The sequence below is a fragment of the Gastrolobium bilobum genome, unplaced genomic scaffold (assembly GCF_033153095.1).
Source record: "Gastrolobium bilobum isolate Gb01-03AN ecotype WA unplaced genomic scaffold, APGP_CSIRO_Gbil_v1 utg7094, whole genome shotgun sequence".
In the NCBI taxonomy this organism is placed as follows: Eukaryota; Viridiplantae; Streptophyta; class Magnoliopsida; order Fabales; family Fabaceae; genus Gastrolobium; species Gastrolobium bilobum.
Genome location: NW_026898828.1, coordinates 256,190 through 328,278, shown reverse-complemented (window position 1 = coordinate 328,278; position 72,089 = coordinate 256,190). Strand labels below are relative to the sequence as shown.

Genomic DNA, 72,089 nt, shown 5'->3' with positions numbered 1-72,089 from the left:
AACTTGATTCCCTCAACTCGGCTAAGAAGCTTTTTACTTCTTCTCAATGGAGAAAGTTTTTCCACACTAAAATCCGCTTGTGTTCTCTCTCTCTCTCTCCTCTGTGTTTTTTTCGTTGCGCTGGGCGACTTGGTGATTCAGGTCAATCTCTGATTGAAGAGTCGAGCTCCTAGCTCGATATTTGACTTTTGCAAAGGCTTCTTAGCCGAGTTGAGGGAACCGAGTTTTCAACATACGTTAGAATTTTTTAACTTATTTTTACCCTTGCACCAAACTGATTTCTCATCACGATATAGAGATTAATAGCCATACTTTTTTTTTTCTCGAGGTCACGTCAAAATTGATAGAATCTACATTCTAAATTATTACTGCATGATCTTGGAAATACGCAGAGACAAAAATATTCACGGGCAATCTTCATCAACTATTTCAGCTACATCGCTATCATTCTGATCATGGTCATTAGCCAATAGAGTGTTTTCATCTTCCTCTTCCTCCTCATTCTCAACTTCTCTGCCTACCATAAGTTGTTATCTTCTCCATCAGCAATATTTGATTGTGTAGGCTGGGGTGCAGAAGATGATACATATTGTGATTGACTATTAAGGTCCAGTCCACAAATCGGTACTGATACATCCGATCTGATGTATCAATATCCACATATAACTCAAGAAATTTAGACGTAGAATTATCCACGAATGTTCTAAGAAAAACATCCACGTCCTCATCATCAGGTATATCAAACCCCACAAATTTGCGGTTTCCATTAGGGACCCTACCTGTCAATGAAGATAGTATTTGATTTTATTGGAGTTTCAACTTTTGACGAATCTTCTCCTTTAATTCTTCAAAAGACATATATCGATCAATATACATTGCTCTTTTTTGTCCTTCAAAAGTCAAACTGTCTGCACCTATATTTTTAGTTAGCACCATTGTATTATACAAATGAACGAAATTGATTCATGATAATAATGAAAATAAAAATTACAAATAGAACACAAGATGAGAAAAACAACAAAAAAGGCTGCACTGAACAAAGTAAAACATGCTAATGTTACCTATATGTTTCACAAAAGCGGAAAAATGCTGTAAATGGTTCGCTGCCGAAGGGATATATATAGGGGGGTTTGGGTGAGTGATTAGTAAAATGGACGGTGTGGGTGATTATTAGGTAGGATGGACGGTTGGGGTGTGATTTGATATTCCCGTCGACAAATGGTTCAGGATCGGACTGCCAAGATACCTATTTCCTGGAACGAGTCCCGTATGGCTTGGGGACGAGACTGTGATTAATACGATGCTTTTGCCTGAATAAGTACTTGCCTACGTAAACACTTCACTCATATTTAAATATTGCATTAGAAATTTGAAATATGTGTATGCCTTTGTTGAAGATTTTTTTAGTCAAAGATTAAATTCCTAATATTATGTTGATATGCATGTTTCTTAAGTGTATTATTTTTTATTTAAAATATTAAGATTAGTAATTCTTGCAAAGTGATCTCCAACAATAATTGAAGTATATTGTAATTTACAAGTAAAGCTCATCTTGATATGTATATATATATACGGAGAACTTATTTTGCTTACCACTTAAGCTGAGAATAAAAATAAAAGGAAAAACTTATAAATTAAAAGTTATAGTAAAAATTACAAATTTATAAAAGTTATAGTTTTTTTGTTTTTTGGTAAAGAAAGTTATAGATTTAATAATAGAAGTTATAGACTCGTAAAAGTTGTAGATTTTTTTATTATTTTGAATGTAATTTTTTTAAAAAGTAATATAATATTAATTAAAAAATTATAAATTGTGAAATTTTAATTTTGACATGACCGGTGATTCTCACATCTACTTATTTCGTGATATAATTAGAAACTCAAAATCATTAAGAAAATGATAGTAAGTTGGTTACCTTTAACTTTGAAAAGATTATCAAAAAAATTTATGTTCTAAAAATAAATCCATTATTTCCTAGACTTTATGACATTGTAACTATCTGTAAATTCTTATAAAATTTACAATACTTGAGAATAAACAGCCATACAATTCACGTTGTAGATCCTTGCATAAATTTTGAAAAAATTTAAAAATTAAAATATTAGATAAATTAAAATATATTTTTATTTTGAAAATAATATTATTATTTGAAAAATAAATCAACATTGCATAAACTTTAAGATAGCATAAATATATCAAAATTCTTATGATTTATATAAGACTTGAGGACATAATACAATGCAATTAACGTTATAAATCATTTCATGAATTTAAAAAGATCGCAATAAGATTTATGATAGTTTAAGTTTGAGGACTTTTAGAAAAATGGTCTTATTTGAAATAAACCCACCTTAGATAAGGTTTAAGATTAAAAAAAAAAAAATCTTGTGACATGCACAATACTACAATATTTGAGGATAAAATAACATAGAACACAATCAGAGATACTAGAGGCAGCTGGGTAACTGGATTTGCATATTCAATCGGTTAAGTGATCGTGCATTAAGAGTTGAAGATCCAAAGATTGGAAAATTCAATTTGTTCGTATTCGACGTGAAGGCAACAACAGGGTTTCGGATTGGTTGGCCAAGTTTGCTTTCACTATATGGATCAAGATTTTATGATCTTTCAAAATGTGCCTCATGAGCTGCGTCTTTAGACCTTGTAGGAAAGTCTAATATCGTGTCTTAGTTTTTTTTTTATATTTTTGGGTACAATAAAGGGGCAAAAACAAAAGCAACAAAAACAGCGAAAGAAAGAACAGAACTTAAAGAGACTAAAAGAAAAACATCAGCAGCACATCATCAGTCAGGATTTCGCACGGAAGTGAACGAACTCTTAAATTTTAGTAGATTATGCTTAAATGGTTTTGATGATGTCAAAGTACGAAGAACTCATTTTGAATATGCTAAAGTTTTGGGTTAGATAATTTTTAGATTTCTTGTAACACATTAGATATATCACTAAGCATGATTCCAAGCTCCATTGCATATCATGTATTTAGCTATGTTGAGTGACTTAATAAAAAAATTAAAAATTAAATAAACAGGTCTTTAAAAATAAAATCCAAATCAATTAAAAATTTGTTTCGATTAAAAAAGAAGAGAAAAAGTAAATTAAAAATTTGTTTTAATAAAAACCAAAAAGAAAAAGATCAATGGAGTCACATGCTTACAAATCAGAGTCGTTGATCTTTTTTGATCTAACGACTATAAGATGAGGTCTCAAATTTAAAATTTGACACCGGTGTCAAAGGATCATACCTCATATATATATATATATATATATATATATATATATATATATATATATATATATATATATATATATATAACTTTTGGTTTTAGGGTTTGGTGTTTGTCATATTTTTTTTTTGGTACATTGCCAGGAGGTATCCCCATTCAACCTTCTCCGGGCACCATGCCCTCGGGGTACGGCCCGTTTGGGCTAGCCCCTCATTATAACAGTGGGTGCACTAAGCTTCGCAACCGGAGAAAGGACGAGACTAATCCCCCAACCGAAGATTTTTGACTTATCCTTTGGCCCCCAAAGATTTTTCAAGAAACTGCTTGAGGCAGGGTTTGATCCCTGCACCAAGCAATCCCTTGGGAGCTCAGCTGCCAACTGAGCTACCCTTGAGGCAGGTGTTTGTCATTTTAAATGATATAAGTTATGTCATTTTAGGAGAAAGATAGACACAAAAAAATGGAAATCATGGGAGAGAGAAAGTGGGTGGTTTTTTTTAATTTAAATTTTAAATAAAAAAATTATTTTGTGTCTGTCCCTCTATTAAAATGACATAACTTTATGTCATTTAAAATGACAAACATTTTTTCCTTGGTTTTAATATATAAAACCCATCAATAGCTTTTATAAAAAGTGTAAAAAGCAACCAATTGTATCTTTCCCGAAAATCAAAAAGTGATCAGAATTTTGTTGTATATAATAATAAAAAAGAGAGAGAGACTTTCTACACATATACATCTTTCAGACTTTCACAGTACCCATTCTTTCTTTTACGCTCTCGAAAATAAACGCAATCTCGTTTTCTCTCTATCATCGTCTGTGTTCTTCGAAAGCTTCTCAATAGTTTTGGAAGCAAGAATATTTTCAAAGCTCTCACCGTCTCTGCTCTTTGATAAGTTATCAACCATTTGGAAGCATTTAATTCAAGATTCTTGGAACTAAGGTTGAAGAACGCTAACCACATTTTCTATTTTACTTTGCTGAAAATTTGAGATCTGTTGAGGTAATATCTTAAATCTTGTTTTGAGCATCCTTTGGTATACTCTTGATACTTGATATTGCTGATTTAATTTTCTGTTTTCTTTTTGATATATTGTGAGTATTTCGATTTCTTTGTTTTGATTTTAAGTGAGTATAGTAGAAATCTTGATGCTCTTTATGTAAGATTTGTGTTTCTTATTTTTGTGAAAGATTGAAAACAAAAATATTAAATCTGATTTTTTTTTTTCATTGTGTTAATTCAGATTTTTGTTTGGGATTTACTGTTTAGAAACCTAATATTGAATTGTTCTAGAAATTTTATTGTTGGAATATTAAATCTGAATTTTCTGTTTTAATTGAGATATATTGTGCTTAAAATTCAGATTTCTTGTGGTTTATTACTAAAAGATTTATCTAGAACTAATTCTGAATTTTTTGGGAAATTTTGAGAGAAATTACAAATCTGATTTTTCTGGATATAGTGTGATAATTTCTGTTTAAATCAGAATTTTTAGTGTCTATCATTTAGATACTTGATATAAATAAATACAAGTTTCTTATTGCTGAAAATTTATAGTTTGTGATACATATACTTGTGCTTTAAATTTTCTACATACATCATATCATTTTGGAGCTTGTTGTTGTGCCTTATTTAATATATCAAGTGTGATAGGACATTGTAATAGGTTGATAAATTTCCTTTTATAAATCTGAGATATTATATTGGTTGTTAAAGTGGAGTTGTTGCATGTTGTAAATTTGTCCTAGGTGTGTGGGTGCAACTGAGTGGGTTGGCAACCTTGTGCTTGGCTTGAGAGTGTGTCTTAAGGCCTGGAGCCTCAAGAATCCACTAGGGAGAGTGGAGGTCTTGTGAGAGGAGTTGGTGAACTCCGTAGGTTCGGCATTCTCCGAGCTTGGAGCAGTGTAGGCACTAGGAAGATTTTTGATATCTTGTTTGATTGCTTGTGTGACACGTGTTTGTAAAATAGGTACACTTGTGATAAATAAAATATCTGCAGCTACTTCAGTCTGGACGTAGCACCTTACTTAGGCTTAGTGGGTGTGAACCAGGATATATCGTGTCTCTTGTCTCTCTTATTTAATTTCTGAATATTCTATTTTTGAGACAAAAATTAACACCGCTTCTGGTTTGTTATTGTTTTTGCTGTAGCAATTTTTTGATATAATTGTTGTAGCACTTAAACTGTTTTCTGGTATTTGGAAATTAATCATTTTTTGTTTTAAGTAAGAAAGGTTGTTGCTGCGTTTGCTCTGTAAAAAAAGGTCAGGTATTGATATACATCATATAGAAATCATTTTGGGCATATAGGGATCTAAGGTAAAATTAGTAAAATTGTTATAGCTGTATGACTTTTATCTGAACTGAACTTGCAAAATAATTTGATAACTGTCAATCTTGTTAAGTTGGTGTGGTGATTGAACTTAATAGTTCAACTTTGTCTAGACTTTACAGATTTAAGAATCCACTAAGAAAAAAAATTTGAAAAAATTGGAAACACCTATTCACCCCCCCCCCCTCTAGGTGTTCTCCTGCTTCCTCCTGTAAAGAAGCCACTTGCCCAACAAGTGATATCAGAGCTTCGTGCTTTGAGTGATTGGCTATCTGCCAAAGAGTTAAAGATCATATGGCTTCTTTCCATCAGGATATTCCTCTTGAGGGTGGTTCCACCAACCGTCCTCCATTTTTCAATGGGATTGATTATCCCTATTGGAAAACTCGGAAGCAGATTTTCCTTGAGTCAGTAGATCTTAGAATTTGGTATAGTGTAGAGGAAGGATATCAGCCTCCAACCACACTAGATGACAATGGAAGAACTGTGCCTAAAAAACACACATATTTTACTAGAGAAGAATTAGAGAGAGCCTAATACAACTCAAAAGCAAAGAACTTAATAGTTAATGCACTTGGCAAGGACAAATGCTACCGAGTATCTTCATGTAACACCGCATGTGAGATGTGGCTTATTTTAGAAACAACCCATGAAGGTACTAGTGAAGTAAAGCGTTCTAAACAAAATGCATTATCTAGAGAGTTTGAGCTCTTTGAGATGCATGAGGGTGAATCTATATTTGACATGCAAAAATGTTTCATGCATATAGTTACATCAATGAATGCTTTAAATATTTTTCATGATGATGAACTGTTAGTTAACAAAATTCTGAGATGTCTAACTAAGGAAAGGGATGCATAGGCTTCAGCAATCTATGAAGCTAAAGACCTCTCCACAATGTCCATTGCTACCTTATTTGGAAAGCTTCAAGAATACGAGTTGGAGTAGAATAGAAGGGATAACCGTGAGCTTAACAAGAAGAAACAAAAGGGATTAGCATTCAAGGTATCATCATCTCATTCAAAGGAAAGTACTGATACATCATCAAGTGATTCAAGCACCGGTGAAGACGACGAAATGACAATGTTTGTGAAAAAGTTTAACAAGTCATTCACCAAATTCTTCAACAAGTTCAACAAAAGAAGAAGAAGAGAAGCTGGCCAAATAAGAAAATACAACAATTCAAGAAATGTAAACTCAAACAATGCTTGTTTTAAGTGTGGAAAAGAAGGTCACTTCCAAAAGAACTGCCCTAACAAAAAGAATAAATATGACAACGGCAAGTTCAAGAAAGGTAAAGGCAAAAAGAAAAAGAAGGCCTACATGGCATTCTCGGATGATTCATCAAGCTCCTCAAGTAGTGAAAAGGCAAACTTGTGCTTAATGGCAAATCTAGAGGATGAACACACCGAGGTATACTCTTGTCACTCTTCTAACTCTTTATATGATAGTAGTTCATGTTATAATTCTAACTCTATGTGTGACACTAGTACCTGTGATACTTCTTCTATTGTTGGTCCTTCATATAATGACTTGTTGTATGCTTATAAATGTTTGCAAGTTGAAAATGAAAAATTAACCTCTAAGGTTGAGAAAATTAAAAAGGAGAAAAATAACTTGCAAAACAATGTTGATAGTTTGACAACCATTGTAAATGATCTAATGAAAGACAATGAGGATCTTAAAAATGAAAATCTTTTTATGAATTGTCTTGTTGGATCATGTGATGATGTGAATCCCCCTTCCACTATTTCATGTGCTAAATGTGTTGAATTATCTAATGAAGTGGAACAGTTAAAGATAATGGTTGATAGAATGACTAGTGGGAGAGACAACTTGAATGTCTTCCTTGGTAGACAAAGGGTTGAATCTACTAAATGTGGACTTGGTTTTCAAAAACCTCCATTTGCTCAACCAAGAAAGACAAAACATTATCCCTCTAGGTTTATGTCTAAGCTACCATTTAAAAAATGTACATATTGTTGCATGAGTGGTCATCTTGTATATCAATGCAATATTAAGAAATATGGCCTAAAAGGAACTAATCTTAAGTGGGTTCCTAAGAGGACTATAGATGTGGGCAACATTGCCTCAGCATCCCATGGACCTCAACCTAATATATATAACATATTCTTTAGCCCCAAGATAAAGAACATGATATATGTTCCTAAGAAGACTCAGTGGATATGTATGTATCATGTGTCATGGACTGTTTTATTGTTATATTCTTTTTGCACATGATATCTAGTCACTATTTGATATTAAAGAAGCCACTTGCCCAACAGGAAGAACTAGAAAGCTGCATATTTAGATGAGTAAGCATCAGGTTCTTTAATTCTTCAAGGGGGGAAAGACATGCAGTAAGTGCCCCAAGGCTTGGCTAAGGCATTCTTGGCACGTCAATCAGCACAAAAATTCATTTTTCTATGAGTAATGAGGAGATCTATCTTCCAATTCTTGACAAGCCAAGCTCGAATTCTAACTATCAAGAATAATTTTCGAGTTTCGTTACCTAGAGAGGTAAATAAGTTAACAACTTGAGAGGAGTCACTCTCAACTATCATTTTAGATAAACCAGCCAAGCATACTCTAAGCTATGAAAAATAGTCCAGAGTTCAACTTGGAGGGGTGAACAACACCCAATTAAAGCTTGAAAACCACCAATCCAATTGTCATTATGAATAGGCCAACTTTGTCTTAGTTTTTTTGTTTTGGGCTTTTGCGGACTTTGTCTACAAAAAAAAAAAAAAAAAAAAAAAAAAAAAAAAAAAAAAAAATCATTCAACGATATTCTTATTTATTTTTAAGAAAAATGCTTGATCACAATTCATAAGAAAATAAATAAACTACACAAAATAAATTTTAAGTAAAAGAAATAGGCAGGCAAGCAAATAAAATATGGGGAAAACGTTTGATTTATGCGTCGAAGTAGTTCTTAATTCACCACTTCACTCGAATTTCAACAATACATAAGAATTTATTTCAAATATTAATGTTGGGTACAATAGTAATTTAATAGTATGTCGATATCTTTTTTAAGTGTAAAACACATTTTTATTTCAAATATTAAAACATGTAATTCTTACTAAGAGTTCCGACACATATATATTGTAATTTAAAACTAAAGGAAAAACTACATTATAGATTGTTAAAAGCTTTAATTAAATGTAGAATTTCTACAATTATCCCAATTAGTGTTATTGAATCAAGATTGATTATTGATTTAATTGGGATATTGAAGTACGGATTGAACTACTTAAATTTACCAAATGGTGGTAGCTCAATTAGCGCATAGGAGCTAAGCAGGTGGAGGTGAGAACATGCGTTCAAATCTCCTCAATACCACCTTTAGGAGGGGTTTAAAGTCTTAATCCTGGACCCGTCTTGAATCGAATTAATTGTAAAGCAATAAACCGATTGGAATATTTTCAAAAAATACTCCTTAAATTCAATTTATATAAAAATATAGAATATATATATATATATATATATATATATATATATATATATATATATAAATAATTAAAGAGACGTGATTTAACGATTAAAATTATACTTATCTTGTTTACCAAAAAAAAAAAAATACTCATCTTTCTTTATGTTGATACCAACATAAAATCGGTTGACCGGATTACATGTCCGGCCACAATAACAAATCCTATCCAGCAACTTTTTTAACATTTGAGATTCGAGCATGGTTTTAATAATATGTTTTTCGGGATTAATTTTTTCATTTTACATATGAGATTATTTTCTCATGTTACATACATAATACATGAGTGATGTTCATAAAAAAATAAAAAGATAAAAAAATCAATATAAAACCCACTTTTTAATTATGAGTGTAACATAAAAAAAATTTCTCATATAAAATAAAAAACTATTTCTAGAGTTGGCAACTTGTGACCTGACCCACCGACCTGACACGAAAAACTTGGTGCATACCAATGTTACTAGATAATCAGTAACAACTTCTAGACTTTCAAAAAAGGGAAATTATACTCTTATGCTACATAAGAGTCTTATCTCATTTTACACTCACATAAAAAGACGTGCCTCTTTTTTCTTTCTTTTTTGTTTTTTTTTAAAATTGATGGGTCCTACTTAATTTATCTCACAACATGAGATAGCTTCTCTTATACAACATGAGAGAAGTAAAACCCTTCGAAAAAACTTGAAACTGATTTTGATTATAATATGTATCGTATGTCACTGCTCATTCATATTTAAGTATCGCACGCAAGGTATTTATTTGATTTAAGGATTTTAATTAATTCATTTTTTAATTTTTGTAAAGCATTCAGCAATAGCTTTGGAAGAGTTGACAGAAGATATCATGGAATAAATGAGTCAACATTCAATAGCTGATCATCATCCTCAAAATAGTTACTCAGTTGGTCAATGACTTTTATATTTCAATTAGTTACATGATTGTGGATGTGGATTTGTGATCTTAATGTATATTTTGGTGGAAGAAGTTACTGTAAGAATGAGACAATTTGTTATATGTTGCATTTAATTACGTTTTCTTATTGGATTGATCAAGTTAAATGTACTTTATTTTGATTTGAATTACATTAAACAGATTTAATATGATTTGAATTAATATCAGTTTGTATATACTTGTGTTGGGTCGGGTCGTGTAGTGTGTAAAAACAGGTTGTGCTCAAATTCGGGTTGTATTGTGTCAATGTTCGGGTTGAGTTTTATAACACGAATTATTAATTGTGTCATGTTCAGATTGAACCTATTCGTGCTCACGTCAAACCTAGATCGACCCGAACCCGACCCATGAACACAAATTGTCACCCCTAACTATTTCCCTTTGTTTCCTCCAAAGGAAGCTTGATTTATTGTCAAAGCAAATACAATCAGCTTAAACTTTTATTACTTTCAAGTAATGTAAGAAAAACCCAAATATAGAGGTTGGGAACATAGCAATACGCATATAGAGAGATGATACATAAAGATACAAGGGCTTTATATATCACTTCGTAAAAGATATGGATCTTTTTTCTCTGATAGACTTAACATAAGCGACAAGTTTCTCCGGATCAGGAATAATTTCTGCGATGACCGGGACATCCTTAAAATTAATAAACCATGAATGAAAACGAGGGAATTTCTCAGCTTCTAGGATCTTCACTTTAAAGATATCTACTATCCCAATCTCAAGAAAACTGATAATGGATCCAAAAGCTAAGTCAACAATGTTAATAGTGTCTCCCCCAAAGAATTTCTTCTCATCACCAAAGCACTGATCCTCAACAACTCTGAAATGCTCCCAGATCTTCTCTATTGCCTTCTCTAGCTCTTCACCAGTACTGCTAAAGAGGAGTGCCAAAACTGCAGAAACCTTTTAAAAATTGAAAACCCCCCAATATTATTTTTACTTTGAATCATGATAAGAATTTTAGAGATCAAAAAGTAATGAAAAAAAAAAGGGTACACTCAACTAATTATAGCTGAAAGGTAAACTGAACATGACTTATATAAGTGTAGATGCTCATGATCTTTATGAAATGGCTAGAAAAATGCATAAGATAAAGTTTATAATATATGTACCATGTTATCATCATCAACATATTTAGCCCAAAACCGTGCAAGAGCTCTCTCATATGGATCAGCAGGAAGCAATGGATTCTGTGGCCATGTTTCATCAATGTATTCAACGATGACCATGGACTCACATATGGGTTTTTCAGCATGAACGAGCACTGGAACCTTCTTATGCACTGGGTTGTATTTAAGAAGTTGAGCACTCTTGTTGGAGTAGTCTTCCTCTGTATAATCATATGGTATACCCTTTAGCTTTAGGGTCCACACAACCCTCCAAACAAAGGGACTATACCAAAATCCGTGTAGCTTAACCTCTTCCATCCTTGCTTGTGTTTTCCTTAGTCAACACTAGCCTGTCTTTATAGAGTGATCCATGAAGTCATTTTGCTTGTTCAACAAGCTCAAATTTTCATCATTCTTCCTCTCTGTTCTTTGTGGGTACGTCTTCCCACGCACAAGCCTTTTTTTTCCCTCACCGACGAGTATAATTTATTAGCGTAAGTTTTTAGAATAAGATTTTTTTTTATTTCTATACATTGGTGTGTAAATATAATCCTATCTGCAATTGTGGAAAAATGTGAAGAGTTTTTTTATTTTTAGTATTTGAAAATTCATAAGATAAGATGATGGAATATTATAACTTATAAGCATCCAATCTTCACTCAGTGTCGTAAGTGCTTGCATCACTGACGAATAAATATGCGGATATCCATTCTTCATTTTATAATAGTTGCATTTTGATTTTGTTTTTCGTTTTTGGAAAATACAATTCTCATTTTATATGAAGTAATTATCTTATGTTATTTCACTTCAAAAATCGTACTCATTCTTTCTTTCTTTTTTATCTTTTAATAATGAACCCCACAAGATTTCTCTCTGTAACATGAGAGAACTACTCTCGTGCAATTGAAAGCTTATTTCCCTTCGTTTTTACATTGAAGGCGCAAATATTTATGAAAGTGAAGAAACATGGGGTAGGAGAGTTTCACAAGTACTTACGTACGGAAACACTTCACTCAAATTTAAATAGAGAAAGTATAGTCTCATGCAGTTGGAGTAGGAATTTTTCTCCTATACAAACCATCAAAAGCTGTGTCATCCCTTCTTCTTTTTTTAACTTTGATGGGCTCACGATTTTTGTGTATTTGTTGAAGATAAAAAATATTTTCAGTTACATGATAGACATAAAATCCATTTAAATATTACATAAGAAATTTGTAATATGTATATGCATTTGTTGAATAATTTTTTGAGATTTACTAATCTCATGTTACATGATATAGTACTCTCATGTGGGTGACAGAAATATGTGAGATCCACAATGTAAAAAAGAAAAGGAAAAAATTGGTACGAAATTCTATGAATGTATGGCATAAGATAACTCACTTATGCAACATAATGCAATTATTTCCCTAATTTTTTAGTGAAAGATTAAATTCCTAATATTATATTGATATATTTTTAATTGCAAATTAATTTTTATTTTAAATATTAAGACTAGTAATTCTTGCTAAGTGTTCTCCAACAATATGAAGTATGTTGTGATCCAGATAAAATATGATAGGCCAATCAGAAGTCTAAATACATAGAATAAAGGCTCAAACCCACAAGGCTCAGAGTGGGCGCGATGGCTTACATCGCGCATAACATGGCGCGATGCCACCATCACGCATGTAACCGCCCTTTAACATGACTTCAAAGATAAGGAAGCAAGCTCAGGAACTAATAAAGGTCCAACGCGTCTTTAAACAAGTAAACAGAAGACAACTTCAGCTTGCCACCACTCTATCAAGGTAGCCTAACATCAAGAGATAAGGCTATTCAAGCACTATCAGAACCTACAGCCATTGAACAGCTAATCAGAGGCCATACCACATTCCTAAGGCGGCATCAGAACCACTATATAAACAGAAGGTACATGCTCAGGTATTATCATCTAATACTGTAAGAATACACATAAACCTGACATTGATACTGACTTGAGCATCGGAGTGTCATTATAGGTACCCTTAGTCAGGCTCACCGCACCGAAGAAGAACCAAAGTCCTACCATCATCATCAACATCCACCAGCCCAAAAAACAGATTACATAAAAGCTTTCTCACTTCAATCGTGTGGTTTACTAAAAATTAGTTAACCATAGTTTTGATACTTTTTATGTCGTTTACTACCTTTTAAATAAAACAGAGGTAAAGGATTATGGATAAATCGCAAGAACCAGTAAGGCAGCTACTCTCGATTTTCCTTCTTTTTGCAAAAATATCCGCTCACTGTTTTTTCTTGTCTCTTGATTCCTCTTTGTGTTCTATTGTGATCTCTCTTGTAACACATAGAGGTGTGGTTAGAATCCCTCTTTTAACATTCTAATATTGGTTCTCACGATTTCGGGAGGAAATTGTTAACAATTAGAGTCTCTCACAATGAAACACATGTGTATTCATTTTTTGGGTCAAAATACAATGAGTTATGTGGGTCAATTGAATTCAAGGGGGAGAGTAGCAACCAATTTGATATTCGAGCATCATTTTAATAGTTTATTTTCTTTCTGTAAACGAAACTAGATTTAATATCAAAGCAAATACAATCAGCTTAAACTTTTTCTTTTCTTTAAAGTAATATAAGACAAACCCAAACGTAGAGGTTGGTAACTTAGAAATACACATATAGAGATGACACACGGATACAAATGATTTTTGCTTTTGTTGCAAAAAAAAATTCTATGCCGCACTTACGTAAAAGTGAGTGTGGCAAAAAAAAAAAATAGAGTTAATATTATTTTTGATTCTCAATAAATTTTACGATTCCGCTTTAGTCTCTAACAAATAAAAAGGCTATTCGTGGTCTCTAAAAAATTCAAAGTTGACCCATTTTAGTCCTTTTAAGGGACTAATATGGATTTTTTTTGAATTTCTGAGGGACCACGACTTCAATTAAATAGGGTCAATTTCGAATTTCTTAGGGACCACAACTAGACTTTCTATTTGCTAGGGAATAAAACAGGTATCGTGAAATTTGCTAAGGAACAAAAAGGTATTTACTCAAAAATTTACGTAACAAAAGTAAAAACATTAAACACTTATTTATGGGAAATATAAGAATGTCATTCCTGCAACAAGGATCCGGCAACGTATCTTGAGGATACGGCGCCGTATCCTGATTTTGGTTTGACTTTTTTTTTTAAGCGTAGGACCCACACTTGATTTGTGTGTGTAAAAAAATGGTCTTGTCACGTGACATGACAAAAAGCGAATCCCTTATTTATATATCACTTCACTAAAACTATCCTTTTCTTAAAGATGCCATCCTTTTTTCATTGAAAGCCTTGAGATAAGCTACCGACTTCTCATGGTCAGGAATGTTTTCTGAGATGACTGGGACATCCTTAAAATTAATAAACCATGAATGAAAACGAGGGAATTTCTCAGCTTCTAGGATCTTCACTTCAAAGATAGATACCCCAATCTCAAGAAAATTGACAATGGATCCAAAAGCTATGTCAACAATGTTAATAGTGTCTCCCCCAAAGAATTTCTTCTCATCATCAAAGCACTGATCCTCAACAACTCTGAAATGCTCCCTGATCTTCTCTATGCCCTTCTCCCGCTCTTCACTGGTAGGACTGAAGAGTGCCCCAACTGCATACATCTTTAATAATTGACCACCCCAATATTAATTTCACTTTGAATCATGATAGGAATTTTACAGCATAGAAAGTAATGAGAAGAAAAAAAAACAAGGTAGACTGAACAATTGAACATGAATTGTGTAACTGCATGTGCTAATGATCATGATGGAAAGGCTAGAAAAATACATAAGATTAAGTTTATAAATATGTACCATGTCATCAGCATATCTGACCCAAAACCGTCAAGAGCTCTCTCATATGGATCAGCAGGAAGCAATGGATTCTGTGGCCATATCTCATCAATGTATTCAACAATGATCATTGACTCACATATGGGTTTTCCATCGTGAACTAGCACTGGAGTCTTCTTGTGCACTGGGTTGTATTGAAGAAGTTGAGGACTCTTGTTGTAGCGGTCTTCATCTATGTTCTCATATGGTATACCCTTCAGCTTTAGGGTCCACACCACCCTCCAAGTAAAGGGACTTTCCCAAAACCCGTGTAGCTTCACCTCTGCCATCCTTGCTTGTGTTTTCCTTAGCCAACATTACCCTGTTTTTATAAAGTCATCCATTGAGTCATCTTGCTTGTTCAACAAGCTCTATCAAAATCCAAAGAATCCAAGGGAGAGAGAGAAAACAGATCTCATTGTATTGAAAAATAATATTCTGAATCTGAATCCATCTTACACAAAGTAGCTATTTATATTCTAACTACTATGAACTACCTTACCGTAAAAAATAAAAATAGGAACTAACTCAACGATAACTAACTGATAAAATTAACTCGTCTTACTGATAGTAACTAGTAAATACAGATCATACTATCTGATAAATACATGTTATAAGATGGCAGAATGTTGTAACAAGCTCAAATTTCTAAAATAAAAGAAAAGAAAAATATTTCTATAGTTAATGCAGATAATTTATCTGCATTTATTTTTAAAACGATGTCGCTTTAGTATTGAAATCTTAAAAAATTATAAATATAAAGAATATTATAGCCTTAAAATAAATTAAAATTTCAAAAACACCATAATTTCTGCCTCAAAACGGCGTCGTATTGGGCTTACTGCAGATAATTTATCTGCAGTAACTGCAGAAAAAGTGAACCCATAAAATAAAGGAAAAAGTGTTTGTCATTTAAAATGACATAAAGTTATGTCATTTTAAGAGAGAAATAGACACAGAATAAATTTTTTTATTTAAATTTTAAATTAAAAAAAAAACCACATATTTTCTCTCTCCCATGATTTTTATTTTCTATGTCTATCTGTCTCCTAAAATGATATAACTTATATCATTTAAAATAACAAACAACAACCCCTGAAATAAAATGTCTATTGCGAACAAGTAATAGTCAAATCGAACAAACATCATTTGAAGATTTCTTCTTTCTTCGTCTCTGTTCTATGGGGGCATACCTTTCCTCCCACAAGCATTTTTTTTTTTTTTTTGCCTAGCATAAGTTTTCACTTTTCAGAATAAGATTTTCTGATTTCTATACATTGCATAGTGTAAAATATAATCCTATCTTCCATTTTGAGTTTTTAAGTTTCCGTATTTAAAAATTCATAAGATTGTGGAAATTATCAGCGTCCGCTTGTGACTCGGTATCCAAAGTTCTTTAATTATTATTATATTTTTATAAAAACTCTTATTATAAAAAAGTTTTTTTTTTATTATGAAAAAAGCAAAAGCTATCCAGAGAAGTTTTTTTTAAAATATATGTTAATTTTTTTGACTTTTCATAGTTATTTTACAGTTTTACTCTTATTCTAAACTTGAATTTATAAATTTTATCTTTTACCCTAATAATTCATTTTAATAATAATTATTTTATCTTTCATCATTCAAAACCATAAAAAAAAATTTATATAATCATCAAATAATTTTTAACTTTTTTAATTTTAGCTTAAAAGTAATTTTTAGCTTTTAAAAAAAAAAGATGTGAGACTCTAAGAAATATTTGTGTGTCCATCCTTCATTTTAATTTTTTTTTAAAAATAGATTTTGTTTTATTGTTCATTTTTACATTGAAGGTGCAAATATCCATCAAAGTGAGAGAGAAATATAGAACTAGGGAGTGATTCATCGATAAGTACTTACATAAAACTTTCACTCAAATTTCAATAATATCGAATAAACTTGAAATATGTGTATATTATTGAACAATTTATTTTGTGAAAGATTAAATTTCTAAAATTAATTGATATATTTTGTAAGTGCTAAATTAATTTTTATTTAAAATAATATGTTTGGTAATTATTGCATAATATTCTCCAACAACATTTGAAGTATATTGTAATTTACAACAAAGCTTAGCATGATAGGTAGAATTTATATTGCTTACCATTAAATATGTAAGTCATTCAATATAAATGAATCAATAATTAAGATTTAGTGTAACACTTCTCATTTTTATATCGATACAAGAATAACTGCCTCATATTTAATTATTTTTTAAATAAAATAAGGACAACGAGGATAAAACTTGTAACAACTTGATTGATAGCATATAAAGTAACAATTTAACATAAAAGCTTAAACTCTTAAATGAGAGTTTTTATATTATATTTCTCAAATAAATAATAAATCTTGCATCCTTTTAATTTTTTATTTGCTTATATTTAAAGATGCAGAGATGGAGCTGACGTTGGCCAACACATAGGTAACATTGGCATAAAATGGGAGTAGCAGAGATGAGGATGTTAACGTGGATATGTGGTAATACGAGGATGGATAAGATAAGAAATGAAGATATTCGACGAGAGGTGGGAGTACTACCGGTGGCTGAAAAGATGAGAGAACATAGATTGAAGTGGTTTGGGCACGTAATGAGAAGGTCCTTGATGCTCCCGTAAGAACAAAAGTCTGTTACCAAGAGTTCAACACAAAGAAAGGTAGAGGTAGACCAAAACTTACTTGGGGGGAAGGTAGTAAAACAAAACTTAATAGAGTGAGATATAGATTGGCGGACGGTGTGCCTTAGAACGGAATGGAGAAGAGCTGTAAGCATGGTAAAAGGTTAGACCCATTGTTATTCATATGCTCCAGATGGTTCTTTTTTAGTCCTTTTTCTCTTTATTTCTCCCTCTTCTTATTCTCCTTTTTTATTACTTTTATATTTAAATATATATATTATTATTATTACTATTTTATTTATTTTTTTATTTTTATCTTTTTATCTTTTTTCAACCTTTTCGTATCTTTTATTTGGGTTCATCTACCATCGACCCCAGTTAATTTGGAATAAATGTGTAGTTGATGTTGATGTTATATATAAAGACTCTAATTTATTAATTAATAATTAATATAATTATTAAATACAAGTGGATCTTACTTAAGAATTAAGACTAAATATATTATTACCAAAAAAAAAGATTAAATATATAACTCATGTGTGTAGAAAGTGATGTTGCCCCTGGAATAAAATATCTATTGCCAAACAATAGTCGGATCGAACAAACATCATATGAAGCTGCTTTCTTTATTCTTGCTCTTTGTTCTTTGGGGGCATGTCTTTCCAAGCGCACAAGCCTTTTTTTTTCTTTTGCCTCACCACCAGATATAACTTAGCGTAAGTTTTTAGAATAAATTTAGAATTATTTCTACACATTGTATAGTGTAATATAATCCTATCTGCCTCTGGAAAAGTCCGAAGAGTTTTTGATTTTGTGTTTACAAATGAGAAAAGTATTTTTCAAAGATAAAATTATCTTATGTAACTCAACACTACGTCACTTATTTTGAGGGTTGAGACATTAATAAATGATATTTTAGAAATTTTATTTTTTTCACCTATCATTAATTCTCTCAATCCTCAAAACGATATAATTTTGAAATTACTAGATATAATTTTATTTCTAGTGGCAAAAAAAAATGATAAAGCGATAAATAATCCTTTAAAAATTCGTAAGACGAATATTGTAAGCTTCTACTTGGGACTCAGTGTCGTAAGTGTTTGCATCACTTAATAATAAATGTGTGTTTCTCCATCCTTCATTTTATTATTTTTTTTAAAAAATAAATTTGTTTTATTTTTCGTTTTTACATTAGAGGTGAAAATGTCTTATATAGGGAGTGGTACATGGATAAGTACTTTCCCACAGAAACACTTCTCTAGTCTCTACATAAACACTTCACTCAAATTTCAATAATACGTAAGAAATTTGAAATGTGTATTCGTTTACTTAAGATTTTTTTAGCGAAAGATTAATATATCAATGTATTTTTTATGTGTGAAGCTTTTTTTTACTTGAATGCATCATTGTATGTAGCACGATGTTTGGCGACTAACCACTCAACAAATAAAATTTTATAGATGGCCGAATTTCGGAGCCCCTAATTTATTGTGTATGAAAGGACAAAGTAATCATGTTAACCATTGTTGTATACTGCTACAGACAAGAAGTAGGAAGATATAGTACAGGGAAGAAAAGGCTGGAATGTGAATTCTCAAAACTTGTGTATGTACTTCATTCGGACTGCCTAGGGACTGCGTTGACACGTAATTCCATGTTGATAGTTAACTATTTAGCAAGGCTCTTCCTCACTGATTCTAAATTTCTAATAGAAATTGATTTCATCACGATATAGAGATGAATAGCCATACTTTTTTCTTTTTCTTTTTTGAGGTCACGTCAAAATTGAAACATTTCTAAATTGAAGTGCGCAGAGACAAAAATATTCTCCTAAACATAACCGTTAGGCTTCTGTCCTCTTGCATTTCTTTTCCTAATGTCAGCATCATAATGTAATAAGGCAGCATCCAAAGCCTGCAACAAAGGCTAAGGATATCACAAAAATTAAAGACAATAAATAACAAAGGCATATAATATAGCTCATCCACTAAATTGGATTGAACAAGAACATTAACCACAGGCCGGAAACAACCATAATGCTATGTCTCCCCTGCAGACAATTCATCAGTCATATTACGCAGAAAGCCAGGTAATGGTGACAAATGAAATGGGACACAAATATCATGTTTCAAACAGGAAAAAACTATTAAAAGGTGAAAATATAAGTTTGGAAAAAGAAATTAGCAAGCAAAAGTGATAAGTCACACACCCAAAAGAGAGTAATAATCAATAAAAAATAAGAAGTAAAAATATTTTATTGGTGTTTGTTAATACCTAACAAATGATTTTGTAAGAAAAGGGCAAAAAAGTATTCTGCATGAGGAGTCAATGAATGTTTAAAGCAATGACTCCTTCATCTCGACAGCCCATTTATACTATTAAGTGATCATAGTTTCCTTTAGTACCCGCGTGTTATTTTTTTATTTTTTTTTAGAGTTTAAAATAGGGATTAGTGTTTGTCCTTTTAAAGAACATATAATTGTGTCATTTTAGTAAAACTATTGTGTCTTATAGCGAGAGAAATAAAAATTATGGTGGGAGAAAGTAAGATTTTTTTTTAGTTTAAATATTAAACAAAAAATAGTAGTTTTAACTAAAATGACTGTACTTTGAAAGGACAAACATTTTTCCCTTTAAAATAATATTAGTTTCCATAAAATATCATTCCATGTCTCCATTTTACTTCCTCTATTTATGAAGCAGGATATACAGCAATTTAGGAATATCACATACAAAGAAATGAAATATGGTCAAACAAGTATGGTGTGCCTACCTGCTGCATGGGATGGACAACAAGGGAAACCTGGTGCCGCAGTTCCGACTGAGCAGATACCTTTATTTCCTAGTAATCAACAAATAAAAATAGAAACACTTTAGTAGCTATTACAAATAAAACTAATGCAGGTATCCATGATGACAGAATAAGGCAAAGACATAAGTGCAGTCGGGAATATTAGCAGAGGGTTTGGCTAAATACACACCTCAAGTTTAGAATATATTTGTGATATGGCATCTTTCAGTCTTCTGGTCTGCATTTAATTTCCAAATGAACAAGACATCAGATATAAGAAAATGCAATTCAGAAAGATTTCTTGATGAATCACTCCATAAACATATCTACAATATAATGCATGTAAGATCCTCATTGTCACCAATGACATAACAGGAAAACCGCTCTCATCTTGTCCAATGCCTAGCTGGTTAGTCACCTTTGCCATTGATAAGCTTTGATAGAAGGGAAAAGAAAAGGAAGGTTCAGGTAAACATTGGACCCAGTACACAGTCCGCAGTCCTTTAAACCCACTTAGGCATCAACGAACGAATATAAAGAACTCATTTGACGTATACTACTTATATTATTGTTTTGATTATAAAACATCAATCTTAGGCCCCTGCTTAACCGCTCAGTTCAGTGGCTCCTTTGACATGATATCAAAGCCCCTTTGACCCTTTGATCAAATAAAATAGGATTTGATCCTTACAGATAGTAGTTGAATAGTTACTAACATCTAAAAATCAATGGGCTTTCATGTGATGGGATATGTCGGTTGTAAAAAGAATTATTGGACACTAAGTGAGGGCGAGCCCTGGAAAGGTTGTTCCTTTATAATTGAAATGTCATAGGTTCAAGTCTGAAAACAACTTTTTTGCAAAAATGTAAAGGTAAGACTATGTACAATCAACCCTTACCCTTATCATTGCGAAGTCAGGGAGCCTTGTGCACAAGGGTTTGCCCTTTTGATTTAAAAGTTATGTCCAATGGGATAAATGGTTCACTAACAATAACTTAGCCTAAAGTTCATCAAATGTACATGACATAATATCAAACCCTTTATTATTATCTCTTCCCATATTAAACCCACAAATCCTGATTAAACCCAGCACATTGGTTTATATAATCAAGCAAAATTTTGACAAAATTGGTTTACTGATTGAATGATCATGCAAGCAAATAGAAAATTCTCACAACGTAGACACTAGACAGTATGAAGCAAGAGACTTAATCTACTATGAAACCATAAAATCATATTATCATGCCATACACAACTCATTAAAATGAAATGGGGACAGAGAGAGGAGCGCTGAAGGGAAAAAAAAGTGAAGACAAAATCCATGATAAAACAAATGATATATGATGAGCTCCAAAAATAATTGATCTCAAGACTAATGAAATTATTGTGGTGCATTATTATACAGGTCATGCACAGCAATCAGCATTGAAAGATCTTACTGAAATCACAGAAGCACAACAGTTACCTTATTAACAAGGTTCTGTGTTGTAATTGGATATGAAGACCAAAAGTGCCTCAGCAATTCTTGACTGCACACCCAATGCTATAAAGAAGGATCAAGGAAGCATGTATTACAACACTAAGAACATTTAGAACCCAGAAAAACAATGCAAATGTTATTGAAAGCTAAACTGCTATTTGCAAATAAAAGCAACATATGCCACACTCTGAGCATATAAATAGAAGTTCACAATATTATCCCTGCTCTCTTTTTCTTTTCTTTCCATCAATTCTTTTTCATTTTCCTCTTTTCCTTCTCAAAGACCTCAGAATCAATCAGGGGTTGACTCACATCTAGTAGATTCTCCTTAGTTGTGTTGGGCAATATATCAAGGACACTCTCCTGAGAATTTTTCCCAAGATGATATTTGGTGCTTGAGATATTTTTGGTCAATCCATTAAGGACCTGGAAAACAATAAACGACTTTCATTTTCAATAGGAGAGAACTTCTTTTAATAGGAAAGAAACAAAACAGGAAAATATGCTGCCTTAGAAAAATATTGAGCATTTAACCATATACTTTTGTCCATTATTCAAAGTTTTATTTTTATTTCAATTTTGAATGATAGAATTATGTGATACAAATATGTCATCACCTTAAGAGCAACCTCAGGACTAAATAGAGGATCCCTCAATCCCATAGCTTTAATATTAGATATGGATGCCCTCAAAGAACCATAGGCTTCCTCAGAACCCAAACTGCATCTTATTTGCTCCATTCCAGCTTGGGAATCATCCAGAGTTTTTGCTGCATTAACTTGTTGAGAATCAAAATAGTCACGAGGATCCTGATCAAGAAACAAACATAGAAGTCATCACACTTAATAAATATTTGATCCAAAAAGAAAATCATTTAATTAATGTATAAATTTTATAACTTCAGTTATTCACTAGAAATATGAGTAATATACTAATCATCGGTCACTAAAATCTTGAGACAAAGTTGGACCTTGATACAGAGTGGTGCAAAAGGATGATCATTTTGTGCCTGAAGATCCTCAATCTGGGTCAATTTAGAAATTCTCTTTTGTCTCTCCTCCTCTATAGCCCCGTCAGATTCTGTATAGTGGTCTGAAATAAGAGCTTGCTCCACATGAATGGAAGGGAAAGGACAAGAAAAAAGCTAGCACACTAACCCTGTTTTCTCCGAGCAAGAATTTCTGCTACTGTTGTTGGGTGTTCCATCTCCATATCTACGTTTATATTTTGAAATCTCACTCATCAGAATAGACCATTTGAACTTAAATAAGTTGCACCTATCCAGATTTCAATGCATTCTATACATATTTGATTTTGGGACTAAAATGATGTTAGGCAAATGCTTTTAAAATGCATCTTAGTCATGTAACTAAATGCCAATAAAATTTCTCAACAGAAAGAAACAGAAGACGAGTTTAAGACACTTGAAGCTGAGCTTTTCCAGCTCACACCATGATTCTTCACAATCACTAAATGATCTTGCTGGGAACCATAGAACATTTTTTAAGAGAAGCACAGAGCAGGGAAGTGCATGAGTCTAAAACACTGGCGATAATTTATGCCCTTCTAATATATTCTATAAATTGATAATACAAGCAGATGGAGCACCAATGCTATAAATGAGTCAGCACGTGTATGTGATAAATTTAATCTCTTCACTTTGCATTTGAACTACTCCATTCCAAGGAAAAATAATTAAAAACTAACTTCAAAATGGCTATAGTAGTAAAGCAAATTAACCATCAGGTAATAATTTAATTATGATATGCAATACTTGTCAATCTTTATGAATTTATATTTAAGGATTTTTTTTGTCTGCCTACAGATACATTTATGACAAAAAAAGGTATAAGCAATGTATTATATGATAAAGGAAGATATAAGACATAAAACATAGCCAATATAATATGAGAACAAAATCTAAGAATGAAATTATAAAACAAAATTATCTCTAATATATACACAGAGAAACATCAAACTGAAGAGGGAAAATTACCTAAAGTTTTCCCTTCAAGAACAACTGCACCTTGTCGGTTAAGATCTTGCAACAATGTTCTCCTATACATCGTATGTTGAGCTTCGGATACTTCCTTGCTACCATCACGGAAGATCCCATGATCCTTCTCATCCAATAGAGCAAAAGGTTAAGATACAAAAATTCAATGCAGAACCTAGCAATTCTAAACCAACAGCATAGATAGATAATTGTGCAACATTTGACATATATAACTCATTCGTATTTCATACTATATGCAGGATGAAAGAAGAAAATTTACTAGAGGTTACAGCAAAACAACTACAAGAATAGAAAAGGTATGACAGCCTCTTAAACAATAACAATAAGTACAAGAGGTAGACAACCAAGACAAGCTAACTCACTTAGCAAAGCTCATCAATCTTTCTGCTTATCCAACAAAGAAACTTCTCCAAAATAGCCATTAGCTGAACATCATAAAGAGTGATCAAGGCAGGGGTAAGACCGTAAGAGGTAGAAAAAGGGTGATCCCAACCCACAAGCCCTAAAACCTGATACCGCAATGATCCCCAAATTTGAAGGAAACCAAAAGTGTCAAAGAAGCATACCCATGTGAGATAATTTTTCATGGACTAGAGTTGAAATCTTGTGATATCTAACCAGTCATTAGATGACAAATTGGATTATTGGAAGGGATTAAGAATCTGTCTTTCAATATTGTTGAAATGATACAGATGTTAGCTAATTATTTGTATTCATTTATTGTACAGCGCTGTATTGTATTGTACAATAGGCTATATACTACCCATTCTAAGCAATCAGTATAAATAAGACACAAACCTAAGGGTGCAAACAATTTACACATTCACATTAAGGGGTTTGATCTCTTGATCCCTTCCCTCCTCTAGATACATGGTATTAGTAGCTAGGGGAGGAAACCCTAGCCTACCTTCCAACTGTGTTCTCTCGCTAGCTACTGGCATTCACAGAAGTGTGACATTTTTCCCTGAAATTGGATCTTTATACATTTTAGCATAGCCCTTTGTGGCTTTGACTCTTTCTTCTGTCACCCCCTCATCATCACTGACATGTGTGAATAGAAAGATGAAGGTTGAAAATATGAGGGTGTGTTAACCAAAGGCTGAGGCCAAGGAACAAGTCAGTTGGGATGGCGCTGGCAATGATGATGAATGGGTGACAGAAGCAGAGCAGTCACAGCTGCAAAGTAACAGAACAAAAAATACCACCCTTACACATATTCACAAAAAAGGATCCCCCGCTCGATCCTTTCCCTTTATTTCTATGAATTCAAGTCACATTCATAAGGCCTACTGAGACTTAATGGCTTAAACCAATTTTGGCACCTATAGTCACTTAATGAATTCACGTAAATAAATTGGGTTCTCATATAAACATATAACTTTGTTGTGTGCTAAGAGTTTCACAAACAAAATCTACAGCTAGAAAATATGTCTATTTAATAATCTTCATCTAGAAAGAGAGTATTCTGGATTTCTTAAATGACAACGGAGTACTGAATGTTTTACTTTTACCTAAGTAAAGTGTCTTCTGCTACAAAATTTAAAGCAGAATTCCTTTCCTTTAGGGCACAAACTACAGCAACTTCGTGTCAGACTACAAGACAGCCTTAGAGAAATATCAACATTTACTATGTCCCTGTGCTTCATTTTTTTCTTATCCTTAGTTTTAGAAACTTTAAGGAAAGGAAATGTAAAATATGGGTTTGATTCATTGAAATGAAATAAAATAATTTACATAACTATAAACATGCCACCAGAGTTGACTGCCAATTATCCTCTTACCAATATTGTTAGCAAAATGTAATAAGAGATGCTAGCACTATTTTAAGCAAAGTATGATAATAAGTTGCAACTGAAATTTTTACTTTAAGAAGGGCAAATTTTGCATAAAAACAAGAAAAACATGATATAAGAGAACCTCCTATATGAGACTGAGTAATAATTTCATTCACCGTACAGGAAGGTGAGTGTAATCGTCTCCTTGGTCTGCTTCCATATCTAAAGTTGGATCAACCCGCCGAACCTGCAAATATACATACAAAAAGGAAGGCATTCTGAGATAATATAAATGGAATCCAGAATTCAACCAAAAGATCCTCAACAAGAATAAAAGACAAGAGAAAGACCTTCTTTCGGGCTTCACTTTCTAATATCTCATCATCTTTCAGAAAAACAGCAAGATCCTCATCTTCAGCAGCCTCAGCAGCTGCCGCAATAGCATTTTTGGTACTATGGATATACTCAGCTTTAAAATATTTGTTCCAGAAATCTACCTCGTTCATCTTGAATTTTTAGACCATGGAAAAAAAATAAATAAATTAGTATGCTAAGAGTAGATTATTTCACAAATAATTATCAAGGAAATAATAAACATTTTATTAATGTCCAACATACCTTACTAGGAACAAAATTGAGGAATGCTTGGTGAACAGCTGGTTTGAGGGCAAAAATCTGGAAAAACAATAATGCAAAGAAAGTAAGGAAATAGGGAAGTCCAAATGTCAATTTTATTTTTTTAATTGAAAGAAGAAATTACATAGGAAAAAAATGAAAGAAATACAAGTAAAGGATAAGGACCCTCCCAAATAAAACAGACACAAATCAATTAACCAAACTGGCTGAAACATTTAATAAAGCTATCAAATCCCTTTGCATATTGGTGATGGAAGATCCTTTGAAGCAACCATGAACTGAGCAAATGAGAGGCGATGCACAGAATCCTATCCAGAAATACAGACATTTCACTCCAAGTAATACCAAATGCACTAAAGCACTGCATATACTGCGTACTGCCATAAAATCTAAGCCTCCATATTCTTTCCAAAAAAATCAAAAAGTATCAAGAGAAATTGCTCCAAAGTTAGTGGCCAACCACAATGTCAGCCAAGATCCCGAAAATGATTATTTTTTAATAGAAGAATATATAATATTCAAGAGGAGGGAAAGTACGAGAGGATAGGTTGAGAGAGGGAAAGAGGAAAAGAGAGAAAATAAGCTAGATTGATTTGATGTCATATAAAATACAAAGCACTAACACCAATTTATACTAAGAATTAGGTCATGTACTAGTGTAGTACTACTAGAACAAGCACAAGCACAAGCCCACCAATACAATAAGACTTCTAACCTCAATTAAACAAGGAAACATAATGAAATTATCATAAGGGTGCGTCCTCCATTAGCAGACTAATTGATCCTATAATATATTCAAAAGCTCTTCTTAGATATTTCAAGATATTCTAAAAAAATAATCCAAAAGGAAAAGAAAAATCCATGAGAAACCCCAAAATAGTCCCAACCCATAAGACAAAACTGAAAAGGGAACCACCACAACTACCCCAAACATTAACTAGAAAACTTTCTCATTAAAACTTAAAAAGGAAGAGTTTGAATTCTAAAGTAAAAGTAAGCTCAAAACAACCCTTCCTTAACCTCCAAAACAGCTGCCAACTTCAAAACTTCAATAAAAACCTTTTGAAGATATAACTTACTGTGGTGACTAATCTTGAAAGTTCCTTTCCGACCTTGTTCTTCATACTGTAGCTCTTTGGTCGAAAAATCATCTTAACATTCTTACTCAATAAATTACCCAACTTAAAGACCCTAAAAAGATCTTTACATAAGATGTAAGACTTAAACAAGTAAAATCTCAAATAAAAGGAGTTCCGAATGCTAAAATGTCATTGCTTAAATATTAATAATCATATTGATCCTCAAAAATATATGGAGGATCAATATGGAGGAAGAGCATGCTTATGCCTATTTACAAAAACAAGGGAGATATTCATAATTGTTTTAACTATATAGGCATCAGCTTATAAGCCAATACTATTAAGTTCTCAGAGAGAGATATTGAACATCACTTGAGAATAGAGACCAAGGTCTCTGTAAATCAATTCGGATTTATGTATCATGGAGGCTATTTTCCTCATACAACAATTTATGGAAAAATATCAAGAAAAGAAAAAGGCATATGATAGGGTTCTATGGTGGGTTCTTGAGAGGAAAAAAGTGTCATCAAAGAATGTAAAGGTAACCAAGGATATGTATGATGGCGTTACTACATGTATGAAGGCTTTTAATGGAACATCAAGTTATTTTCCAATCACAGCAAGTGCACACCAAGGTTTTGCTTTAAGTCTTTTTCTTTTTACTCTAGTTATGGATGAAATAACAAAAGATATCCAAGACAAAGTGTCATAGTGTATGCTATTTGCAGGTGATATTATGCTTATTGATATGACCAAATCTGGTGTTAATAAAAAACTAGAATTGTGGAGAAGCAAGTTGAAATCTAAAGGATTTATGCTAGGTCGAAGTAAAACTGAGTATATGAAGCGTGAGTTCACTCTAACAAGAGATTGCCGAGATTCCATGCAATTTCATAGACATTGGGGATCTATTTTGTAAAAAAATGGATTGATTGATGAGGATGTAAACAATAGAATCAGAGTAGGTTGAATAAAATGGCAAAATGCATTAAGGTTTTTGTGTGATTGCAAAATCCTCTGAGGCTAAAAGGAAAGATTTATAGAACAACAATAAGGCTTGTAATGATATACGGAGCTAAACGTTCACGGGCAATTTGAGCATAAAATGGGAGTAACAAATATGAGAATGTTAAGATGAATGTATGATCATACAATGATAGATAAGAAAAAAAAATGAAAATATTTGATGAAAGATAGGATTAGCACTAATGGCTGTAAATATAAAACAACATAGATTGAGATGGTTTGAGCATATAATGCAACAATCCCTAGATGCTCCCATGATAGCAAAAGTTTGTTACAAGAGACAAAGAGGTCAGCTGACACTTAATTGGAGTAAAATAGTAAAACAAGACTTAAATGAAATGGGAATTAGATTAACGAATGGTGTGCTTACAACGGATTGGAGGAAAGCTAAATTATACTTCCTATGTTCCAGCCAGTATCGTACCTATCTAGTCCTTTTTCCGTATATTTCCCTTTATTTATTTTCCTCTCTAATTTACCTTACCTTTTACTGATCTATTTTTATTTTTTCCATTTATTTTATTTTTCTTTTCTTTCCTATTATTCACTTTTCTCTCTTATCTATCTTCATTTTCACTTTATTTTTTTCTATTTTTTTCATGTTTTATTTCAAAAAAATTATTTTGAAATTTTTATTTATTTATTTTCCCTTCCTTTCATTCATCTTTTCATTTGGGTTTATCAACCACCAATATCAATTAATTTGGGATAAAGGCGTTGTTGATTGATCCTCAAGAATATTAAAGAAGTTGAAAGTTATTACTCAAATCATTGACAACAAGAAGGTCATCCCACTAAATGGAAGCCCAATACCAGAGACATAATGAAGTCACCATCTCCTTTCTTAAAGTAAACTATTATTGATCTCGCCTCCATCTGATATTACTATTATGACCTACGTGCAATCCCATGGACGCATAAGAAAACACAAAAAGATGAGAAAACGAAAACATGTACTGCAAATGCTTGTATAATATACCAACTATGTATATGAAAAGTAACCTTAATGTAATATTTAAATACATTATTGTTGTCTTCATGTTAAAATCCCATGCATAACCTTCTATTCTAAACAGCTCTCCATATACGAGCGAATATTTAGTGATCCCGGCACACACGTGCCAGGAAGAGAGAGAAATAGAAGAGAGAGGAGAGAGGAAAGAGAAAAGAAGAGAGAAAGAGGAAGAAACAAAGGACCATCCAATATTTTTTCCTCCATATACACCCCCCACCCAAAACGAAAAAATTGTTATATATCTGTGCAGTGCGCAACAGCATAAATTAAACCCAACTAGCACCCACCAAAGAGTCAATATCACATTTAAAAAGTCGAACTTGTACCTTAAATTCTAGTATCATCATTTGAAGCATAGGACAGCTTTGACTCATTCAAGATATAGCTTGAAATCTAATTGACTAATAAAGGACAGAGTTAGACGTAGAAGCATGCCTGATATTTAATCTCTGGTGTCAATTGAAATTTAACCTGGTTAATCTGAAAAACAAAACAAGAGAAAATAAAGCAGTTAAAATTACATAAGCATGCATCTGAATCCCAAAAAAATCTAGAAACTGCGAAAAGATCCTAAACATGGTTTAGAAATTCGTGAACTCTGCATAGCAATGTAATAACAATAAATGAGCTTTATCTCACTAGGTAGGGTTGGCTACACGGATCATACGATGCTACTGAGCTCTATCAAAACCAATATTAAATATAAGATCCCATAAAACAAAACAAAACAAAAAATACAGGGCCATTTAAAAACAATTTTGCACTCTTAAAAGGCAACAAGAAAAAAAGAGAGAGAAAAAAAATGTAAACATTTTCTGTTCCCAGTTTTCAGAATCAAGAAAACAGAATTGGGGATTTAAAAAATGTAAAATAAGAACAACATTTACAAGTTTCTTCACCTTTTGTTTTGAAAAGAATTTCCTTTTAAGGAGGCAAGTCCATAATTATAAAAGTTTATTAATGGAAATTTTGTAAATAAATCAAACAATCTAGACCCACTCTCTGCTTCATTTCATGCAAGTCAAAATGTTGCCCGTCAACAGCATTCAGTGAAGCTGCTTTTAGTGATTTACATTTCCACCAATAGCAGCAGTACACGTCTGCTTTGTTCTTGTCGCATAAAATTCAAAGAGTCACTAATCTTTTAATATAAGGCAACGCACATAATAAACAGTATTGGGGAGATTGTAGTTTGGGATTGCTTGATTTGCCCAAATCACACACGTATTCTCTCCAACTCAATTGTTCCTCCAATCACTCAAGGGAAAAGTTTAAAACTTGGCATTTGGCAATTAGTATTAGACACAGAAGGCCTCGCCATTAATGATGAGAATGACTTTAATCCCATCCCATTAAAAGAACATAACAAACCGGGATTCTTGAAAAACTCAAAAGACTTTAATCTCATTCAAAGAAGAACAAACTAAGTTTTTTTCTTGAATAATTCTGCCAACTTCTTTGTAGTGCAGCAATAATTGAGGGTAACAGCCATGATAGGGGTTTTGCTCATAAAAACCGAGGTACCATGTTCTTTTCTCTCGAAGCAGCTTATATAATTAGTTTTAAAACATGTTTTTATAATAAATTACCCAAATACAATTTTTAGCTACTTTGTTTCTGAAAGTTGTTTTGTGAACTGTATTACAAAATAAACTAACCATATTCATCAGGTTCAATGCCCATTTGTCATAGTATTGTTAAGCATTTAAAAGCTTCAAAAAGCTGAGTTCTGCACTCTATAAGAGAGAAGAATAAGATATTTTTTCTTAACAATCTTCAATTTGGCATTTGAGGAATAACTTAGCTGCAACATACAGACAATTAGATATAGAATGTTCACATGTTGACATTCAAGTATGCTGTGACACGTCTAAGTGCAATCATACAGATAGAGCTCCAATGCAGAAAAGGAAGGAGAAGCAGTGCATACCCGACCATCACTCATAGGCTTTGTATCGAAGATCAAAGAATTTTTGAAACCAATTCGTTGTTTCGACTTTCTGCTTTCATCTCGATCCAGTAAATTCTGTAAAATAAATTTTTTTCATATAAAAGAAGAAATTTATTAAGATGAAGAAGTGAAAATTACAAGGAAATAGGAGGCTAAGATATCCTCCATACAAATAAAAAAAAAAAAAGAGAAAACACCAATAGAGCAAAGCTTCCCAATGCCTCTCCATATCTATAAGGGAAACCCTTTAGAATGACCATGCCATTTACACAAATATTTGATTCGCCAAAATGCATCTCATAATACTCATGACACTTCATGAGTAAAAACTCTTTCAATCATCATAATATCAACCAAAAACCTATTATTAGTAAACATATAATGGCCTCACATTTTTTTTTATTTTTTATCTTTTTTCAATCCTTTTGTATCTTTTTTTTGGGTTCATCTACCACCGACCCCAATTAGTTTGGGATAAAGGTGTTGTTGATGTTGATGTTGATATAATGGCCTCACAAGAGTTTAAAATTCAAATGCCCTTTGCAAACCCAGAACAAACTACTAAGAACAATAGATTATATTCGGAATATCTTTACCTTCTTCGTAGCCCAAAATTCTGACTCTGTAAGCTTACCGCTAGACACAAGTTCCTTATGAAGCTTCTGCAACTTGCTGCAAAAGTTGAACTTCAGCAAAATCAATAACATTGAGGGAAGCGAGGAATATCTGAAACTAAGAAAACCTGATAGTAAACAATACATAACATTCAAAATCCTATCATATGAATAACATGAGATCCTGAGTGAATTACTACCGCATGGCATACTCAGCCAGAGCAACTATAAATGGATAACTTTGAAGTAACAGCACAACTGACAATACCAAAGAAACCTTGATTAATTACCCCAAAAAAAAAAAAGAGAGAGAGACCTTGATTTAAATGGTCTTGAAAATTTGGTCTTAGCTTACATTTGCAACAAGAAAGTGAGCCTGAACCATAATAGAACAAGTTCGCTAATAAACAATACTTGTTTTTAAAATAATTTAAGTGCATTACTAAAACCAAATACCTATCTTCTTGCAATAGCTTAATCCTGAGTGCCATTTCAGCAGGGCTCAGCTGTTCTTCGGAAATAACTTTTGTAGCTTCTTCATGCTTGCTAAGAGCAACACCTGCTCAAAGAGAGATCCAACAACAAATAAGAAAAACATATATGAAACAATTGAAAATAAAAATATTAAAAATGGAATAAAGAAAGGGAACAGAAGAAAAATCATGATAGCTCAGAATCTCCTTTTTATGTAAACTTTATACCATTGTCTTTTTAATTCCCAAGTATAATTGCATTAGAGAAATTGAGAAAAAAAAGAGGATAACACATCAAAATTCTTTAGAAAATAAATTATTTGGTGATGCATCACTTTTTTCTTTGGCATGTGTTTTGATGAGGGAACTAAATATATATGATGAAGCCTATCTGCAATCATATTATCATAACACTTTCATAATTCAAAAAAGCTTAACCAATTAAAAACCTATCAACAGAAACTCTACCCCTGATGACAAGTGAACAATGTAGCAGCACCTCAAGCTAAGCGCCAGTATGCCACAATTCAAGATTAATAAGAAATAAGTTAAAGAAGCCCTTAGAAGAAAAATTTAAGAAAAAGAAACAACAAAATCATATTTCTTTCGGCAGTAAGCAAAGTAAGAAACTTACCCACCAATTCCCGGCAACAATGAAGATCTGGAAAACTTTCTAACTCAAAGATGTAACTTCCCTGGAGCATAACATCACATTATAATATCATAAAAGTTCATTTCAAAAGGAAGAGACATTAAGCATGTTAAGTACTGTACTACTAAGAGAACCACAGTACCCCAATAGTTCAAATATAATAATAACAATAAAAATAAAAATAAAAATAAAACAGAACCAACACAACACAGGCTACATAAATAACACAACAAATGTAGACATGAGTAGCAAAGAGTTAAAATAAACAAAAGAAAAACCTGTGAATGTCCAAGATTAAGCCATGGTGGTTTGTTTGATCCCTCTTTAGTGTGTTTATGACCTAAATTTTGCAAGCAGAACAAAAAAAAAAAAAAAAAGCCACATCAAACTATACATATATGGTATTAAAAAGATAATAAGTACTCTTTATTAATCTGAAAAAAAAAAAAAAAAAAAAAAGACAGATCATAAGTACTCTTTATAAGTTTTAAGTCCACTTCGAGCTTGTTGTTTGATGTAGGATCATTAGGTCTGAAAACAAGCTTGTCCTGAGTCTGCATAGAGGAAACAACATTTTCATATTTTCAAGTGGCTGATCCACAAGGATAAACAAAAAACGACAATGTCGTTGCGTACCAATTTGAGAACGCCAGAAGTGCCAGGGTCTTTGACAGTAGCTTTGTATTTGGCACGCTTAACTACTAGCCCCGACGACATCCTAAACCACAATCACCGAACAATTCCAACTCCGCAAACAGTTCACGGATTAATCTGAAATAACAAATTAAAAAAAAATAAATTCCAAATCAGAATCATCGCTTTCACGAGGGAGCATTCATTCTACACGTGTTAGGGATTATCAGCTTGAGGATGAGGATCAAACATTTCTTAAGTTCTCGGATATCGCCAGAGGCGGCGGCATCGGGTGGCGCCGCCTGATTCCGTCGATGTAAAGAGGAGAAAGGAGAACGTCGCAGCTTGCTTCGGGAATATATATTAACGCACTGAACAGGATGGATTATATGTGAATAATCCAAATACAAATATTCAAATACAAGGACATGTAAATTAAACAGAATTACCATAGGTTACGAAAAAGAGAGCGAGGGAGACTGGAGTAGTAGCGAATAGAGCAACTTTCTTTCGTTTGTTATTTAACATGATTATATAAAAAAATGAATCACCAGTAATAATCTTATAATTATTTATTTTTATATATTTACTTTTCCCTCTTTCTTCATCATTCATTTATCTATTATGATTTTTTCATAAACATAATATTACCATTACCACTCCCGAGGGCCGAACTTTAGACATCAAAATTTAGGAGCATGTTAAATAATTAATTCCTAACATAAATATGTATAAATAAAAATATTATTTTTTTATACTCTCTTTTAAATTATTATAAAATAACTTATGGTTGCAATGACATAAGTAAACCCATTCTTTTCTTGACATGTTAAAGAAAAAAAAAATTATTAGTCTCATTTAACATGTTGTACAGAGAAAATAGGTGGGTCACACCATTATAAGAAAAAGAAAAAAAAAAGTGGAGTACGAAAATCGAAGTGAGAGAAAATGAGAGATGATATCTCATATGAAAGTGAGTAATATTTCTCAAAAAAAATAACTGATAGAACATCAAGTACACATAAATGAAATGCAAATAGATAAATATATGAAAGTGAATAGAGTTTTTTTATTTAATATAATTTTTTTACATTAAATCCAAAACGACGTCGTTTTGAGACGGAAATCAAGATATTTTTGTAATTATAATTTATTTCATGGTTATAATAATTTTTTATTATAATCTTTTAATTCAAAACTACGTCTTTTTGGAAGCGAATGTGAATAATTTATCTACATTCACCGTAGAAACATTAAAACCTATAATTAATGATATTATAATTTGGAGTTGAAATGTTAATGGATAAAATAGAGTATCTATAAGAAAGAAAATGGATTGAAAATATAATATGCAACTAGTTTAGTACGTGCGATAAAAAAACAGTTTGTTTGTCTCATAAAAGTTAACGAAAATTTTAAATAAAATTTATAAATAAATTTTTCTAGGGCACAATTATTAAAGATATAATTAAAAGATAAAATAGATAAGAGATTTGCAACTTAATATTGAATGGTGTTTATAATAGACTATGATGCACGGACACGGGACACGGGATACGACACGACACGCCGACACGTTAATTATAAAAAATATCATATTTGGACACGTTGGGACACGTTTAGATATTAAATAAAAATTTTAATATATATAATATGATTTATATTTAATACATATAAGAATCCATAATAAGTCATATAACCAATCAAATATTTAAATTTCATAACATAAATATAAATATAAATAATTTTTTGTACTTTATTAATTTTTAATGTCAAATTTCATAATAGAAAAAAATTAATTTATAAATTATTTCTTTTATATTTAGTTAACAAAATAAAATTAAGATTTAAAAAAAAAAAAAACAAAAAAAAAACAAAAAAAAAGGTGTCTGAACGTGTCCCCAAATGTTGACTGCATGTCCCTAAATATTGACCACGTGTCGGAACGTGTCGAAAAGTTAACCGCATGTCCCCCAATGTTGACCGCGTGTCGGACGCGTGTCCGAGCGTGTCGGAACGTGTCCGTGTCGGACACGTATCCGACACGCAAATTTTACAAAATTTTGTGTGTCCGTGCAACGGAGATAATAGACACTAAAAGTGTTATATTAATGACTCCAAAACTCTGCAAAAATAAATCCCTTAGAATATATTTCAGGCGTCTTTTTTTGTGGTTTAGATATGCAATATCTTTATTATTTAAGTATATAGAATGAAAAATTACATAATTTTTCTGGTGAGTAAATTTTTAGAAGAGGATAAATTAATGATCATTTTAACGTGAGGATCTGCAAAAATAATGGTATATGGTTTAACAATGAAGAATTATTATTATAAGTCTTTAGGATCTTGCTAATTGAATTAACCTTTTTTGATACATGAAAAAAAAAAAAAAAAAAAAATTGGGTGGGGGGAAGGTTATTGAGTTAAATTTGATGAAAAATATACATTGGGGGCCTCATGCACCCTTGCTTGTTCTCATAAATGTATGATATAAAGTTTTGGATGCTGGATTTGGTGCATGCAGGCATGGGGCACATGGGGGTGCTGTCTATGTTGCCACAGCCCAAACACTTCAAAACACGTCTTCGTCTTTTAGACATGACAAGTGATAACCCTGATTTGCTATAAAAATATATATATTTTTTGAAAACATTAATTATTATGCACATCTTTAATGTAATGTTTTTTAAGCATGAGTATATATGGCCAGCAATATATATAAGGAGGCGTTTGTTAGAGGAGAAATTTTTTTTTTTATCCGAAAATATCGATTTTCAAAAATATAATGAAAACATTCAGTTTACGATAATATCCGAAAATTAAAAATTTAAAAAAATTCAGTTTCTTAGAAATCCTACAAAATACCTTGTATCAAATGCCGCATAAGGGTTAGGGAGGGCATCCATCCCCGCCCTCTCATGCAATTTCAATATACATGTTTTAATTAAGTGATGAATAAATCTTTTAAAAACTATATAATTTTGGGCCTTTACAAAAAATAGTTTTATTTTAATTTTGAATTTTAAAATATATATATAGGAAATTCTCAAGTCTAATATGATACAAGATTGGAGTATAGTCTCTGTGAAAAGAGAATGAAAAATAAGTTTATGGCTAAACAAATAACGGATCTCGTGTTTAATATCACATATTGTTAATGACTTGATGATTACACATTATGCAACTTGTAATATTCTTAGCAAAAGATCATATGAGAATATCAAAGAAAATCAATGACCAAAAAAACTATAATAATTTGGTTGTATGTATAAGAATAATGACATTTGACAGTTACAAAAAGTATAAAAGTGACATGAAATTTGGAGTCCATATTTTCTCGTACCGTTATTGTTTAGAAGTAAATAATGGAGAGGAAAAAGAATTAAAATAGAATGATGAAAAAGACTCCAATTGCGTTGTGTTGACATCCTATATTACCTACATCTTGCACATATTTGTATGGACAGGTTATATTTGTAAAAATTTTTATTTAGAAACTCTTACAAACTACACTATCTTCTTTCAAGCGAATACTAGTTTCACTATGTTATCCCGAAAAAAGATAGTGTAATTTATAAACAGATCTTATCCTATTTGTATTGTTATATATTTATAGAGAGTGAAAGATATTTTTATACGGTAAAAAATACTTTTTATCTCTCTCGAGGTGTGGTAATTACTCCACATACATCAAATTTTATTATTACATAATCCCGTCAAATTTTAATCCTCAAGTGATGTTTTTATGCTGATCATGCCATACCAATTTGATTGCAAAACTAGTAACTTTTATAATTATATAACTTTGATAAAAACACAATTCTTTTGGAACTAGATTTATGTTTCATAAATCTTCTAAATATTAAAATATGGGTTTATTCATTATTTATTAAACACTTTTTTAGTGCAAAATTTATTAAATAATTTAGATAAATAGAATACAAAAGTAATAATCTGAAGTCCCTATATATTAATTATTACTTTAATTAATTTAGTTTTAAAATAATTATTAAAAGAATCAATTTGATTTATTCTATTATTTAATATTGAACCAATTTTATTTAAATTAAAATCAAACAAAAAAGTGAAAAATTATATTACATCAGTTTTTAAATTAAAATTTAACAACTTAAAATCGAATTTAGATCTTATAAATAATTTTAAAATAATATTTTACATAAGTTATTTTCATTTTTATTTAATAATTTTTTTATTATATCTTGAATTAAATCAAACTATCTCGAGATATATTATCAAATTAAGAAACTATTTCAGTTTATATCTATTATTAAAATTTAATTTTTAATAAATTTAGTTTGACTCGTATTTAGCATATTTCGATAAATTAATTTGAATTTATATTTATTATTTTTCGATAAAACTAAATCTATATTTTAATAGCATTGTAAATATATATTAAATAATTTAAGAAAAATTAAAAATATATTCCTTCCAAGCTGATTCGAATTAAGCAAAATTAAATATGATTGAAGAAAATGAGAAAATTTTCAATGGTACAATATCACCAATAATTAAGTGATCTCTTTGAAAATTTTGGAAGATAGATAAAAAATATATAATAAAAAAAAATAAAGTGAAAGGAAAAATTTCACATTTCTCCACCACTGGAAATTTTCTGAATGGAATCCAATTCGCCTATGAAATACGACACTTCAAAAATTTTAACGTGTCGGACACTCACCGACACTTCGACACTCCAATACTCATTGCAAAAACTCAAAAAAGATTCAAAGATTACGTTGCGTTGCATTTTGAGTTTCAACTATTAGATTCGTTAGATTACGATTACGATTTTATTGAGTTTAATATAAATATTTGGGATATATTATGTTTCTTTGCAAAATTGATGGGTATTATAAGTTTAACTTTATTTTTTGTTAAATTATTAAATACTAAATATAATATACACTACATAAATTAAAATTATTATATAATATCAAAACGTATCCTAACATGTCAAAATTTAACATTTTTAAAATTAATGTGTCAAAGTATCGTACCAGTTGTATCTCATGTACCATGTCGATATATAAAAAGGAGAATAAAACGAAGTTACCTAAAACATCCAAAAACAAAAACTTTAAAACAAACGTGCACTTAAACGGTACGCGCTTGAATTCTCGAATATTTTCGCTCCACACACTCCATCAAGCACAAATAAACAAACACACCCTCTGGTATCTCATGAGGCTGAACCAAGTGTGAAGTGTCCTTGTTTTTGTTCGTACAAATGTTTGTGAAGCTGCAAGTCTTGTGCACCTACACACCTGTATTCGGAAACACAGTTTCTCTATCAGAGAAAACCGAACAAGTTACCCACCGAAGTAGAGAACAGAGACAACAACGTAACAATGGAGCCAGCATTATTCAGCGTGGACATGGAAGTGGAGGTCGCGTGAAGCAAGAGACCCAGTTGAAGAAACAGAGTCTAGAGAACAATTCAGGTGATGGGGTTCTAAGAAAGAGCAAAATTGGTGGGCCGGAGAGGATGCACACCAAGTGTTCGACGAAATGGGCGTCTTATGGTGGACGCATTCCTTCCATTCTGAACGCTTTGGACATGATTCAGGACGTGGAGGAGGCTCTGACACCGTGGGAAGAGATGATTAACAACAAGGAAAGAAGTATCATTTTGAAGGAGCAGCTGAGGTGGGATAGAGCTTTGGAAATTTTTGAGTGGTTCAAAAGGAATTGTCATGAATTGAATGTGATTCACTATAACATTATGCTCAGGACCCTTGGTAAAGCGCGTAAATGGACCCACGTGGAGAGTTTGTGGGATGAGATGAATGCCAGAGGGATTGCTGCAACGAATTCTACTTATGGAACTTTGATTGATGTTTATAGCAAAGGTGGGCTTAAAGAAGACGCGCTTTCTTGGCTTGAAAGGATGTTAGAACAAGGGATGGAGCCTGATGAGGTCACTATGGTGATTGTAGTTCAGCTGTACAAAAAGGCAGGAGAATTTCAGAAAGCTGAGGAGTTTTTCAGAAAGTGGTCATCAGGTAAACCTTTGAGGACAAACAATAATATTACGGTGGCTACTCCAGAATTGGACAAGAGGGTGTCTTATACTAATGCTTCTTTCAGCTCACATACATATAACACCTTGATTGACACATATGGAAAGGCTGGCCAACTGAAAGAAGCATCTGAAACTTTTGTTAAGATGCTTAAACGAGGCATATCTCCAACCACAGTGACATTCAATACAATGATTCACATTTGCGGAAACCATGGGCAATTAGAGGAAGTAAGTTCACTTCTGCATAAAATGGAAGAGCTTCAATGCTCACCTAATACTAGGACATATAATATTCTCATATCTCTCCATACCACGAATAATGACATAGACATGGCAACAAAATATTTTCAAATAATGAAGAAGGCTTGCCTCGACCCAAATCTTGTGAGTTACCGCACTCTCTTGTATGCGTACTCCATAAGGAAAATGGTTCATGAAGCAGAAGAGCTTGTATCAGAGATGGATGAGAGGGGCCTTGAAATTGATCAATTCACCCAGTCTGCTTTGACTAGGATGTACATAGAAGCAAGAATGCTTGAACGGTCCTTGTTATGGATTCAGAGGTTTCATATAGCTGGCAATATGACATCTGAGTGCTATGCTGCCAACATTGACGCATATGGGGAGCATGGGCATACTTTGGAAGCTGAAAAAGTCTTCATTTGGTGCCAAGAAAGGAAGAATCTCAGTGTCCTTGAGTTCAATGTGATGATTAAAGCTTATGGCGTTGGGAAATGCTATGATAAAGCATGTAAATTATTTGATAGTATGGAGAAACATGGTGTAATTGCAGATAGATGCAGCTATAGTTCTCTCATACAAATTTTGGCCAGTGCTGACCAGCCACATATTGCCAAACCATATCTGAGAAAAATGCAGGGGGCAGGATTAGTGAGTAATTGCATCCCATATTGTGCCGTGATTTCCAGCTTTGCAAAATTAGGCCAATTGGATTTGGCAGAAGATATGTACAGGGAAATGATTGGACATGGCGTGCAACCTGATATTATAGTTTATGGGGTTTTGATCAATGCTTTTTGTGATGTTGGAAGGTTTAAAGAAGCCATCAATTATGTTGATGAAATGAAAAGAGCTGGCTTGCCAGGGAATACAGTTATATACAATTCTTTGATCAAGTTGTATGCAAAGGCTGGCTGCCTGAAAGAAGCACAAGAAACATACAAGTTGCTTCAATCATCAGAAGAAGGTCCTGCTACATATTCTTCTAATTGTATGATTGAACTTTATACAAAGCAATCTATGGTTGATCAAGCAAAAGAGATATTCGAGACCTTAAAAAAAAATGGAGGTGCAAACGAGTTTACATTTGCAATGATGCTATGTTTGTATAAGAAATTTGAGAGGTTTGATGAAGGCATTCAAATTGCAAAGCAGATGAAAAAATTGGGATTCTTGACAGATACGTTAAGTTGTAATAATGTGCTTGATCTGTATGCTATTACTGGGAGACGCAAGGAAGCAGTAGAGACTTTCAAGGAAATGGTAAGAGCTTCCGTTCAACTTGATGATTGCACTTTTAGATCACTTGGAAATCTTTTTCTCAGATATGGAGTATCAAGGCGGGCTCTTGGCAAATTGGAAGTGTTGATGAAAAAGGATGCTTCCCAAGGTTTGCAGGCATGGATGTCAGCACTCTCAAGTGTTCTTGAAGTTGATGGCTACGAATAAAGAATTAGATATATCCTCTGCAAACTTGTCTTCAAAGGCCTTGCTGGCTTAATATGAGAATGGGACCAGGTTGACAGCATGGCAGTTGCATCCATTCTTCACCAATTCAAATCTCCAAGTGCTTTATATATAAAGTAAGACTGACATATGATTCTGTGATTGGTGTGTTTTATTTTGATTCATTCGATGGCTGCTTAATGGGGTCAATGAATCAGAACTTGGATTGAAGCAATGAGAAAAGACGCAAAACCTTTTAAGGTGATCTGCATAAATCTTGCAATCTGACTGTGGACGGGGATACGAAGATCATCTTGTACTTTTTTCCAAACGCAAACCAAGGAATTCGGGAGCCCTGACTTTGAGCCAGTGACAGTGAGAAGGAATCCAAGGAAGACAAGCACAAACTCCTTTAAATTTGGGTGAACCGTGTAAATTAGAAAGAAAAAATCAGTATACTTCATAAAATCCTTCTTGTATAAATTTTTCTATATGGAAAATTCCTGTTTTGTCTTGTTATTATCTTTTTTGTACTTGTAGGGGCCTGAGTCTCCAAAACAACTTACAAAGAAGTAAACACTGGGAGTAATAGCCAGTAACATCATGCATCGACTCTCCCATCACACTAGGTTTTCAAACAACTACTTCCTGTTTGTAAAATCGCATCATTCTTTTTGAAATTGTGGCTAATTGTATATTCGACTCTCTCTCTTTTCTTTTTTCTTTTCTTTTTATCCTATTCGACTCTTTATTAACAAAGTAAGGTGCTTCGTGTGTTGTTTTGAAGAGATATTTTTGTTATACTGCTGGGTATATAAACAGCTGCTCATGTAATATGAATCTATTTGTATTTTGATTGACTATTAATTTTTGTTCATTAAATCAAAGAGATTTATAGAACTTTAAATGTATTTGACTATTCAAGAATGTCTAATTATGCTATTTATCAAGTTCTTAAACAAGGTTACCTGATGAAAAAACCTTTCTTATAACTAAAAATTATCTACTTTTAAATTTTAATATGTTAAAAGTTATAAAATACTTCAAATTAAATCAAAGATAAAATTCATTTTGAATTTACTTTAAAGATAAATTCATTTTTAAAAAACTTTACCCATGCTTGACATTACAAATAATCTTAACTTAAAAAGTTATGCGTAACTTAGAGATGTCAAAATGGGCTGAAGTTGCGGGCCAGCTCGCAAAGATCTATATTGACTCTAATCATTAAGGCCTTTTTGTGTTAGGACTTATTTTTCATACAATTTAGCGGGCTAGGTTCAGGCTAATCCGCAGGCTAATTTTTTTTTTTATCAAAATTTTATTATTTAAAAATTTAAAAATTATATAAATTTAAATATTTATAAATATAAAATAAATTATAAACATAATATAAGTAAAAATTATTGTGAATTTGATAGAGAATATAAGAGAAAGTGAAATATAAAAAAGAGAAAAATGAAGTGTAAGGAAATATAGGACTCTAAACATAATTAGGAAAATAATTACAATTCAACATATCATTAGTGTGATAGTTGTAGGATACATCAAAAGTCATGAAAAATAAAAAAGTCACATTTTATGAACCATGTAAAAGGTCATCCATAATATTTTACAATACTCCTCATTAAATGTATTTTACAATTCAACACATCATTAGTATGATGGTTATAGAATACATCAAATGTATTAAGATCATTTTTTCAATCGTTACTTTTAATTTTCCAGTAGAGTTGTTGTATTTTTTTGGAGTTACCCAACCCTAATTACCTCTTTGAGGCGAGTTGACTCCCTCCGGTATCCCCACGAGCTTCGACTCTTTGAGCCGGCTATGGGACTAATCCGGAGTGCGGGGAGCAGTGATGGCTAAAAGTTCAGCCCCCTCCCCAAGAATGCATTCAGCAGGAATCGAACACATGTCCAACCCCACTAACTCAGCGCCAAATTACCAATTGAGCTGCACCCATTGGGTAGAGTTGTTGTATTTTGTTATGACTCATAGTGAGAAAATATTTATTTAATGGCATCCTTCAATAATGAATTTAGTAAAAGTAGTAACTAAATTTTCTATTATATTAAAATTTTGTTTACATTTTCATTTGTAGATTTGTGTACAAATATTATTTTATTAACAAAATTAAATTATAAAAAATTTATAATTTGTATAAAATGTTAATAAAAGTCTTAAATATTTTTTGTTAAATTATTTTTTAATGTATTGAATATGATGAAAAAAAATTATGAAATTATAATTTTAGATGACCCGCTAGCAGACCTTAACTCATGACTTTTGGCCCATATGAGCTTTTATTATTGAGATTCATTTGAAATGCGAGTTTTTTGACCCTAACCCATGCGGATTAGGACTTAATGGGACGGACGAACTCATTTTGACAGCTCTAATGCATATAATAACCCTCATAAGTTGGGGTATATATAAACTAAGCCAACCTACAGAAACCTACATCCTAACCTATATTAGGCCAATCTTGACCTATTATAAATATTCAAATAAAACAGACTTAAGATTCTAAAAAAACCTATTTAAAAAATAAGTCAGAATTATAAGTCTACAAGCCAACCTATATTATATTCTTTATTTTAAATAAAATTATTATTTTAATAATTTCAAATAATAAAATAATATTATTTCAATTTTTTTTAATAATAGAATGTTTAATAGACTTATACCAAAACTTTTATTTTTATTTTTATTTTTAATAACAAAGCTTTTATTTTTTAAATATAAGTTAAACTAGATTTGTAATTTAAACCTACACAAAACTAATAGACTAAGGCCAAACCTAATTTTTTTAACACAAATTTAATCTATTTAAGTCAAAGCCTAATTTAGACTAGGCTATTTACACCCTAGTCGTAAGAATCAAAGTTGGAAAATTTTAAGAACGCTCATAAGTAAACAATGTTAAAATCATAAGTTAAACACCCCCATGTAAATGGCCTAACTTCAATCCGTTGAAATTAATGAGGCCATCTTTCAATTGACAATTTATGAGGGGAACAATGTCTTGTTAATATGGAAGGCAAAAATTGTTCCAAATGTCTTAAATATGCTTGCAATAGCAATCACAAATTTTCCTACCTACATCTTTGATTTCTCACTATGATTACATGGATGCCTTCAGACAAGAAATAAGAAAAATAAAGGCAACAATAATGGTGAAGAACCACTCTCTTCCACGTCCACTCAAAGGAAGCCAGATTCAACAGGGAAAACAGCCCTAATAATCCACGCCACCCATTCCACCACCCATAGCAGGAACATCTTTATCATCCTTTGGGAGTTCAGACACAATAGCTTCAGTTGTTGTCATCAAAGATGACACACTGCAGAAAAATGGTGATAAGCAAAGCTAAATAAAACATACAACATAATCTATATCTATGGAAAATTTCTTAAAACATCCTACCTGGCTGCATCAACCAAGGCGGTCCTAATCACCTTCAATGGATCAATGATTCCAGCTTTAACCATATGAACATATTCACCTAATTACGAAACAGGAAAAAGGTTGACAACAGAATCGGTAATAATGAAGGAGCCTTATCTTTTTGACAAAAATAAACAAAACCAGGAAAAAGAAAACAAGGAATCTGACCTTTGGCTGCATCATACCCTAGATCAGGATCGTTCTGTTCCAATAGTTTACCAACAACAACAGCACCCTCAACTCCCGCATTTGATGCAATTGTGTGCACAGATGTCTGCATTGTTTGTTAAAGCAGGTAGTAAATACAGTGAGCAACTAAAATTGAAATTTAAGTGAAAGCATACTATATCTTAAAGGCAAAGGCATCGTAAAATGTTGCAGGATGACTCCTGAAAGTAAACTATGGCAAGTTTTCCTAACATGAGATATCAAGTGGTACCCTGCCATAAACAAAATGCAAAGGATGATCAACAGAAAATCAGCAAAAGTACATAAAACATGAACCTTTAAAGCATTTTGGATAATCTGGACGCCTATCTTTTGATCAAAGTTGGCAGTTTGAAGCTTATCCAACTCATTTGATGCATAAAGAAGGGCAACACCACCACCTGTGCAAAACATAATATTTCAGATCTGATTGGAGGATGTAGAACTTAACATACAACTGCCAATGCTAATAATTTACCTGGTACTATGCCCTCCTCTACGGCTGCCTTCGTTGCATTCAAGGCATCCGTCACTCTATCCTTCTTCTCACTTACTTCAGCCTCACTGGCTCCTCCAATCTGCAGAACAAAAGTTTCAGATGTTAATTTTATCATTACAGAATCTTGGGTTCACCAGGTTAAAAACCATTAGCAAGCAAGGTCAACTTAAATAAGCATGCATACCTTAAGCACTGCAACACCCCCAGAAAGCTTGGCTAATCTTTCCTGTAACTTTTCCTTGTCATAATCTGAAGTGCTATTTTCAATTGCTGACCTAATCTGTCATAATTCATCACCAGAAACAAGTCAGAAACATCAATACATAATCTGACCCATCACTACACGAAAACAGAATACAGCAACAATGGTAGAATGAAATCTAATAGGAGATTAACAAACCTGGTCACATCTTTCCTCAATTGCTTTCTTATCACCAGCTCCATCAAGAATGACAGTGTCATCTTTAGAAATTGTTATCTAAAACATTAATAGCCTTAGTTAGTTGTCTAAATCATTTAACCTTAATATGTTATTAGGCTGCAAAAGGTGACATTCTAATTAAAATTTAATTTGAGCTTAAACACAAGCAGTTGCTCCAAGAAAGTCTGCATCCTCTACCGATACTGTGAACCATGAACATTAACCAAGAAAGAGTACCAAAACTCCATTGTGCATTTAAATGCTATAAGAAATTAAAAGGTTACCTTTTTGCAAGAGCCAAGCATATCCAGATCCACTTTTTCAAGATTCAAGCCAAGCTCTTCTTGGATAAGCTGAAAGGATAGAGAAAATGTATCATTCACAGGTTTGTAAGATAAGATTAAATATAGCAGTAACCTCATTGCTAACAGAAAACTTACTTGAGCTCCTGTAAGAACAGCAAGATCCTGGAGACCAGCTTTCCGATTTTCACCAAAACCAGGGGCTTTAATGGCACAAACCTAAGGCAACAAATGCCCCTTTGAATAAGCAAAACCACGAATCCAGAGTTTAAGGTACCTAAGAACTAAAAAGTACAACCATAAACAGGTAAAACAAACCTTAATTCCAGCACGAAGCTTATTTAGAATAAGGGTTGCAAGGGCATCACTTTCCACATCCTCCGCAACAATCAACAAAGGTCTTTGTCTCTGGTGATAAGAAAGTGTCAGCCAATATCAGTATTTCAAAAGTCAATTAAAAATGAAGCAAATGACATTGCTCACCTTCAAAGCTAACTCTAATACTTTGACTACTGCATTTATACTTGAGATTTTCTTCTCGTGGATTATAATGAGAGGATCCTCAAGTTCCTGTTGGCACAAAGACATGACATGGTTACACATGATATATCAAAAAAATAAAGATGGGCTCAAGACCAAGGTGTTCTAGAAAGTGCTAATCAGAAAGATTTTTGATGATGTGAGGTAGAGTCATAGAGAGAGAACATACACATTTCTGGTTCTTCTGGTTTGTTATGAAGTACGGAGAAATGTAGCCCCTGTCAAGCTTCATTCCTTCAACAACTTCCAACTCGTTATACAAAGTCTTGCCATCCTGAAACAGTTCAAAAGTTAGGTATCAGCATATCAAGAAATGCATGTCATAAATATTCAAACCATGGATCCCTTTGGAGTCAAGGAAAAGGCTAAAAAATGAATGGCTCAGATGGAATTTAGAATCATGAGGGAAAATGTCACTAAAAAGAGATGACATAGTGTACGTTATATTAACAAGAAAAAAAATATTAACAAAAAAAACCCTGTCCCAAAAAAAAAAGTGTAAAACCCAAATAAAAGAAAATGTTTACAAGATGACCATATAAAAACTTACGGAGATTGTGATTACACCCTCTTTGCCAACTTTTTCCATAGCTTTTGCAATTAGCTCACCAATTTCTCTCTCTCCATTGGCAGATATTGTCCCAACCTATCATTGGAAATTCAAAAATACAAAGTTCAATTAAAACTAAATCATTGTGGCTGTCTCCTGCAATATGCCAGTGGAGGCACTAACAAAATTTGATACACAAACCTGGGCTATTTCTTCAGAAGTACTAATCATTCGTGCTCTGCTTTTCAGATTTGTCACAACAGCATCAACAGCCATATTTATACCTCGCCTCAGGTCCATCGCATTCATTCCAGCTGCAACTGATTTGCACCCTTCCGTAAATATTGCTCGAGTAAGAATGGTAGCACATGTGGTTCCTGCCAAAATTTAGACTGCTCCCTCAGTATTCCATCATTGTAACAACACCAATATCCGCATGTCAATTGCAACAGTATTTATATTTAAATTCATGTCCTAGGAATAAAACTTCTCAACTGTCATAGAGCCATGCAATCTAGCATTTTTTTTCATTAACAAAGTAGTCAATGATAAGATTTAACTACAAAATATAATCTTCTATGGATAGAAGATCTTACCATCACCAGCCACATCATTGGTAGCATTTGCAACCTGCTTTACAAGACTGGCACCAATGTTCTTGACTTTATCCTTGAATTCAATGCTCTTTGCAACAGTGACTCCATCTTTAGTCACTTTAGGGGCACCGAAACTTTGCTCAATCACCACATTACGTCCCTAAAAACATAAGAATTTTAACATCAATAATCACGATCAACACTAATTAAATGATGTGACTAGAACTGATATATTTCATTTCAACGTCCAAATGTGGTGCACTTGCCTTAGAAAACCTAAAATAAATTAATAAGTAAATAAATACATATTATTGAATAAAAATCTGGAATCAGCAATGATACATATAAAGTTTCATTTCCAACCTTTACCCCATATTCTACCACCTTCACCAGATATATGTTTCCCTAGCAAACACAACAAGAAAACAAACGATCTGCTAGGTTACCTTAGGGCCCATGGTTACTTTGACAGCATCAGCAAGCTCTTCAACACCCTTAAGCATCAAAGCCCGAGCCTCCACACCAAATTTAATGTCTTTGGCCGCATAATTTCTGCTCCACCTCACCCTACTTCCAATCTATGTAATACAAGAGAGAGAGAGAGAGAGAAAATATTAAGGGTAAAAAGCATTATAATCTCAAAACATTTTCAACAAAACATAAATGCTAGTAAACAATGGTGTTTTCACCTGTTGACTGCTGCTCCTAGCAATCCTGCAATCAAAAGAACAATGATTTACAATCAGAACCATCCAAGATAATGGGATATTCTAGCACAATGTATATACAAATCGGCAACCAGCATGGCTGGATCTATCTATCTATACCCAAAACATTAAAAAGTTATAATTTTGATCCTTTTTTTAACACTATCTCAACGACCCAGAAGAACAATTTCAGAAAACAGAAAAAAAGGAAGCAAACTGGAGTGTGTAAGAGAGCAGTTGAAAAGGTCACTGAAACCAGAAGGGAGCACTGCCACTGGTGACTTACCGAGCTTTGGAGGCAAGGGAGGTAGCAAAGCGATACATGATGTGGTTGGATTGTGTAACGGGTAACTGAGAAAAACACACAAGAAATTGCAGAGACTGATGAAGAGGAAAATGCTACACGGTTCCTTTTCAAAAGGTAAGGGAACACTCTAGAAGCAGCAGCAGCAGCTTCTAGGGTTTAGTTTAGGGTTTTATGTTTTTTCTTTTTCTTTTTTTCCTTAACTAGTTTGAGGTTTTCACTCTTCTTCACCCATTTTAGAGATACATAGATACTATTTTCAAAATAAAAATAAAAATAGATATATAGATACCCACAGACACTTGTTATTATGTTGCATCATATATTTTGAAAAATTATGATATTAACCTCCCCTAGTTTAGGGTGTTTTGATATTTATATGTTTTGACACTTGACTCCTTTCAGTTTTGAGGTAATTTACCCTTTTACGTAATTTTTTTTTTCAAATAATGTTATTTTTAAATATAATATTAATATAATGCACTGAATTAGTCCGAAATGTCGCAAACCAAAAATATTAGAATTTATTTTTAAAAAAATTAGTCCCGAATTAAATTGTGAGACTGTTATGAAATTAGTCATGATTTAATTGTAATTTTTTTTTTCAAATATCATGGGATGACACATGACAATCGCATATAAAAAATATGCAGGGCTGATTTTGCATGGATGAAATGCGAGACTCGTTGCATTAAATTATAAAATTATTTAAGATTTTTTTGAAAGTTACATCAATTTTGAGAAATATATGACAACGTCGCCAAATTAATAAAATCAAATCCCTGACCCCAACATAATCCTAATTCCTAACCTTAAATGTAATGTTCTTAAGGGCATATTTTAAAATTGATGCTAAGTTAAAAATGTTGTTGATATCCCATATTTCAGTGTTTATAACTTTATATCCAATCTTTGAGTGCATTTTAAAAGGAGCAGCACCTGTTGAGTATGGAAATAGTTAATATGGTCCAAGTCGATTTATGATCTAGTGGTCTAAGCTAATGAAAAATTGGTATTTCTGACTTGCTTACATGGAGGATACAGAAAAATTGGTCTAAGCCTCAATGGAAGGAGCAAGTGTGCCATGACTATTATAAATAATCTCGTTGAGTATGTGGTAAAATCATTTGGATTTGATTCGTATCAAATATATTTTTGGAAAAGGATAAAGAACTTTAACTGTAATTAAATTTTGACTTGAGATTAGTTTCATAGTCGGCTCAAAAAATTAAAACTTACGGAGAAATCCAGTGACAAACTCGCCTAGAAAAAATTGGGGCTGATATATATATATATATATATATATATATATATATATATATATATATATATATATATATATATATGAGGCAAGATCATCTTACACCGGTGTAAGAATAATAAGTCTTACACCAAAACGTAACAGTTGATTTCCGTGCAAATAAAACATAACCATATATATTAAAAGTGTTAGATGCACGAAAATCAAAGGTTAAGATTTGGTGTAAGACTTATTATTCTTACACCGGTGTAAGTAGATCATATCCCTATATATATATATATATATATATATATATATATATATATATATGAGGCAAGATCCTTTGACACCAGTGTCAAATTTGAAATTTGACACCTCATCTGAGAGCTATTAGATCAAAAAAGATCAATGGTGTCACATGCTTACAAATCAGAGTCATTGATCTTTTTTGATCTACTGGCTCTCAGATGAGGTGTCAAATTTCAAATTTGACACTGGTAGGGGTGTTCATCAACCGATCCAAACCGATTCAAACCGCGGTGACCGAACCGAAAAATCGATAACCGAATAAACCGAAAACCGAAAAACCGAAAAAAAAAAAAAACGCAAATTATAATTGGATTGGATCGGTTTTTGGATGGGTTGATGAAAACTGATTCAATCCAAACCGATCCTATATATTAATTCCCCTCTACCTACTTGATCCTTTCCCCAATCATAGCTCAAAAATTTCTAAACTCAAGACCTCATTAACCCATCAACTAAACCCAAAATAAAACCTAGTCATATCTCATCAACAAAATTAACCCATTTATCTATGTAGAGCTTTATATCTCATTGTCCCAAAAAAAATTATATTATTGTTTACTGATGTTTTTGTATTTCCAAAAAAAAAATACAAAGGAAATATATACAAAAGATGTTATTTGCACAATAATCATGAAATTAATTTTAGGATTTTCAAAAAACCGAAAACCGATCCAATCCAAACCGAATAAAATTGGATTGGATTGGATCGGATTTGAAAAAAAATCCAAACCGAATGAATGATTACATGATCAAACCGAAGGGATTAGATCGGATGATTTTTGCATCCAAAACCGATCCAATCCAGACCGCGAACACCCCTAGACACTGGTGTCAAAGGATCATACCTCTATATATATATATATATGGGTTTAGTGAGTGTACAGTGACTGGATGTAAAATTCGGTCCAGTGCACTATGTTCTCCCGGGAGAACAATATTGTAAGATTTATTGCACTATGTTCTCGCGGGAGAACATAGTGCACTGGACCGAATTTTACATCCAGTCACTTTATTTTCATTTTTTCCTATATATATATATATATATATATATATATATGAAAAAATATTTTTACAGCCACTTTAGATAAGGTTGTCTACAGTTACCCCTTTTTCACTAAGTACGACCGGTCGTACTTGGTGATAACAATAAAGCTGTTCTTTTTTTCTCTTTCCTCAAACATTGTCGGCTGACGTGGTGGAGAGATAAAATGCAATTTTAATGTACGACCGGTCGTACTTAATGAAAAAAAAGTAACTGTAGATAAGCTTATCTAAAGTGGCTGCATAAATGTTTTCTCCATATATATATGTGGGTGACATTTTTTCTGCAACGGCGACAGAAAGCTGCTATATGCAGCTGACACAAAAAAATAGGCTTCATTGCTTTTCTTAAAAATAAAAAAGCCGAAACCGTATCCTAGGATCCGATTTCGTATCCTGACTTGCTATATTTGCAACATCTGCATAAATGATTAAATGATTTTTCTATAGAGCAAATTCATATTATGAAAATCTTATGGTTTTTAAACTGAGTTTAGGAATGATCCAACTATAATGGAATCCCTAGAAATTTGAATTGACACAATTGGATATTATTAGTTGAGGCAAGTTTTTGTTAGTATATTAGTTGTATTTGTTAACCTGGTTTGTAGAAGAATTTTCTTATAAATAGTTTTTTTTATAAGTATGATTACGGGGTATTTATATAATTTTTACTAGTGAAATTAATAATATATTTGTTCAGATGTTGACTTTAATTACTTCAGTTGTGAAGTGTTTTCCACGAATTTTAAACCTTTACCTTTCATGAAAAATTCATTTAAATAGAGCTCAATTTAAGCATTTTATAAAAAGATATATTAATATATGTGTTATTAGTACAATTTGATTAATTTTTTTTTATCAATTTCCAGGAAATTATGTAGTCATCAGTTTAAACCTAAACACTATGATCAAAGGTAATGAATACTGAATAGCTCAAGTGGTTACGAAGAATGAGGAAAAAGAACCAAAAGTGTATTTATTTGAAAAATAAACTGAAAATTTTTATATTAGAGATACAAGAAAAAAATAGACAGAACAATTTGGATTTCCTAATTTACTTCAAATTCTTCCATTTGTAAATCTGAGATAGCTTTCCCTACTTGATCTATTTCAATTACTTTGATTCCGGATGATTATTTAATATTTTGCGTAAAAAAAAGGAAAAAATTATTGCGATGAGTACATTCTTCTATTTTTGTATTTCGCGGATTACTAGATAAGTTTATAAGTGTTTGTCAACATCAACAATACTTTTATCCTAAACTAACTGGGGTTGATAGTAGATGAATCCAAATAAAAAGTACGAAGGCATAAAAATAAAAAAATATAATTATAATAATAATATAAATATAAAAGGGGTGTAAAAAAAGAAGATTGGAAAAGAGATAAAGAAAAAGAAGAAAAGGGGAAGATAAAAACGAAAAAGACTAAAAAGGGACTATTTGGAACATGGAAATAACAACGAGTTTAACCATCCACCATGCTAATAGCTTTTCTCCATTCCGTCCTACGGCACATCATCCGCCAATCTATATCCCATTACATTAAGTCTTGTTTTACTACCTTATCCCAAGTAAGTTTCGATCTACCTCTACATTTCTTTGTATCGAACTATTGGTAACAAACTTTTATTCTTACGGGAACATCCAGAGGCCTTCTCATTATGTGTTCAAACCACCTCAATCTATGTTCTGTCATCTTTTCAGCCATCTATAGTACTCCTGCCTTAGGTCGAATATCTTCATTTCTTATCTTATTCATCCTCGTATAACCTCACATCCACCTTAACATCATCATATCTCTTACTCCCATTTTATGTTTATGTTGTCTATGGGCTGGCCAACATTCAGCTCCATATAACATTGCAGGTCTTACTGCTATTCTATAGAATTTTTCTTTTAGCTTAAGGAGAGTTTTATGGTCACACAAAAATCTAGAAGCACTACGCCATTTCATCCATCATATTTTGATTCTATGATTTACATCATCATCAATCTCTCAGCCTTTTTGCAAAATGGATCCCAGATATCTAAAAATATCTTTTTTGGGTACCTCTAGACCAAGTAAATGCACAGGATCTTGGTCTACATATCTTACCAGAGAAAACTCACACTTCATATACTCAGTCTTGCTCTAGCTTAATGTGAATCCTTTAGACTCCAACATGCTTCTCCACAATTCAAGTTTTCTATTAACACCGTCTTTGGTCTCATCAATAAGCACAATATCATCTACAAAAAACATACACCATGACACTTCTTCTTGGATATCTTTTGTTAGTTCATTCATAACTAAGGCAAAAAGATAAGGACTTGGAGCCAAACCTTGGTGTACACCTATCGTGATAGGAAAAATAACTTTATGTTTCATTACAAGCTTTCACACATGTAGTAGCTCCATCATACATATCCATGATTGCCTTTGCATACTTTGATGATACTTTTTTCTTCTTAAGAGTTCACCATAAAACTTTTCTTGGGACCCTGTCGTATGCTTTCTTAAGATTTATGAACATCATATGTAAGTCCTTCTTCTTTTCTCAATATCTTTCCATTAATTGTCTCATCAAGAAAATAGCTTCAATGGTACCTCTTCTTGAAATAAATACAAATTGATTTACAGAAACCTTGGTCTCTCGCCTCAAGTGATGTTCAACAACTTTCAGTCTTTCTCCCACAACTTCATAGTATGACTCATTAACTTAATGCCTTTATAGTTAGAACAATTATGAATATCTCCCTTGTTTTTGTAAATAGGCACAAACATACTTTTCCTCCATGCATCAGACATTTTATTTGTTTGAAGCATCTTACTAAAAAGATTGGTCAAATATTTTATTGCCACATCCCCAAGCCTTTCCACACTTCAATAGGTACACCATCGGGTCCCAAGGCTTTATTAGTTTTTATCCTCTTTAAAGCCTATTTAACTTCATATGTGTTGATTCTGCGTATAAATCTTCTATTCAAATCAGCATAGCTATCCTCCAAATCCACCTCGCTTTTAACGCCATCCCCATTAAACAACTTGTTAAAGTAGTTCATCCATCTTTCATTTACATCTTCATCTCTCACCAATTTTTTTTTATTTTCATCCTTGATGTATCTAACTTAGGTGAGGTATTTACTTTTCTTATCCCTCATTTTGCAAGTTTATATATACTTTTTTTTATCATTCTTGCTCTCAAGATTTTTATACAAATCGGCGAAAACCTTGCTTCTAGCTTCCCGCACTGCTTTTTTTGCATTTTTTCTTGCCAATTTAAACTTTTGCAAGTTCTCGTCATTGAGACTTTTATGCAAAGATCTAAAGCATTCATTTTTCTGTTTAATTGCCTCTTACACTTTTCCATTTCACCACCATGTTTCTTTTGTATGAAAACCGCTTCTTTTGCTTTCTCCCATAACCCTTCTTCCGATATTTGAATACATATAGACATCTCATTCCATATTTCATTTGCTCTTCCATCAAACTCCCATGGTTCTTTATGCAACATTCTTACATTGAACTCTCTCTGTTTTTCCTCCTTTAGCTTCCACCATCTTATCCCTAGTTTCTAAGCCTTCTTCCTCATTTTAAGTACTTTGTTGAATCGAACCTCTAATACTACCCGCTTATGTTGCGTAGCGACACACTATCCAGGATAAACCTTACAGTCGATACAAGAGATTCTATCTTCTCTTCTAGCCATAAAAAAATCAATCTGACTACGATTTTGGCCACTACAATATTTGATTAAATGTAACTCCCTTTTTCGAAAAAATGTGTTAACTAGCAACAAATCATAGGCTAGTGCAACGTTCTAGATATCTTCTCCAATCTCATTTCTAGTTCCATAGCCAAAACCTCCATGAATCTACCGAAACCTCCATTGCTTTTACCAACATGACCATTTAAATCTCTTCCTAAGAAAATATTATCCTCTCGTGGTATCCCCACAAAACCTCCTCTAAGTTTTCCCAAAATCGGCTCTTATCATTGGGTTGCAATCCAACTTGGGGTGCATACACACTGAGGATATTCAAGATTAAATCACTCACTACAAGTTTAACTAGAATAATCATGTCACCTTTCTTTTTGACATCAACAACTTTATCTCTTAAACTTCTATCAATCATAATTCTAACGCCATTTCGACTCTTGTTTATACTGATATATCGCTACTTGAAATTTCTACCATCCACTTCCTTGGCCTTTTCTCCAACCCACTTAGTTTCTTGCAAGAAAACAATATTCATTTTTCTTCTAGCAAAAACATCTGCTAACTCCTTAAGTTACCCGTTAAGGTTCTTATGTTCCAGCTTCCCAATCGCATCCTTAACCCCTGGACAGTGCTTGCCCGCCAAGCTTGCCCATCTGTGTTTTGGGACCCTGACCTACTTGTCACCAAATTCGGGTGAAGACTTGGGGCCCTGCCTTAAGGCAATGATCATAGTTCATTTATCGTTACAGCCCGGGACCAATGCAACACCTTGCCTTATGGCAAAGGCCCTAGCCCATTTTTTTGTTACACCTGGGGTCCGATGCAACACATTGCTATGAAGGGTAGGCCCCAACGAAATGTCATAAGGGTTCATATAATAAATATGGCTATTTTTTACGTCTGACTCGTTGCATTTGATGCCAACCCTCTTCCTTTATCCTGGCCTGAGATAGGCCATGCATGCGAGCACATATAGGCGAAGTTTTATAAGTTTTTGTAAATAAATTTTTTTGTAAATACAACATTCCTCTATAAAATTAGGGAAATACTACTCTCATTTTACATGAGATAGTTATCTCATTTTCTCTCACTTCCAAAATTGCATCCCTTCTTTTTATTTTTTGCTTTTTAACGGTAGGTCCCACTTGGATTCTCTCTATAACATGAGAGAACTACTCTCATGTGACATGAGAGTAATATTTCCCATAAAATTATGGGTTTAAACTTTCTAAAGTTATTTTAGATAACTTTATTTAATGTTCATCAAAATAGACACAAAAAAGTGTGTAAGATTCATATGGACCTATGCGAAGAGAAGAGGAAAAAAATATGAACTCGCATACTTTTTATGTGTATTTTAATGAATATTAAATAAAGTTATCTTTTTTTTGGAAATATTTCAATCGGTTCATTGCTCCGCAACTATTCTGATTTAGGGCGGGTCCAGGATTAAGGCTCTAAACCCCTCCTAAAGGTGGTACTGGGAAGATGTTTAAAGCCTTAATCCTGGACCCGTCCCGAATCGGATTAGTTGCGAAGCAATGAACCGATTGGAATATTTTTAAAAAAAAAAGAGATAACTTTATTTAATATTCATTAAAATACACATAAAAAGTATGCGAGTCCATATTTTTTTCTCTCTTCTCCTGGCATATGTCCACATGAATCTCACACACTTTTTTGTATATATTTTGATGAATTATCTAAAATAACTTTAGAAAGTTTAAACCGATAAATTGTAAATGAGAACAATTGATTTTGATCGAACAAATGAAAATTAAGGAAAGAATAAAGAGTATTTTTATAATGATTCTCTAGACATCACGTGACATCTCTGCCTCCAACCCTTGTTTTTTCATCCTTTTTTCCTTTGAGTTGCAATGAAAGGAGGATAGCGGAACACAGAGAGACGAGAGAAGAGAGCACATAAGCCACCGTTGTAGGAAGTTTCAGCACCACGAACGAGCCTTTGAGGTAAGAAACTTGGCTTCCAAAACCGTGCTGATTTTCCCTACCCCATTTTCTCTGTTTATTTCTTTCTCTCAATTCCTCATAAATTATGCTATACCTATGGTATTTAATCCACCCCTAAGAATATGTTGAATTCACTAGCTATTTCCATTCTTTCAATTTTCTTTTATTCTATTAACTTTTTCCTTTTTCTATGCATGGATTATGATTTTCCTTTTGATAGTTGTTGCACCCTTTCAAGATTATCAATTGGGCATTCACAATTGATACCCTTTAATAGTTTTCTATCCAGATGTCCAACAAAGTCTAAAAAGTAACTGAATTTGTATTTGAAATGAAATGACTTTGCCAACTTTTGGGTATTTCTATCACCCCTTTGATCTCTCTCTCTCTCTTTTGTGTGTATAGTTTTGTATCACTAAAAAATTTAGTAGTGAGCCCGTATATCTATCTGAATTTGTAGCTTTGATCTTTCTTTTTTTTTAAAAAAAAAAATTAGGGAAAATGATGATGCAGAATCAGATTCGGAAGATGAAGAGTACCATAAAGGACAATGACCGGCTTAGTGACTTGCCTACCGCAATTCTGCTTCATATAATGTCATTTATGAAGATAAAAGATGCTGTTCAGACTTGCATCTTGTCAAAACGGTGGAAAGACCTCTGGAAATCCCTCCCTAATCTCACATTACATACCTCAGACTTTAGCAAGCCTTCTATTTTCTCTGAATTTGTGTCTGGGATTGTGTTATGCCGTGATGGCAACCATCCCCTGCATAATCTTGACTTCGATCGCCATGGTTATTTTCAACCTCGAATTCTGACAAGTCTCATGAATTATGCTGTGTTACATAATATCCAACAGTTGAAAATCTATGTCCCCTATAATATTGGTTTGCCTTGGTGTGTATTTTCTTGTCGGTCTTTAACGTCTCTCCATATTTCAGTTTCAAGTTATGATATCAAAAAAAGAACGAGAATCCCTAAGTCTCTCAACCTTCCAACATTAATAAGTTTGCATCTCGAGCATGTTGCAATTTCTGTCGATGACAGAGGTCATGCTGAACCCTTCTCAACTTGTAACAAGTTAAACACTCTGATCATAGATCATTTTGGCGTAGTCTCTCCTAACTCTTACATCCTACCAAAGTTAGGAATCCTCAATATAACCAATGCTACACTTGCCAATTTGACCATCAATGATACTTCAGATCGCAAAATTGTGATATCTACACCTAATCTAAGTTCTTTCTCCTTAAACGGTTCTCCTTTTCAAGCATTGTGTGGACAGGAAGGGGTGAATGTTGAGCTTCAATTTTCCTCACTAATATAAAAGCAATACACTCCAGTCCAGATCTCTTCAGGTAACAGGAAATAAGATTTTCTAAGTGCTTTCTTTCTCTCATTGCTCAATAAAATGTTTTTAGGCCTAACAGTATCAGTTGAGTATTATCTTGGATATTCTTAATTCAGTCAGATATCATAGCAATGGAATCATGACATTTTACATAGTCTCATTGTCAGTTATTGAAGACACTGATGATATTCTGTTAGGAATGTGAGAAAGGATGTAAATTTAACTTGGCTAATTACATATTTCATAGGGAATGCTTGGGTAATGGAAAGAGACTGAGTGGAAAGTGTGTTGTACAAGACAGATGAGGATTGAACCCAATTGTTTGCTATTGATCAATATGAGCACCACCTTTATCTCAAACTAGTTGGGATTGGAGGTGGATGAACTCAAATAAAAAAAATAAAAAAAAAAGATCAAGGGAAAAGAAAAATAAGCCCAAATAGCAACCCCCGTGTTTTTTCCCCCTTAATAATTGAGGATAAAAGATTTGCTTCTAGAGTAGAGACCACTGAGGAAGGAATAAACTCACTCTACAAGCATTTTAATTTATTTTGATGTTCAGTCTTCTGGTATTTATTGATTGAGGGAAAAGAAAAATGAGTAAGAGAGAAGAAATAAATAAATAAACCAAAATAGCAGCACCTGTGTTTTTTCCTCCTTAATAATTGAGGATAAAAGGTTTGTTTCTAGCGAGTAGAGACCACTGAGTAAGAAATCCACTCTACTAGCATTTTAAATTATTTTTCTGTTCAGTCTTTGGTATTTATTTCTCCAGATCATGAATTTTTTTGACATGAACCCTTAACTGTAATTTATATGGAATAAAAGACGAGAAACTAATTTCCTGTATCTAGGAATTATGCATTTGTCTTCTGGTTTTGCAAGAGGGTTGTGAATTTGTGGCTTGTGATTTTGAATTGGTATTCTCTACAAGTATGTAATTTGCTAGCGAGTGCAATAATTGATTGCAGGAATGGGTTTAATTTGCTAATTGGGAAGTCTTTTCCATTTGTGCTGTTTTACTCGGGGTTAGCTATTATGCATTTTTATGATAAGATCATACCCTACTACTCATCATATATTTACTGTATGAAATTATGCAGCTGTAGATGGTGACAGAAGAATGTTTTTCATCGAAAGAGACTGAAGAAACTCTTGAGAGTCATAGAAAAGGAAACTGGGGCTGGAGAGAAGAAATTCATTGGTGGCAACAAAATTGGATTGGCAGACCTTGCATTGGGATGGATTGCACATACTTTGGTGGCCTTGGAAGATGTGGTTGGTGTCAAGTTAATCACATCTGATGCATTTCCTAACCTTCATTCTTGGGTGTTGAATTTCTTGGAATTTCCTACCACAAAAAACAATCTCCCACCTCATGAGCTAGCGGTTGAGTATTTCAGGGAAAAGAGGGAGATGTTTCTTTCAATGGCTACCATCACTAGAATATTGTATTCATGTTTGATGTTGGTTTTCTTATATCCATTTTTGTTTTGTTTTGAATCGAAAAATGCAACACAACAATGTAACAAGAATGAACTATTTGGACTGCTTATGATGGAGTTTAGTATTCTCATAAATTTTAGTATTTTTCTTCTAGGCCTTTGATGTTCTAATAAAATTTTGGGTTACATATATAATTTCGATTTGGAGTTAGGACTTTGTTGTTATCTTATGAATGGTCAAAGGTGGCATCACTGACATACAAATGTCATCTAGAATTTAGAAAATTTGTTGTTAACTTTTGAAAGGTTAAAGGTTCAAATAGAATTACAAAAAAGTATACAAGATAAGTATGTGAAGGGGCAAATTTCTTAGCTTTTGTCACCTAGTCTCTTTCAATGCAGGGAGTCAGGGACCTTTAAGCGTAGTTGATAGTTTAAAAGTCAAGGACCACCAATTTTTTTTTTTGTTATTGATAACTGGTGGTATATATATATATATATATATATATATATATATATATATATATATATATATATATATATATATTACGAGAGTTATTAATTTTATGTTGGTGAGATAAATATGTGAGGTTCACAATCTAAAAAAAAAGAAAAAATTGACACAAAATTCGATAGGTATATAGAAAAATAACTATCTCCGACGACATGAGACAAATATTTCTCCTATATTATATAACAAATGTTTATCATGTTTGGAATGTTAATAATATATGAAGATTTCTATGGAAATGTGGAAGCAATAACCATAATAATTCTATTAAATCATTGTTGTTCAAAATCTTGCGTTTAATGTGTAAAATATTAAAGATGAAAGAAACTTCAATTTTATTTTATTTTTAATGTTTCTCAAAGAATATCTATTCAAAAAACAAAAGATGTATAAATAAATTGAAAATCTGAAAGAGAGTATTTTATATATGATGTTAATGTTGAAGAATATATAGCAAGACATGCTTAGCATGCCTGGATCATTTTGAAGAAAATAAGAAAAATTATAAACATATTGCATAATGTGTTTCACGATCAAGATTATTAGAGAGTTAAATATGGTAGACAAATGTTATAATTAATATGGACGGCGAATGTTCATGCATTTACTCATTCATTTGTACCAGCAGATATTCAGGTTGACATAGTTCTTTACTTCTTTTATTCTTTTAGGTATTTATTATCTTCTTCCTTTCTTTTTCTTTTTCACTATTACTAAGAAGTTTTCTTGTTGGAAGACGATCCATTTTTTTTTTTTTAATACACTAACAGGTAGATAATAATTGTCCGTATGTTGTAGAATATTTTTCTCGGAGTAGTTGATGAATTAAAAAAAACGTAGTGAAATAGCAAATGTCAAAGTGTGACGTTTTCCCATCAAATGGCATAGGAGTAGTTGCGAATGTATTGATATCTTTCATGAAACCCAATTTTCCTTTTGGTGGAATCGAAGTTTAGAAGATAGGAGATTATGCTACTAGTTAATTTGCCGTAACTTATAATAATACTTTCAAGTGATATAATAATTAAAGAACACTATTTTATTTTTTTGGAGACAAGAACACTATTAAGGATTAACTCCAAAACATTTGAGTTAATTATGTTTACTGTACAAATTCAATTTGATCTCAAATATGATAATTTGATATCAAAAGTTATTTGTTAAGATTGAATCCTTTTTAGATGCTCTTTTCCTGTAAGTTTGTGTTAAAAAAAAAAAAAAAATCAAACTTCGAAAATAGATGACCAATTTTTTTTAGACCTATCTCGTAATATTTAAATAGTGACCCACGGCATAATAAATTTTTAATAAACTTACTTTAGGGTAGTTGTGCAAGTTAACAGGTCAACATATCCTCCTGTTCCTGTACCTTCTCTCTCATACAATAGCACAAGTGCTCTTGAAAAAGACATACAACTATACTTTAAAAAGAAAGTTGTGAACCAGAACATTTACTTAATTATGCGTGGAATATAAGCATAATTGTGTTCGAAAAAGTAAGAGATGAAAATTAAATACCTATTCACCAAACCAATTAAAAACAATTAGCTAGCTTAAAGCATATTTATAGTTTTACTCAAATATTGTGTGGAGCTTTTTAAGAGATTGAGGTTATAAGGATTAAAATGATTCTTACTTGGTTAAAGAAGCTTTAATTAGCCTACATCTTTATTTCAATCAACCAGGTGAATTGCAATACCTGATCCTAAGTTTAAGCATAGGTGATGTGGAAGAGATTCATTCTTAACTAATCTGTTCTTGATTATTGTGCTGAGGTGCAAAACAATGCAATGGATTAAGAATCATGCTTGATGTGGGAAAATTGACAGCTAATTAAAGCAACATCTGATACATTACTTCCTGTCCTGTTTATTTTACTTAACAAATTAGTTTGTGGTATGCATCATACACTTTCTTGGTCAGCACCATGTGCATGGTTAATGAAGTATTTGAAAAAGGAACCTGATTGTCAATAGTATAAAGTGCTGTAAAAAGTTACATGCAGAGTGATAGATGCCTTGAATCTGTCTCACATACAATGGTGCACTCAGAAAATAATTTTTATGTCCGCACATTTAGTGATAGGGGTTTGGGGGCAACGTCTCTAAATTTTTTTTTAAAGAAAATTTCAAATGCATTAAAAAACAAAAAATATAAATAAGAAAAAAAAACTTCAACTTAAAATAAAAAATTATTCCCAACACTTTTTTTTTAATCAGATTGATTTGTTGTATGACATCATAAAATATCCAATAAAATATATGTCAATTCTTTTCATTTCCATTTTATCCCTCGTTATATATCCAATCAAAACCTAATCTAACCAACATCATATTTGATTACTATACTTAAAAAAAAAATCAGGAATTCATGTCCTCAAGTGCGGACATAGGTGACCAACTAGGTCCCTCTCTGCTCACATACATGCATTTTTAAAAAATGGTATTTAATTCCTTAGAATGTTCATGCCATGTGGCAAGAAACAAATGGGATGGCTTAAGATTAGAGCAATGAATCCCACTGAGGTAATCATTATAGCCTTAAATTTGGAGGTGGATACTGCCATGAGCTTCCGGTGCTTTTTCATTTTTTTGCATTTTACCATATGAGGCGTTTTCAGTGTCTTTAAGGCATTCTCAAAAGACATTGAAGTGTGGTCCGAAAAGAAAATACAAAAAGTACAAACCTTTGCTGTGCTCATGCTCTTTGGCCATTTGTTTAATACTAGACCTAGTAAAAGAAGCAATGACTTCATCAAACTAGCACAAAGGATATTAAAATTAAATCCTGGATATATATAATAATCATGTACATGATAATATAGATAATAAACCTTTGTTACCTGCACCGCTAAGGCTTCCAAAACTAACACTTTTTAAGGAAGAACCACCTCATTTCAATTAATAGATAAGTGGTTATCTATTATAATAAATTCACAGCTCTTTCCCTTGCTTAGTGTTTATGAAATGTATCAGTGACAAAAAAACAAAGTGTCACTGGTTGGCTGTCCACATTATATTACATTAGCATAGTGAAGAGAATAATATAGCATGTGGGTGTTCAATAAAATCACATGAGTATTAATGAGAAAAATGAAAATGCCCTACATAATAACAAAGCATAAACATAAAGGTCTTAGATTAAGGAAGTTGCTGTCATGAAACGAATGTCAATTTTCCATGCTTTGCACCCTGTAAGACAGCTGATCCAAAAAAGATTGAGCTGTCTGATTCCGATTGGTTGTGTAGGAAATACATGATACATAATGCAAGCATAAATTTATAGTAGATGTAAAGAACCAATTCAACCAAAAAACTTAAACTATTGGGTGAGGCTACATTAATGGTTTTATATATTTCAACACGCCCCCTCACACGAGAGCCCACTGGGCTTGAAGGGTGGACAATGCACAGACCCACCTACCTGTGCGAATAAAGAAATTCCACTAGAAAGAAAGTGGGGGGCGGTGAGGATCGAACCCGGTACATGAGGCAATAACAATTTCCTAATGAAACACAAAGTAGGTTCCTTTACTATTATAATAAGCCTATATACATGTCAATGTGAGGTGTACCTTAGCCCTTAGGAAATTTATTTAGTGTAGTACCTGTATTTGAATCATTTCTATCTGTCAATGTTTTATCTCGGATTTACTATCTGAAGGATCTATATGGATGATACATTTCCCAAGATGGAAATCTTCACCCAAAAGGAACTGCCAACTTGTTTGCAAGAAATGACAATGGCATCAAAGTTTTTGGATGATGCAATTATAAGAGGTTCTCACTCTCTCACTCCTTCTCATCATGTTCATGTATCGAGAAGTGGGGTAAACTCATCAATGGCATCAACTGAAAAGCTTCTTTTATTTTCAGATTCTACTTCAATGAAAGAAGAGGTACCTTTATCCACTTTGATTAGTCATATTCCTGCAAAGATCAATGGTCATGAAGACATCAAAAATGAGAAAGAGAAAAACCAATCCGTTTCTGGATTCAATTCTATCTGCACTCTTGGTGTCTCAGCCTCAGATATAAAACATGATTCTATTCCTCTAAATCTTTTGGAAACTCTCTCAGCATTACCTATAGCACAAGTTTCAGATGAGCCAGTGGCATCTTCAGCTTCTTCTTCTTCTTCTACACCAAAATTTCCAAACTTGTCTTTGTTTTTGCAGGAACCCACCATGCTGCACTCATCATCCTCACATATCAAAAGTGGTGAAGTCATGTCAGAAACTACAAATCCCACATATTCTTGGTCACAGTTTGGTCAAACCCAGCATCAATCAGGTAGTGATTCACACAAAATGAATAAGAATGTAACAAATCTTCAGTCCAAGTCTTTCAAAGACAATTGGTTGAGTACAACAAGGACTCAGCCTTTGAAGTATGCTTCAAGAGGTAAGTTGTTCAAAGGGGTGAGGCAGAGACATTGGGGGAAATGGGTTGCAGAGATTAGATTACCAAGAAATAGGACTAGGGTTTGGTTAGGGACTTTTAACACAGCTGAAGATGCTGCCATTGCATATGACACAGCAGCATACATATTAAGAGGAGAATATGCTCAGTTGAACTTTCCTGATCTAAAGCATGAAATTCAAGCCAATTCTTTGAATGGAACAACTGCTGCACTTCTTGAGGCCAAACTACAAGCAATTTCACAAGGTGTTTCTTCTCATAGGAAGCACACTGCTTCACCAGCAGGGTCAAACAATAAGCTCACTGAAGAGAATGACAAATTGAAAAGTAAAAATGGCAAGGATTCAACCATAAAGGAGTGGCAGTTTAATATAGAGAGCAAGGTTGGAGCTGAGACAACAGAGAGAAGCAAAAGTACTCATCATATGATATCAGATGTTGAAGCCGTTCAGTTAAGTAGAATGCCCTCCTTAGACATGGACATCATTTGGGATTCACTTTTAGTCTCTGATTCATGACCAATTTAATGTTTTTTACTTTGAAAGCATACATAGCCCTTGTTTGGTTTACAATTATATTTCTCATTTGGACCACAACTTCAGTGTGAAGCTCATTAGTTCATTCTAGTTTTGGCGGTTCCTACTTCCTAGTCCACACCTCACAATGTAATGAATCATCATGTTTCTGTTTTACTTTGAAACTAATAATGCTTTTTAACACCCTTTAGAAATAGGCATTTGGTATATGTGTTGCTGATGAGAGTGGATCCTCTCACGTGGAAAAATGACCATATGAGCATGTTATTTGATCACAACTACTCATTGATGATGATATAGAAGAGAGAAAATTGAATAATTTTTAAATGAATGGTTATGATCAAATAACATGACCACATTATCACTTTTCCACATGAGAGGATCCACTTCCCTCGTTAATTTATTAAGTACTGTGAATGTTTGAGTTTTACTTTTATATATGTATGCTATGAAATTTGATGATTGATAATGAGATTGAGTTTAAGTTTTTTTTTTTTTTTTTTTTTTTTAATTTACAGGTAAAAAAAGATGAATTTTTTCAATTGTCACATTATGTACGGAAATTTCTAAAATATTCTCGTCCCACCCACTTTTTCATATATCAAATCCCTCTAATAAAAATCAAACACGTAACATGTAAGAGAGAAAAATACTCTTTTAAACACAGGTGTTTGATTGTGAATGACAATAATATATGCGACTGTGGTACTAAAAATGAGCTCATAGGTTGAACCATTTAGACCTGTTAGTTGATACAAGGCAATCAAACATTATTTTTATTTATTTATTTTACAACTTGTTCAAATGCAGACAATTTTGGATGGTCTATTTTATCCATGGCCCATCTGTGCTTAAAAGGGGTGGGCCAACCCCCTTGGCAACCCATAAGTTAAGTTTCTTGTTATGAAAATAATTATTTTTTCTTCATATTTTTTACAAATAATTTTTAAGAACTATGTGTGAATATCAAGAAAATGTTGTTTCAAAATATTATTTCATGTGTTAATTTAGTCTGATAATATTGGAAATAAGTCAAATTACACAAGTACGTATTTATGTTTCTACTCGCTTAGTTAAAAAAAGGCAGTCTGAATTCTGAACTCAACCCAAGCTTAAATTGGTGCATTTTTGTTTTTTCTTGAAATAATTTTTTTTTTTTTTTGATAACATTCTTGAAATATTTTTATGTAATTGTAGCTGGGAATTGGATCGAACTTTTAATTCAACTGAATTGAATTATGATCAACCACGACCACGAGTATGAGAAAGAGTATGACATTTTGGAATCGATTTATTCTTTTTTCAAGAATAAATAGCAGAAATAAAAACATTTTTTTGTTTTTTCCTGATGTATGTTTATTAAATACAGATATCATAAATTTATTATTAACATTAGATACACATTATTTATTAAGTATATATTCTATCTTCGGTTGTAAAATTATATTATTGTTTATCAAATTTAGATTGCAACTCAGAATCTCGTAAGCATACCTTTCAATGACATCCAAAAGGTCAAATGTTGTGAACTTATATTTTTCAAATTCATATGTCAGTGAAATGACATATGTCACATTCTCTTAATTTATTATTCAGCAAATTGTTTCAGTCTTGGAAGCTAAAATTTGAGGTCACTATAGAAAAATATACTACTAGTAAATAAAATTATAAAAGTTTTTAAAATGAGTTCTACATTTTTTTCAGACAAAATGAAATAACTTTGGTGTTTGGTTGTTGATTTTTTTTTTTTTTTTATATACACGACCCTTCAGTTTTCATGATCGATCGGGTCATCGGTTTTGGCATGATTTTGACTGGGTTTGATACATGGGCGGTCCAATACCTGATTCAAGCTGGTCGTTGGACTGGTTCGTCGGGTTTTGGGTCGATCCGGGTTTGATAATACTTTGCATAGGCCTAATTTTTTTTTATTTTTTTTTTACCTTATACTTATTTAATTTCATAAGTGGGGGACGATTATGATCGAATTCGTGACCTTGTGGTAAGCTCTGATAACATGTAAATAACTAATTTAACTGAAAACATTAAGGTGTTGAGTGATGATGTTTTTAATGATTTATATTTTCTAACAACATTAACATTCATTTAGAGCCTTCACTACATGCTTTAGAATCCATTAATTTTTTTTTTTTTGATACATTAGAATCCATCAAATTGATGAAGATGTTAGTTCACGATTCTTTTATCTGACTGAGATTGAAACGTGACAAAACTGGCGATATATAAATACATATTTTTATTGTTATATGACATATTAAATAATAAATTAGAAGTCATGTAAAATTTTAAATTAACATAAACCACCATATTATATATCATTTGAGAGCCAATCCTAATAAAAACATCATTGGATACTTCTATGTTTACAATGACTAACCAGAAAGCTCGACTTACCTTTGAACAAATCAGAGGCCATGCCATTTTACATATTGCAGACCATTATTCTTTTTTACTATATATGACATTTAATTCAGTAGTCTTAATCATACTTAATAGCTTTCATTAAACATACCCCACTTTTAATTTGCAACATTAACAGGAAATTCTTGAATCTCATCTGTCCATGGATTCTTCTCCTTGGTGGGATCAATGTTTCTTAGTGCACACAAAACTGCACTATTGCACTTGAATCCAGACCCAAATGCAATTTGCCATATCCTGTCACCCTTTTTAATCCTTCCCTTGGCCTCACAATATGCTAATACATACCACACCGAACTACTTGATGTATTGCCATACCTATAAAGAGTCATCCTTGAAGGCTCCAAATCCCAATCACTCAATTCAAGTATTTTCTGTAACCCATCTTGCACAGCTTTTCCACCAGTATGAATGCAGAAGTGCTCAAAAGCTAACTTAAAATCTGGGGTATAAGGTTTCATTCTTTTGTTGAAGTATTTTTTGGCAACAAAAGTTGACAAAAATTTCAGTTGTTCCATTAAGGGTAAGACAGATTTCCCAAGAGTTGAGATGTTAGCTTTAAGAGCATCTCCAGCATAATTCATTAAATCTTTGGAAAGTGCAACACCAGTAATTCTCTGTGTTTCATCTTCTTTTTGAATGATACAATTGTAGCAATCATCTTGAGAGCCTTTGTGGGTGCGTACAATGTGGCTGAGAGAATATTTGGAACGACAAGAATCAGAAGAAAGGTTTGAGAGCAAGATTGCTGCAGCACCCATTCGAAAAAGGCAATTGGTCACAAGCATGGACCGGTTGTTTCCCATGTACCACCCACTATTAATGTTTTCAGTGCTCACAATTAAGGCATAAGAGTTGGGATGTACCTGTATTTATATATATAAATCAGGAATAAGAAAACAAGGTAAGAAAAAAAATGAAAAAGAACAAGGAGGGGTCGTGGAAATAATTTATGAGCAATCACTTCTAAACTTTGTTTGATCTTCACTCTGTTTAATGACTTATTTATTTATTTTTATAGTTTTAAATTTAAAGCATCATGCAAAGTTCACCAAAAGAATAAATAAATAAAATTAAGCATCATACTATCGTGTTATAGTAGAGCTGAGCCTTGAAGCAGCGGTAAAATTGCTTTTAATAATTAGAAGGTCACGAGTTTAAAGTTTTACTATCATGTGAACTTATAATATTATACAAAAAAACTTAATTACATTTAATGAAGTTATCTAAGGATCAAGTTATGGTGTTAGCCAAAAAGAAAAAAAAATGAGATGATACAATTAAAATAAAGTTAATTTTTTAAGTAACCTGTAGGAGTTGTTTGGCGAGATCTATGGACAAAAGTCCTGCACTGCAACCCATACCACTGAGATTATAGCTCAAAATGTTATGCTTAAGCTTGTAATGGTTGACAACTATGGCACTGAGGGAAGGTGTTGGATTGAATAGACAACAGTTCGTTACAAGAATTCCTATATCATCAACCTTCACATTTGTCTTCAACAAAAGCTCATCAATGGCACCAAAAATCACAGATTCTGTCTCTTTCCTTGCCTCAGCTCCGGAAATGTTTGGTGGGGTCTCCAATAAAGACTCAGGCACATAAGTCTTTTGGCCAAATCCAGACCTATCCATAATCTTCCTTTGAAAATCTATGCTCTCATCATGGAAACGCCCGCTGCAAGTTGATTTCTCAAGGAACAGCTCCTTGGTACAAATGCATGCAGGATCAGGTTTATAACATGCAAAATCCACTATATAAACTTTTCGTTGGCAGATCTTGTGGTAAAACGTGGCTATAGATGCTATTAAGCTACACAATAATAAAAGTGATGAAACGTGACTAGTCATACCTAAGAATAGGAAAGGCATAGAAAACACACCCATGTTGGATATGCAGAGATGTTATTGAAAACTTACCTATTTATAGAAGCTTTGTAGTGTTGAGTGAGCTAGTAGCATCTCTACTACGGGTGTAAATAGGTTAGGGTGGCCTATAGGGGCCTACGGCCTAACCTATATTAGTTCAGGCTTGGCCTCTATTATAAATAGTAAAGAGAACAGGCTTACGTTTTAAAAAAAAATTATTTAGAAAATAGGCAATAGGCTTTTTTGTACATATCGGACCTATAAACCTACAAGGCCCGCCTATATTATATTATTTATTTTAAATAAAATAAATAAAATAATTATTTTAATAATTTTGAATAATAAAATAATATTATTTTAGTTATTCTTTTAATTGTTGAATGTTTAATAGGCTTAAATAGATTAATAGGCTTAAGCTTTTATTGTTTAAATATAGGTCAGGCCAGATTTGTAATTTGTGGCCTATACAGGCTAACAGGCCAGGTCAGACCCAATATTTTTTACATAGACCTAGCTTATTTAAGTCAAAGCCTAGCATATTTACGCCCCTAGGGTGTTCATCAAGAATTTAACTATTCTAAACTGAGGAGTGCACTTTAAAAAAATTATGTGTAAGATCATAACCGTTCATCTTCATGTTGAGATTGTGATAAAATACATCCATGTATATGTATAACAAACTATAGAGTTGTTAAACACTTTGTCTTCAAATAATAATAATAATAATAATAATTCTACTACTTTAATTTTCCAATTAACCGGCTAACCGCTATAAGTATGACTCTTTTATCTAAAAGACACCTCTCCCTTCAAAAGAATTAATGTTGGTTTTTTTTTTTAGCTTTAAAAGATACTTAAAAAGTAAAAAGTAAAAATAAAAGCTTCATAAATAAAATGAAAATTATTTGCAGTTTATATGATTTTTTTAGTCTAAAAATTATTTTAAAACACAATCTATAATAAATTGATTGATAAAATAATTTATATAAACTATATTACTATGAAAATTCAGATAAACACAAATATTATTCAAAAAATAAAAAAGATAAATCCTAAAAATAAAAATAAAAAATATTCATTTTTAATCTTTTTAAAAATAAAAAAATAAAAAAAATGTTTATATACTAATATATCAATTTTTAAATAATATATTTATAACTATATTAATTTTTCATTATCAAATACTTATTTATATAAATAAATAATTTAATTTTTTAATTATACTAATATATATGTGGAGAAACCCTTTAACTCCGTTGTAAGAATACAAAGTCTTACTCTTCATTTCAACTATTATCTTCGTGTATCTGTTGGTAATAATTTATTGAATTATATCCACTCATTAATTATTAATTTCTATTAAATTATTGTTATTAAATGCACGGAGATTAATAACTAAAATAGAAAGTAAGACCTGTTATTCTTACATCGTTGGAAAAATATCATTTTCATATATATAGAGATATAATCAACTTACACGGGTGTAAGAATAACAAATCCTAAATCAAATCTTAACCATTGATTTGCATGCATCTAACGGTTTTAATTTATTAGGTCATACTTATTAATTAATTATTAATTTTCAAAAAATTACAATTGTTAGATATACGAAAATCAACAGTTAAGATTTGATATAAGGCGTATTATTGTTACATCAGTGTAAGATGATTCTGCTCATATATATATGGAAAAATGTTTGTCCTTTTAAAAAACATAAACTTTGTGTTATTTTAAATGAAACAACGTCGTTTTTGTGCATAATTGGTAATTTTTTACATTCTCTCTCCTCCATAAAATTAGGAAGAGAGAGAATATAAAAAATTATCAATTATACACTAAAACAACGTCGTTTCATCTAAAATGACTTAAAGTTATATCCTTTAAAAGGATAAATATTTTTTCCATATATATTTAGGTAAAATCATCTCTGCAGCCGCTGCACATATAGCAGGTCAGAATACACATGCAGATCCTGTCTTTTTTTTAAAAAAAAAAAAAAAAGCAGTGGGGCCCACTTTGTTGTCTCAGCTGCAGACAGCAGCTCTCTGCAGCTGCTGCAGAAAAAGCAGTGATATATATATATATATATATACATATATATATATATATATATATAGATAAACCGGTGGTGGTTCATAGATGTACCCTTGGAGGGTGTA

General features: G+C 32.3%; 7 protein-coding genes and 1 pseudogene across 8 annotated transcripts; 3 read left to right on the top strand and 5 right to left on the bottom strand.

The window, feature by feature from the left end:
* Positions 1–10,567: 10,567 nt before the first annotated feature.
* LOC133284509 (probable glutathione S-transferase) lies at positions 10,568–11,463 on the bottom strand. Its single transcript, XM_061481533.1, has 2 exons — positions 11,146–11,463; positions 10,568–10,936 (listed from the first exon to the last, which is right to left on the bottom strand). Exons 1-2 carry the CDS (start codon positions 11,458–11,460, stop codon positions 10,568–10,570), a joined length of 684 nt encoding a protein of 227 aa, XP_061337517.1. The 5' UTR covers positions 11,461–11,463.
* A 2,955-nt stretch (positions 11,464–14,418) lies between these two features.
* Positions 14,419–15,287, bottom strand: LOC133284508 (probable glutathione S-transferase; annotated as a pseudogene).
* Positions 15,288–19,095: 3,808 nt separating this feature from the next.
* LOC133284501 (general transcription and DNA repair factor IIH subunit TFB1-1-like) lies at positions 19,096–34,281 on the bottom strand. The gene is made up of 22 exons (XM_061481528.1): positions 34,220–34,281; positions 34,021–34,141; positions 33,774–33,908; positions 33,613–33,691; positions 33,416–33,477; positions 33,120–33,180; positions 32,469–32,571; positions 31,995–32,070; positions 31,378–31,473; positions 29,883–29,927; positions 26,310–26,366; positions 26,042–26,197; positions 25,873–25,938; positions 23,896–24,019; positions 23,057–23,113; positions 22,870–22,979; positions 22,517–22,708; positions 22,212–22,325; positions 21,885–21,962; positions 20,609–20,656; positions 20,401–20,469; positions 19,096–19,541 (listed from the first exon to the last, which is right to left on the bottom strand). Exons 3-22 carry the CDS (start codon positions 33,852–33,854, stop codon positions 19,458–19,460), a joined length of 1,758 nt encoding a protein of 585 aa, XP_061337512.1. The 5' UTR covers positions 33,855–33,908; positions 34,021–34,141; positions 34,220–34,281; the 3' UTR covers positions 19,096–19,457.
* Positions 34,282–38,996: 4,715 nt separating this feature from the next.
* Positions 38,997–42,039, top strand: LOC133284534 (pentatricopeptide repeat-containing protein At3g23020-like). The gene has a single exon (XM_061481569.1). It carries the CDS (start codon positions 39,025–39,027, stop codon positions 41,506–41,508), a length of 2,484 nt encoding a protein of 827 aa, XP_061337553.1. The 5' UTR covers positions 38,997–39,024; the 3' UTR covers positions 41,509–42,039.
* A 2,443-nt stretch (positions 42,040–44,482) lies between these two features.
* Positions 44,483–49,273, bottom strand: LOC133284487 (chaperonin CPN60-2, mitochondrial). 2 transcript variants are annotated; one of them, XM_061481506.1, is made up of 18 exons: positions 49,066–49,273; positions 48,762–48,786; positions 48,519–48,650; positions 48,073–48,232; positions 47,678–47,853; positions 47,477–47,572; positions 47,096–47,200; positions 46,870–46,956; positions 46,701–46,794; positions 46,525–46,589; positions 46,369–46,437; positions 46,064–46,141; positions 45,848–45,943; positions 45,643–45,742; positions 45,462–45,565; positions 45,126–45,231; positions 44,937–45,015; positions 44,483–44,853 (listed from the first exon to the last, which is right to left on the bottom strand). In XM_061481506.1, exons 1-18 carry the CDS (start codon positions 49,101–49,103, stop codon positions 44,748–44,750), a joined length of 1,716 nt encoding a protein of 571 aa, XP_061337490.1. In that variant the 5' UTR covers positions 49,104–49,273; the 3' UTR covers positions 44,483–44,747. The 2 variants fall into 2 exon arrangements, with proteins under 2 accessions (XP_061337490.1, XP_061337489.1); XM_061481505.1 differs by having other exon boundaries at positions 46,525–46,605; positions 46,705–46,794; positions 49,066–49,272.
* An 8,581-nt stretch (positions 49,274–57,854) lies between these two features.
* On the top strand, positions 57,855–60,581 carry LOC133284507 (F-box/LRR-repeat protein At3g26922-like). The gene is made up of 4 exons (XM_061481532.1): positions 57,855–58,149; positions 58,297–58,646; positions 59,826–60,157; positions 60,554–60,581. The coding sequence occupies exons 1-4, from the start codon at positions 57,855–57,857 to the stop codon at positions 60,579–60,581; spliced, it is 1,005 nt and encodes a 334-aa protein (XP_061337516.1).
* A 3,772-nt stretch (positions 60,582–64,353) lies between these two features.
* LOC133284542 (ethylene-responsive transcription factor ERF062) lies at positions 64,354–65,601 on the top strand. Its single transcript, XM_061481579.1, has one exon. It carries the CDS (start codon positions 64,354–64,356, stop codon positions 65,599–65,601), a length of 1,248 nt encoding a protein of 415 aa, XP_061337563.1.
* A 2,428-nt stretch (positions 65,602–68,029) lies between these two features.
* LOC133284499 (3-ketoacyl-CoA synthase 2-like) lies at positions 68,030–69,932 on the bottom strand. The gene is made up of 2 exons (XM_061481526.1): positions 69,370–69,932; positions 68,030–68,927 (listed from the first exon to the last, which is right to left on the bottom strand). Exons 1-2 carry the CDS (start codon positions 69,910–69,912, stop codon positions 68,160–68,162), a joined length of 1,311 nt encoding a protein of 436 aa, XP_061337510.1. The 5' UTR covers positions 69,913–69,932; the 3' UTR covers positions 68,030–68,159.
* Positions 69,933–72,089: the final 2,157 nt, after the last annotated feature.

Bases quoted from the DNA above. Each gene is read 5' to 3' on its own strand.
- LOC133284534 (XM_061481569.1), top strand. From the start codon at position 39,025: ATGTTTGTGAAGCTGCAAGTCTTGTGCACCTACACACCTGTATTCGGA.
- LOC133284487 (XM_061481505.1), bottom strand. From the start codon at position 49,103: ATGTATCGCTTTGCTACCTCCCTTGCCTCCAAAGCTCG. The intron at 46,438-46,524 runs GTAAGTTTTCTG...CTATCCTTTCAG, and splicing joins CTGTTCTTACAGGAGCTCAA to CTTATCCAAGAAGAGCTTGG. The intron at 45,944-46,063 runs GTTTGTTAATCT...GAATTATGACAG, and splicing joins TTGAGGAAAGATGTGACCAG to ATTAGGTCAGCAATTGAAAA.
- LOC133284507 (XM_061481532.1), top strand. From the start codon at position 57,855: ATGATGATGCAGAATCAGATTCGGAAGATGAAGAGTACCATAAAGGAC. The intron at 58,150-58,296 runs GTTATTTTCAAC...TCCATATTTCAG, and splicing joins TCTTGACTTCGATCGCCATG to TTTCAAGTTATGATATCAAA. The intron at 60,158-60,553 runs GTATTCATGTTT...CTTTCAATGCAG, and splicing joins GCTACCATCACTAGAATATT to GGAGTCAGGGACCTTTAAGC.
- LOC133284499 (XM_061481526.1), bottom strand. From the start codon at position 69,912: ATGACTAGTCACGTTTCATCACTTTTATTATTGTGTAGCTTAATAGCA. The intron at 68,928-69,369 runs GTTACTTAAAAA...ATATAAATACAG, and splicing joins TCGCCAAACAACTCCTACAG to GTACATCCCAACTCTTATGC.
- LOC133284501 (XM_061481528.1), bottom strand. From the start codon at position 33,854: ATGTCGTCGGGGCTAGTAGTTAAGCGTGCCAAATACAAAGCTACTGTC. The intron at 33,692-33,773 runs GTACGCAACGAC...TCCTCTATGCAG, and splicing joins CTTCTGGCGTTCTCAAATTG to ACTCAGGACAAGCTTGTTTT. The intron at 22,709-22,869 runs GTCCAACTTTGT...TTTCTTGATCAG, and splicing joins TTGCACCACTCTGTATCAAG to GATCCTCGTGACTATTTTGA.
- LOC133284509 (XM_061481533.1), bottom strand. From the start codon at position 11,460: ATGGAAGAGGTTAAGCTACACGGATTTTGGTATAGTCCCTTTGTTTGG. The intron at 10,937-11,145 runs GTACATATATTA...AATTTTTAAAAG, and splicing joins ATGTTGATGATGATAACATG to GTTTCTGCAGTTTTGGCACT.
- LOC133284542 (XM_061481579.1), top strand. From the start codon at position 64,354: ATGGAAATCTTCACCCAAAAGGAACTGCCAACTTGTTTGCAAGAAATG.